Source organism: Loxodonta africana, chromosome 23 (genome assembly GCF_030014295.1).
Source record: "Loxodonta africana isolate mLoxAfr1 chromosome 23, mLoxAfr1.hap2, whole genome shotgun sequence".
NCBI lineage: Eukaryota > Metazoa > Chordata > Mammalia > Proboscidea > Elephantidae > Loxodonta > Loxodonta africana.
Genome location: NC_087364.1, coordinates 11554134 through 11626222, shown reverse-complemented (window position 1 = coordinate 11626222; position 72089 = coordinate 11554134).

The following is a 72089-nucleotide window of genomic DNA, read 5'->3' as shown; positions in this document are numbered from 1 at the left end:
AAAGATCCAACGAAACAAAACTGCAGGATGTTTGAGTTACGTTTAGAAGAAGTTGAAAGAAAAGCTGAACTCATACTTTAAATAGTTTGATTTGAGAGGAAGTTATTTGCTAAAATGCCTCCTGGAAAGGTAAATGATAGCATGATGATTCATACAGAAGATTAATGCAAGCCATACAGTTTATTCTTTTAGAAAAAATATTTCAGGGGATTGGGCCAGCAGGCATATATTCTGCTTGTAATTCCATAAGGCTAAAAGTTTCGTTATTATGGTTTCGTTTTATTTTTGCTTACAAACTTATTTTGGTTTACAAAAGTTGATCAAAAATGTAATCTTGTCTGATTTCTAGGAAGATACTGATATTGTCTCAGAAAAAGAAATGCCAGAGAGAGGGAGGAAAAAAAAGCATTCTTTAAGTAGACTTTGCACTTCCCTGAAATTTCTCTGCATTACCATGAAAGCATAGAATCCTACCTGCTTTTCTTACTGACACTGCAGGAAAGTAGGCTGTCTAATGACCTTGGAGAGGAGCAAACAGAGTAACATGACCCCATCACATCCTTTCCGGGACTGGGGGCTTGGAGGATCTTTAAAAGGAAACTGCAAATTCTAGATGATTAGGTTGTTTTGATGAATGAATCAGGAACATTTCATTTAACCCAAGTGATTTCTCTAATCATATTATATTGAAATTAAATAAGAGGATTTGACAACAGGTACCCAAATGTTTTTGTAGCTAGCTGCTGTCAAGTCAGTCCCCAACTCATGCCGACACCATGTATGGCAGGATTGGACCATTGTGACCCATACAGCTTTCCTTGGCTGATTTTTTTGGAAGTGAATCTCCAGGTCTTTATTCCTAAGCTGCCCAAATAGCATGTTTTAATAATAAATAAATGAATAAAATAAAAATTAAGAGGAATGTGTGGAAGTTCAAAGGCATTCTGGGATATCTTGATGGGAAGAATCTAACTCAGAAAATGTGATGAGCTACACAAGGGTAAACAAGGCTGTTGCTGGTAAATAAAGCCACTCTCGATGCTTCCTTTGTTATAACCACTCCAAGCTGGGCAGAGCTAGAAAGACACCATTGACCTTCCATGGGAACATTGAGGTGCTTGAGTTTCTAAGACACTCAAGGCAAGACTACAGCCGAGACCCTTCTATCCCAGAGAATGGGGTGGTGCTTGGAGCAGTGGGAGAGGAAAATGGCATGCTCAGGGATTAATTAAAGAGAGGGCTAGTCTAGTGGGGAACAGGTGGAGGATGGAGAAGGAATGACTACACAGGGCTCTCTCAGAAGGTCTACCCAGCGACATCTCATCCTCTAGAGTGGTCCATGGGAACGAGTTAGCCACACAGGATGGTACTCCTTTGCTTCTGTGTCATTCCCCTGCATTTGATTGAAACTTTCAGACTTTCAGATGGGAAACTGCTTAAGCCTATGGCATCCTTCACTGTGTGTAATCAGGGAAAGGCAGGAGGAAAAGGGTATCCCGACTAAAGGAAGAAAATAGGGACACAGTCACTCATGAACAATGTAATTGTCCTCCCTAGGCAAAGCTGTTCCTCTTGTACAAGAATCTATTGCAAAGCAGCAGAAGCAGTTGTTAACTTAGCACAGGCTATTGCCATGCCTGGGTCAAGCATACCAGACGTACAGCCACTTTTTGCCTTGGGCACGATTTGGGTCATGGTGTCTTGTTGCCCAGCAGTTTATTTACAGGCATAAATAGGGTTCAGAAGATATAAATTGTTTTATAACCTAGCTCCTAGGGTAAACGTGTATTGTGAGTGAGTCCCATCACATCAGCGTTCTGATTGAACTCTCTAGGTCATCTTCACTGGCAGGTGCATGTGTGCAGGTGTGGTGTGAGTGTGAGTGGGTTGGTGGGTGAGGGCGTAGGTGTGCGTGTAAGTGTAGGCATGTGTGAGGGTGTGTGGTGCGTATAGGTAGGTGTGTGTTATGGGTTGAATTGTGTCCCCACCCCCCCAAAAAATTTATATCAACTTGGCTAGTCCATGATTCCCAGTATTGTGTGAATGTCCACCATTTTGTCATCTGATATGATTTTCCTGTGTGTTGTAAATCCTGCCTCTACGATGTTAATGAGGTGGGGTTAGCGATAGTTATGTTAATGAACAGGACTCAATCTACAAGATTAGGTTTTGTGTTAAGTAAATATCTTTTGAGACATAAAAGTTAGAAGTGAGCAGAGAGACGTGGGGACCTCATACCACCAAGAAAGTAGTGTCAGGAGCAAGTGTGTCTTTCAGACCTGGGGTCCCTGCACTGTGAAGCTCCTAGACCAGGGGAAGATTGATGACAGGGACCTTCCTCCAGAGCCAGCAGAGAAAGAAAACCTTCCCCTGGAGCTGGCACCTTGAATTTGGGCTTTTAGTCTCCTAGACTATGAGAAAATAAACTTCTGTTTGTTAAAGCCACCCACTTGTGGTATTTCTGTTATAGCAGCACTACAGAACTAAGACCGTGTATGTAGAATGTGAGTGTAGGCGTGTGTGCGTAGTTGTAGGTGTGTGTGAGTGTGTGTACAAGGGAGCTTCTGTGTGTGTTTTCACATGTATACAGGCGTACAGGTTGTGAAGGGGAGAAATTTGAAGGGAATAAGTCATTTTATAATTATTGTCATTTATTGGAAGAGGCGAAGTGTACGTAGAAGAATCAGCCTTAATGAAGTTTTCTAGCTGGCCAAACCAAAAACCAAACCCACTGCTGTTAAGACAATTTCAACTCATAGTGACCCTATAGGATAAAATAGAACAGCCCCATAGGGTTTCCTGGACTATAAATCTTTATGGATGTAGACTGCCACATCTTTCTCCCATGGAGTGGCTGGTGGATTGGAACCACCAACCTTTCAGTTAGCAGCCAAGCACTTAACCACTGTGCCACAAGGGCTCCTCTCTAGTTGGCCACTAATAAATTATTTCTATTTGTGGTTAGATAAATTATTTTTTCCTGTAATCTGAACTTCTGCATGAATTTCTACAATGTCCTTATAAATGGGAGTGAAATATAGCTTCAGTGTACAAGGGGCAGCAATAATTACATTAATAGTGTTTACTCTAGATGATTCCAAATATGGTATTTTCTCTAGTACAAATCTTGGCTGTTTTCTTTTAAGGTAAGTTTTGGTTCACCAAAACCCAGTGCCTTCAAGTCGATTACGACTCATAGCGACCCTATAGGACAGAGTAGAACTGCCCTATAGAGTTTCCAATGGGTTTTGGTTAAGTTGTAAATATTACAAAGTATATAGAAAGTTAAAAACAATTATTTTAAAGGCAAAATACTGTTGAGTTTTAGAAGTGTGATATTGAAGTTTGTGAAGCTCATCTCTACAGAATACATTGTACTGTGGAATTAGACGTCATTTCCATGTATCTTCATTTTATGATCTTTATTTGGAATGATTTGATGGTTCAGAGGTGTGGTAATAGATATGAATTTTATTTTGACACGTGGAAGAAGGCATTTAGATGTGCGTGTGTGTGCACTGTGAAATGATTAGGAATTATTATGGGGTAGAAAATTCGTGATTGAATTTGAATGATTGAATCTATTTTAAAATGTGCAGAGCTGTTAGGTTTCAAAATAATTTGTGCAGTCAAAAGAAATAAAAATTCCTTTCAGCTATTCACATTCTGTTTTTGAAAGAAGCCATAGTTACTTTATTTTTACTATTATTTAAAGGAATGGCTTAACTACAACGCTGCATCTCCCAAAGTGGAAAGAATCATCTAGAAATCATGGCGAGATAGAGCGTTTCTTTGAGATGAAATTGTGATGCAATGAATGGTGAAGCAGGGTATTTATCTTTTAATTAATTACTTGCTTCTTCTAATTGTAGTTAATATTTGTAAATGGCTTGCCGATTTTGGTGAATGGATGAGAGCTTTGGGGTTGTGAAGACACGAGACCTAAAAGCTAGAGGAAAACATGAGAACATGACTGATAGTTGAGGTCTACGGACTTGAGGAAGAAGCCTGGCATTTCAGATAAAAAATAAGAATCTGAGAGGGTAATTTTACTATATTCCTTTCTTACCTGTTTCTTGTGTTCTCTCACACAACCATGGAAGGGAACACCCATCAGGGTCTTATCTATACAAACCAAAACGGAGAGTTGGATGAACGTTTGGGAAAGGAAGACGCAATCTTCAATTATTTAGACAGATGGTTAGTATTGGCCCATTTGTGTGTTTGTTTTCTAATTTTAATCATTTGATCTTTTAGTGATCCACAAAGATCCAGATGAAGATCCAATGAGAACAGGGGTTTTAACTATTGTTTTTACCATTATGGAAAATAACATGAAGGCGTAGGAAAAGACAATGTCTGAAGCCTCAAAGAAGCCGACACATTCATTCATTTATCCATTCCTTCTTCCATTGCTAACTTAGTAAACAAGAAAAGTGAAGCAATGGCATGGAGACCCCACTCCCCAAAGGCTTCCCTTTAACCACATGTCTTCTGTATTAGGTATTTCAAAGCACTGGAGCGTGTCATCTAGAAATGGCTCCTTTCCACTGGTAACCTGAGATGGATAGCCATGGCTGCGTGTCTCTGGCAATGTTTTCACCTTCCGAGGATACCCCAGGAGTGTTCCTGATGGAGATTTCTAGAAGTCTTCAATCCAAAAAATATACCTTATGGTGGTCATGAAAGTTTTTGATGATCTTACATCATTAGATATTATCTTACGTCATTAGATATTACTTTTTTTCCCGTTTGTCTTAGATATGCTTATTTATACTATTTACTACTCATGCTTGTCTGCCTAGTAGATGAGTTCCAGTAGATTACATCAAGAGAAATATACAATAGCACCATTGTTACACAGAGTGTTAATAGTAATACAAAAGCAACAATATCAACACCTAGCATTTATTTTCCTTTTCCGATTTTCAGGCACTTTACATGCATTAGGAGTCCCTGGGTGGCAAAAATGGTTAAGTGCTCAGCGACTAACCAAAAGGTTGGTAATGTGAACTCACCCAGAGATGCCTTGGAAGAAAGCCCTGGTGATCTGTTTCTGAAAGGTCACAGGCGTAAAAACCCTAAGGAACACAGTTCTACTCTGTACACGGGGTCGTCATGAGTCAGAATCGACTTTACGGCAACAGTTTTGTTTTAGCTTATAAGCATTAACTCACTAAGTCTTTACCACAATCCCTTGGTAAGACACTATTATTGTTTTCATTTTATTCATAAGAAAGCTGAGGTAGAGAGGCTACTTACCTTGCTCAAAGTCTATAATCAAGCAAAGCAAGAAATCAATTTTTATTTGGATAGTTACTATGTGTCAGGCAATGAGCAATGCTTTATCTAGACGATTTTATTTTTTTATTCAATAGATGAAGAGGGTCTTTGCACCAGAACTCTTGGACTAGGAAAATTAGCCATAATTGAGGGTGAAATTTTTTTTTCTTTTTTTTACAAAATTACCAGGGAAGCCAAGGCAAAAACAAACAAAAGAGAACATACTGTTGCATAACTTTCATTATTTCATTTAAAAAGGCAAGCTTTTTACAAAGGTAATATTGCTCATTTTGCCACTCCAAAGCTATTTTGTGTTAAAATTGTATGTATAAGTATTAAAAATGAATATCGTGAAATCCTCTACACATTCATTAAACTACATTACTAATTAAATGGTGACCTCATGTGTATCCGAGTAGAACTGTGCCTCACAGGATTTTTCAGTGGCTAATATTCAACGGCACTGGGTAATATTCTGTAGATCACCAGGCCTTTCTTCCAGGGTGCCTCTGGGTGGACTCAAACTGGCAACCTTGCGGTGATCAACTGAGTGAGGGCTCAAACTGCCAGCCTTTTGATTGTCAGCTGAGTGTATTAAACATCTGCAGGACTATGGAGTCGCTATGGGTTGACTCAAAGGCAACTAGTTTGGTTAATTAATTGAATAATTATCTCAGAGTGTGACTTTTTGGAGATCCAGAAGTTGGACTGTCAAAGAGTGTTACTGTTTGGTTGATTAGCCAGACTGTTGGAAAGTCAACAATTTCAGCTGAGCTTTTGACCCAAATTGGAGAGCTGAGATTGAGATTGAAGTCTTGGGAGGTAGTCTGATGTACAGCTGTTCTGTGCTGATTGCAAGGTATTACACATGTGTTTGCCAGCAATGTAGATGGGTCTGTTGGTGTATGTTTATGAAGAGAAATAAAAACTTGTTTTCTTTCCTATATAGAGGTTCCTCCTTCCTCTATTTGCAAGTAGGGTAAAGCTTTTCTCAAGAATAGTCTGCGGTTTGTGAAAATTCTTGAGAAGGTGTTTAGGTGAAGATTTAGAGCTCTGGATCCCAGATTATAGAAACTAGGCCTAGAAGATCCTGAGGACAGATAGAATGAAGTACAAAATTTCCTTCCATCTGCAGATAATGAAATCACTTGATCTATATGGAGATAGTGCAAAAATTAATTCCAGATGTACTTATAAATTTATTTCAACCACACTCAGGGGTGTGTAAATGATTTGATTTAATAGAATCTTACAATGCTAGTTTTCTTTTTCTTAAAGTTGGACCGGTGGACCTTGAGGAGACACCCATGTCAACAAACCAAGAGGAGAAATGTTGGGAAAACTCATATGACCTTGCATTGTTATTGATTTTATCTTCAGAGGTTGTCCTTGCAGTCAACTCCCTACGGGGGTTGAGCTGGGCTATTAGATATAGGTTTGCAACAATGTTATCTTTTGATACTTTTGGAATTGGTTTACAACTTAACCTTGCTTCTTCTTTAGCAGGATATAGGGCAGGATGATCACAGAACGGCATTTATTCAGACTTCAGTTCAACTGGAGATATTTATTCTCTGAATGTCCTCAATTTCCAACCTTCACTACTACGGGGGTAAGGTTATTAGCCTAAGCTTGGTAATATCACACACTTCTTTGCTAGGAAATTCATTCGAAGACACTCATCTTGTACAGGTCACAGAAAAGTCAGCCCAGAGATCTGGTGCGTGCTATTTATAGAGCAGGTAATTTTTTCCAGGAAGCGTCAATGTGTTCATAACCGCACTAAGCAACTTAGTCCTAAAAGGTGTTCAAGACCCTACTCAGGCGTTCTATGAAGCTAATCCTTGGAATTTCTGCCCTTTCCCTGCACCTAAAGAGATGCCATCGACTGTGGAGGGGTAGTTGCTATACTACAGCAGGTGCTTGTAATATGGGTTTCAAAGACTATCCTTAGAAATAATAATGCCCACCATTTCACCTGCATAGCTCTTCCTTTGCACAAAAACAATTCGGACAAAGGAAGAGCCCTAAGAAAGAATGGAGTCCGTGCAATTTTCATCCCAAGGAGTTTTGGAACCCTCGGTATACTGAACCAAAGGGCTTAGGGGAGTGTAAGTGATCTTTACCATTGGCTGTGTCTGCTCGATGCCTCTCCGGCGAAGTCCTTGTCTTGGTATCAAGTTAAGAACTAGCCTTTGAAGACACTCGTTGTCAAAAACGCCACTGCCTGGACAAATCCCTTTTCTTCACAAGGTGCAATTACTTGCCTGTTCATGTGAGACATTCCACAGCGGAGATGATGTAAGAGGACATTTTCTTCACCATGGAAGTGACCTGTCATTTGAAAGATTCAGGTCACTAAGTAAAAAGCTCTGTGTTACTTATGACCCAGAGAGTTTCTGCAAAGGTCTCTGACACCCAGGAGGGAAACTACAGCTAGGATGAAAGACTGAAAGAGGCATAAAAAGTCAGAGAGGCATATCCCAGCAACAAACCTCGCAAAGAGTGACTTCGTCTGTATTGGGGGCCTGGTCATACTTATTACCAACCTTACAATAACTGGAATTCGATGAAAAGAGAATGTTGGTTTAATGAAGGTAAATCATGGCAGAGGCTGCCATTCAAGATTAACTGTATTTATACACAAATGTTGAAAGGTCTTCAACCATAAAAACAAAACAGTATACCAGAGAAATAACCATCATCATCCTAATAAGAAAGAATGTTGATAATATACTACTAGAGGAAAAAGTATCAGAAAGTGTCCAGGGCTCTCAGGTGCTCAGTGTTGGAAAATATTTCTGAAAGAAAGCTGCTTGTCTGCTCTCAAGAAAGAAAGATATTATTGAAATATACTTTCTAGTGAAATTGTTTTTGATCCCCAAGAAGTCATGAATAGTATGTAGAAAATATACTCCCTCTTGTAATCCTGGCAAATCCAGTTAAATGTTAAGCTCCCCTTAAGATCTATTTACAACAAATTGTACTAGTTTTCAACTTGATATGGTAGATTTATTTTTACTATGCAAGTGAAAAATCGAATTTTGTACTCCTGAGGTTTTTAAAAAATTTTTTTAAACAAATTGGATTTCTAAAATTCATTATTTCTCAGTAAAATGCATAGCTGATGGCATTAAACTTTTTCTATAGATTTCTATACATACTACTCTTTATTTTGGCTTAAAGTGGATATGGGTTGGTGAGCTGGCTTGTCAGACAGAGCAATTCAAAAATACTTTAAAATTAGAATTCTTAGCCTGTCAGGCTTGCATTTTCCAGTAGGGGGCAAGAAAGTACTGCATATAAAATACATAGATCCCCTTTTTTCCCCTACCTTTGCAAACCAGTTAAGTCCCTGAATTCTGAAATGCTAAGCACGATAGGGAAAAAGATATTTAAACCCATTAAATATAATCTTTTCCTTATATCGGAGGGCTATTAAGCACGATATTTAACTGCTCATTGAATCCCTCTGGGAGAGAGAAGTGAATTGAGAAATTTGGGAAAAGCCAAGAGAATGGGATGTTGCGCTTTGGCCAAGGTGTCTCATCAGCATGCTATCAAACAGATTACTACAGCTCAGATGTGCTACCCCCCCACTACCCTACTCCCTAGAAAAAGACCTCTTAAAATGACAAGTAAGATGCTCCACTGTACTTGCACACATATTCACAGCCATTCAAGTGGCCCTGTCTAAGTAGCTGCTTTTAGTCTGTACTAGACAGAGATCACGCTATTTATGTTACGGGTAATGAGTTCACACACATTGGCCAATGCAACTGAGAGAATCAATTACTCATAATTGATCCTAGCTGTAAAATTTTGAGTTCTGGGTCAGGCACTCTAAGATTATCTACATAGATTTCTTTCCAGAACAAACTTCTATATCCTCCTTGGAGTTTCTTGCTGGATTTTCTTTTTTAGATCACAAATTCAAATGGATTTTTAATGTAGTTTTTTCTTCCCCTCCTCTAAGTTCTTAATTTTGACAGTGCTTTTTGTCAACTCAAGTTTTTATGGGAGAAATATCCTATTAAAAAAATAATAATAAAAGATGTATTTACTGTGTGATGTATTCAGGAACATATATATATGTCAAAATATTATTCTGGAAAACATTCAATTGTGTTATTTAAGGTGTGATATTGGAAATCATTTTGGTATGATATAATAGATGTAAATGGAAGCAGAATGTCATTTGTTATAAACTTACCACCTTTCCTTGGTTTGTGTAATATTTATTGGCTATTTAAGTCAATGGAAACCCTGGTGGCATAGTGGTTAAGTGTTGGGCTGCTAACCAAAAGGTCGGCAGTTTGAGTCCACCAGGAGCTCCTTGGAAACCCAATGAGGCAGTTCTACTCTGCCTTACAGGGTCACAATGAGTCAGAATTGGGTTTATTTAAGTCAATAGCTTCTACATGAATAGGTTGCATCTACATGGTTACTTGAAAAATAGATGCCTACTTGAACATAAACCAAGGTACTTAGAGGAAAGTATTTTAGGTACAGTGATGTAAAGACTATGGTAAAAGCATTTCCAAGGATATTGTCACATTTCATGCTCTCTCTCGGGAATAAACTTGCTTTGTTACCAGACGTTGTATTTCGTATGATTACACGGTCATTAAAAAGGCATTTGAAACTCAGTGTTGTTTTTGAAGTAAATTCTAATCTCTTTTAGCATGTTTATTCATTTGTGATGGAAACTTAGAAGATCAAATTTAGGAAAAGTGCTTGGTATTTTGAAGTAATGGTCAACATCTCTTCCATCTTAGGCAGTTTCCACAGGACAGCAAGCAAGACCTTCAGATGAAGAAAGAGGTTAGTTTATGACCATTTGAGGGTGTATGTTGGCTTTTTGTAGAAACTCATTTTGCTACTTTTGCCCTATTGGTTTTTATTTCTAAGCATTCCAAAAAACCAAACCCGTTGCCCTCAAGTCAATTTCGACTCATACCGACCCTATAAGACAGAGTAGAACTGCCCCATAGAGTTTCCAAGGAGCACCTGGTGGATTTGAACTGCCAACATTTGGTTAGAAGCTGTAGCTCTTAACCACTATACCACCAGGGTTTTCACCATTGGGTTTGTCTTATTTTCCCTTTTCCAGATAAGTTTCTGGTTGACTCTTAGAAAATCATTTGTTCCTGTTAAGGTGCTTCTGACTGGCCCTCAGTAGGGCAGTTTCCCTCCCCGACTTATACCTAGGATGCTTCTCACCAGTTAGAAAAAATAGGGTATGTGGACCTAAGGAAGAGGTCGTTTATTTTAGTTAAAATACTTCTCATGTAAAGAGATGGATTGAAGTGCTTCTCTCAAAAAGTCTTCGGTTCATGCAAACTTATTTTTACTTATCTCTTCTCTGTGAGTTTGAAGTCACTTCTTTATTATGAAAAAAGAAAATGTTCTTTAAAACAGCATAACTCTTAGACCACGGTTTTAACAATGCTTCTTTATGTTTTCTTTAGAGAAGGCTTTCCACACTTAAACTGAACCTTAGAGACATCTTCTCGAAAGGTCCTGGGTGGCACAAATGGTTAAGTGCTTGACTGCCAAAGGTTGGTAGTTCAAACCCACCCACAGGCACCTCAGAACAAATTCCTAGTGATCTGCTCCTGAAAGGTCACAGCCTTGAAAGTCCTTATAATGCGTAGCTCTACTCTACAAACCAAAAAGCTCCTTGCAGACACTTAAGATCCTGAATACTCCAAAGAGGGGAATTACCCTGAAAAATTATTGCATTATTCTTTTTTAATTTAAAATCTCCCACCTATATCATTTTATACAACACCTTAAAAAACAATCACCTTCATATCAACTCTTCCTTCCTATAATGTTAGAAAAGGAGAAAATCGTTGAATACAAGAAAATGCTTTATAGTTGTTTCGCTCATTATTTTTGAAGCGAGCAGATCAAAAAGATCTTACAAACTGAAATGAAGCGGCCACACTTAGCCACAGAGTTATTTTTGAGCTAACATCACTTGACAGGCTTTACTGTAAAAAGGAGTGCTGTTGGATGTACGTTCATCTGGTTCCATGTGCTTCTGCAAAGGGTGGTAGTGTTCATCAGATCAATACCTAAAGTATGCATTTAAAGAACGCAGAAGTTATCTTGACACCAAGCTTGGAAATCCTGAATGGTGTAACCTCCTTTGGAGCAATGGCTTGTGGAATCGAAGCCCTGCTACTTCATGAGAAGGAGTCTCATAGACATTTGCAGGTCTCCTTAGCTGGAGTGAAATGGAGATTAAGTGCCCTTACCTGGGGGAGGTGACAGAAAATGCCTCCACTCAGGATGTCTCTCTTCCAACTACTGCTTTATTTTTCAGGACCGTCAGTCATTCTGCAGTGTAGAGAGATAAAATCTGTGATGTCAAGCTTCTTTAGCGGGCAATATCAATGTCAGAGGCTAGAAGGCCCCTAGGAACGTGGTGCATTTAGGGAACTGGTTTCAACTGGTGTCTGAATTAGTGGACAGAGAAAGCCTATTGTAAGCGTTCTCTAGATAGAACGTCCTAATCTCATACTTTCTCTGTCATGGCTCTCTTGGGCACTAGCTCTAGAAAGGGTAATTCACTGTTTATGGCATGCATAATGAATTAGTGTTTGTCATTTCTCTGAATTTTTTAATCACCAACAACATGTATTACAGAGCAAAAATGTGCAACTGTCATGAGTATCATTTTACAGTAGTTTACTGACTATGACACTTTTATAAAGGAGCGTGCGTGTTAACAGTTTAGAGATCAGAAAAGAAGCCTTTAATTGGTCATGCACCCACCTTTCTGTGCACCCTCTAGAGTGCAAACAGAAACCCATTTTCAATCGTTGCTGTTAGTGTTCTATTTGGCTAATACACGTGTTTATTTTGGTTTGACTGTATATCTAGAAGAAAAACAGTCATCCAAGTGGTTTCTGTGGGATATTGTTCTATGTGAGTCCCAGAACAAGGGGCTTTTCTGTTCAGACCAAGGACTAGTGTGTTTTGTTATGGTGGGCACTTAGAGCAAAAGTTATTTGGTGTTTTATACGGTTAGAGCTATAAATTGAAAATTTCTCACTCTTCGTGAAATTTAGGATTTTACATTTTCAAGAAGGTCTCTTCAATGATAAAAAGCCCAAGATATCTTACTTACATTTTGGAATTGGCCTCCAAAATGTCACACCCGGGATAAAAGCTAATTTTAATGGTATTTAAAAACCTAGTGATATGAAATTTCTAAATAAAAAGCAAATAGAAATGAGTTTCTCAGCTTCAAAGCAAATCCAAAAACCCCTGGTTTAGATGAGAGGAAAATGAATAAGTGTTCTTTGGGTTTGGGGTTATTTGGATACAGGCCAAGAAACAGAAGTAACAATAATTTACTAGAAAAATTATTTTGTTGTTAACGCTGACTTGACTAGAAAGAAGAAGACCCTCTAAAACCTATCACAAAAAAAGTTTCTGAGGAAATGGACTCAAGGGATAAAACATGGTCCAGTTACTACTATGTCATTTAGGGAATGAGTCAGGAAGAAGATAAATTTCAACTAAAAAAAAAAAAATCTGACACGCCAATGAGCTTCCTCTGAGGCTATAGAGTTTCTTGTCCAAGGGAGAACAGTTGATCGCCCGGGAAGCATGTGTTAGAAGGGATACGAACATTGGCTGTGACTTGGATTACAGTTCAAGGGTCCTTTTAACCTCCAGAGTCTAAGTTTCCCTGGCTGTACCTATGGGAATAAGTCAGATCTTCGAGGAAGCACAGGTATTTCCTGTGTCTTACTCAGATGGGGTTCCAGGCAAACAGGCTATTAAATGATATTAACAACCAGGACTAGGAGATCTCTTACCATGCCTATAGAGAGAACCATCTCTTTTCCCTCACCTCAATTCTCTTTTTCCTTTCTTTAAATTCATCTCAGAAGTCAGTATTATTTCTCCCCAGGGACAAAGTGGCCCACTCACCTTTCCAGTACTTTCTCTGATTCATTAATGGCTGTGCAAGAAGGGGAAAGTAATTAAGGAAGGGGGAAAAAAAAATCAACCCAGTGATATGCAGAAACTTAGATTCCAGCGGTGCTAAACTGCCGTTATCTTCAACACTCTAAATGTCTAAAAATCTAAAAAGTGGAAAAATACTCAAGCTGCCAAGTTTCACTGTATTGTCAATAAAATAAAATGAATGGCTTTTTCTGAATATTGACCCCCAAGGAGAAAGGCATGCTGATTATTTTAAACTGATCACAGATTCTTTTAAAATGCTTCATTCCAGGTATTTTTCACTCTTTAAATATTTTATTAAGAATGATCAAGTATTTTCTATTAAAACATTGACCTTTGGGCTAAAGTAATCATTAATCTTTTAAACAAATATAGATTATGGCAACTTTTGGAGCGGGATTTTTTTCTTTTCTCCCCCAGCATACCTAGAGGCCTTGTAAATCAGAATACTATATATATATATGAGTACACTTTTATTGGCATAAATTTTCCTACTTCTACATATTGATGTAACATTTATATATTTTCCAAGAAGCGTTTACATAGAATTCAATCTGGAACGTCAACAACTAAAACAAAACAAGCAAAAAAAAAAAGAAAAAAAAATTGATTCTCAGATGTTTAACTGTCAGTGAAAAAAATCATAATTATTATATTAAGGCAAAGGTGATCCAAAATACAAGCTATCATCCAAAACATACAGGGGAGAAGGTGTTTCTAATAGGGCTTTAATGAGGAATAAGTTGGTGAAACTCTAGTTATTGCTGCGTTGGCTAGAAGGAAATGAAAACCTCGTACTAAAAGCAAAATTTTTTTTGGTTAACTACAACTTTGAAATCAAATTAAAAGCTGAAACTGACTATAAATAAATAGAATGGGTAAATTAGCAAAGTCCAAAAGATCTTTGAGACTTGTTATGCGTGACTACTGGTCACATATGTGAAGAAGTACTGAAGGGCCCTCTGTCCCATTGGGCAAGGTTGGTCATGTCTGTTTCTTCCTCTAAGTATGCAGAGCAAACCTTAGCCTACAAAATGCAAAGCATGTAGGTTGCTTTGTAAATGACCATATCTGAAGTGAAACTGGTTATGTGATGGTTCTCAAAGCAAACCATGTGACTCTCATGTACAATCCTTCCTTTGAGGACAGTTTACCTATAAAATCTATGCTTGCAAGTGGCTTACCCTACGCTGCCATTGCCATTGCACCAGCTCTGAGTTGCTGTGATCCCATGTGTGTCAGAGTATAACTGAGCCTCATAGGGTATTCGATGGCTGAATTTTTTGGAAGGAGGTCAGTCGTCAGGCCTTTCTTCTGAAGCATCCCTGGGTAGGCTTGAACAACCAATCTTTTGGTTAGCAGCCAGGTGCAATAGCTGTTTACACCACCCAGGGACTCCATGAAAATAAGAACATACTTGAAAGCACATGCAATCATCTCTCTTTTCTTATTATATTTAAATAATAAGCTCCGTTGGTGCGAACTCCTGATGATACCCTCCCCGTGCCCCCCTCCCCGTAGGGACTAAGAGAAGCTAGAGAGTGAGCTGCAGTGGAGTAACTTTCTGGAGTAACTGTTGATCACTAATTTATATATTAAATATATAAAATTCATTCATTAACTTAGTCATTCATTCATCTACATACTGGCCCCAGGTCATCACAGATGAGTCACACAGAGGCTCTAGCTCGTTAAATATTGTGTAAGTCTCAAAGATCGTATAACCTACGCTCTGCCATTGAGTCGATTCTGATTCATAACGACCCCATAGGATTTCCAAGACTGTAAGTCTTTATAGAAGCAGATTGCCACATCTTTCTTCTGTGGAACCCTGGTGGTTTGATCCACTGACCCTTTGGTTAGCAGTTGACCGCTTTAATCACTGCACCACCAGGGCTCCTCAAAATTATATATATGCCCTAAATGGAGTGAAGATTTGGGCATTGTTAGCCAATAAAGCTGGACTATATGAATAAGAATGGGGCATCAGGATTGGAGGAAGACTCGTTAACAACCTCTGTTATGCAGATGACACAACCTTGCTTTCTGAAAGTGAAAAGGACTTGAAGTGCTTACTGATGAAGATCAAAGACCACAGCCTTCAGTATGGATTGCACCTCAACATAAAGGAAACAAAAATCCTCACAGCTGGACCAATGAGCAACATCACGATAAATGAAGAAAAGAATGAAATTGTCAAGGATTTCATTTTACTTGGATTTACAATCAACATCCACGGAAGCAGCAGTCGAGAAATCAAAAGACAAATTGCATTGGGCGACCCTGCTGCTGCAAAAAAACAAAAAACAAAAAAACGAAGGCCTCTTTAAAGTGTTGTAAAGCAAAGATGTCACCTTGAAGACTAAGGCACACCTGATCCAAGCCATGGTATTTTCAAATGAATCATATGCATGTGAAAGCTTGACAATGAATAAGGAAGACTGAAGAACGAACGCCTCTGAATTGTGGTATTGGTGAAGAATACTGAATATACCATGGACTGCCGAAAGAACGAACAAATCTGTCTTGGAAGAAGTACAAAACCAGAAGGGTCCTTAGAAGCAAGGATGGAGATACTGTGTCTTACATACTTTGGACAGATTGTCTGGAGGGATCAGTTCCTGGAGAAGGACATCATGCTTGGTAAAGTACAGGGTCAGTAGAAAAGAGGAAGACTTTCAAAGAAATGGATTGACACAGTGGCTGCAACAGTGTGCTCAAGCATAATGATTGTGAGCATGGCACAGGACCGGGCAGTGTTTCGTTCTGTTGTTCATAGGGTCACTAGGAGTTGGAACCGATTCAACAAAGTCTAACAACAACAACAAAGAACTATTAAGGAACATAAACGATTTTCACAGAGTGGCTTAATGCTTTTGGATTGAGGCATTTGGAAGTTTCAGAATATAAACCAAAAAACTCCAAACCTGTTGCCATCGAGTCAATTCCAACTCATAGCAACACTGTAGGACTGAGTAGAACTAGCCCCATAGGGTTTCCAAGGAACAACTGGTGGGCTTGAACTACTGACCTTTTGGTTAGCAGCCAGGCTCTTAATCACTGTGCCACTAGGGCTCTAATATAAGGAAAAAGCATTTACAAATAGTTGAAAGAATCGAGGTGTCAAAGTCACAAAGACAAGAACTAGGGTTCAGGTTCAACCAAGTAAGTACTGTGTGACCTTGGCTATGTTAACCAGTCACTCTGATCCCCAGTTTCCTCCTCTGTGAAATGCTACAATAATGTAGGCCAAGTATGATAACAATGAAGATTAGAAAAAAGACACGTGAGGCACACACATTCTTTTCTTTTCTGTTCATACGTATGTGTAGGTACGTATGAGCGCATGCACACACCACATATTCCCTCCTATTTCCTTCATCTTCCATGGTCAATAGAGTTGACTTCACTTTATTATTGTGTAACATCACTTTTAAAAATTAGTAGTGTTGCAGAGATGGTGACTTTTTTAAGAGAACTAAATTGGATAGTAGTAGTAATTCGTGTGCTCATTCACATCGTGACAGTATTTATTAAGAACTTATGAGTGCTTTGCATTATGCCAAATGCTCTCTCTACACTAGAGTATTTAGTTCTCTCATCCATCCTATGGAAGAGGTACTATCTCATTTTACAACAGAAGACACTAGGCTCCAGAGAGCTGGAATGACTTGCCTAAGCCTAGTGAGAGGTGGGACAGGCCCTGGAAGCATGCCCTGGGCCTCCCGAGTCACACCGCTCCGTCTTACATTGTTCTGTGGCATAATACAACTGTAGCAGTGAAGCCGTTGGGGGAATGGTCTTTCGTACTGAGAAAATAGCCTTAGTGTTATCTTACTGTGTCTGAAGGTTTAAAACACTGTTGCTATAGGTCTAATTTCTTTCCTCTGGGAGGCTCTGTAAGAACCTTAATTTAAAGAAATGAGCAAAATGCTTTCTCTCCAAAGACATAAGCAAATCTATGCTAATATAATGTAAATATACAATAACAGGGCCTTATTTTGTTTGTTGTGTTCCACGAGCATAGCACTGTGTCTGGCACATAACCAGTGGCTGTAGAGTTGATTTTGACTCATGACAATCCCATGTGTGTCAGAGTAGAACTGTGCTCCACAGGGTTTTCAATGGCTGATTTCTCGGAAGTAGATCTCCAGGCCATTCTTTTGAGGTGCCTGTTGGTGGACTCGAATCAACAAGTTTTCCATCAGGACTGAGCGCATTAACGGTTTGCATTACCCAGGAACTCCTGTGTCTGGTACATAGCAGATGCTAATATAACCAAACCAAAACCAAACCCAGTGCCGTCGAGTTGGTTCCGGCTCATAGCGACCTTATAGGACAGAGTAGAACCGCCCCTAGAGTTTCCAAGGAGCGCCTGGTGGATTCGAACTGCCGACCCTTTGGTAGAAGCCGTAGCACTTAACCACTATGCCACCAGGGTTTCTGATGCTAATATACTTATGTATAAATATTATACATACATACACGTATATATTTATAGATATGACATATACATATACACAGTAAAATATACCTTGGAATATGATCTTGTTTTTAGAAATAGAACAAGATAACCCAGAAACACTTTCCACCCATCACCAAAGACACTGACTGTCAAGTCAAAACCTGTTTTACATCTCAAGCTTTGGCTTAATAGTTTGGTGCAGGCATGGGTCAGTTAGCCTCAGTTCTGAATTTCATTGCTTTTTTTTTTTTTTTCTTTTTTCATCTCCCTCTGTTTGTACCTAGCATTGTATCTTGAAGTGTGGGTGACTCAGTGTAATAAAGTAAGATAGAGAGAACACTTAGCTCAGTGCCTGGCATATGGTGATGATAAATAAACATTTGTTTCTCCTCATCGTCTTTGTGACTTAAAGAGATGCCAGCTTACAATGTGTCACAGTTAATATTTATAAAAAAATTTCTGGACTAACTGTATGAGAGAGTGATGTCAGTGAGATGGGAACCTTCAGCATTTGTTTTAACAAAATGCATTAGGCCCAAATGCCATAATGGATTTTCCATTAACAAACAGCGCGTTCAGATTCCAATGTAGGAGACAAGTAGCTATTCCTTTGTGGTAAGTTTTCATAAAATATATTACATTTGTCTTTATTTCGTTTGACTGGAGCTGAAAGACATTTTTAACAGGGATAAGAAAACTGCTTTTTTTTTTTTAATCATGTGTAACCATCAACATCTGAGAATACTGAAATCTCTTGGTCCAGATACTTCATATTCTCATTTCTTGCAGCCGTTTTTCATTGTCATTCTGTCGACATGATTTGAAATGACCACTGTGCATATGTAAAATTGCTTCTGGGAGTTTTCCCAATGTTTATCCCATATTGTGTTACAATTACTTTTGGCATCTAGAGCCAAAAATTGCCTCTCAACCCAGGCTTAGCATTCTTTCCTCCTCTGCCTTTGAAACGACATATTGGCAGATTATTTGTTCTTATCTGGGATTCTGGGAGTTCCCTGGAGTTTTAAAATGCACCCATTCTCCTAAGCCTCATGTGGAAGTTACTGTTTTGTTTCATCTCCCTCACATGTTTCTTGCTTTCTGTTTCAGAATGAATTACCCACTTGTAGCTGCAGGCCTTCCAGTTAGTCCACTCTGTAAGCAGTTCTTGTCATGGTCAATTATTCCATGATCAGACTTCTTCAAGCTATAATCCTGTTAACATCTGTAAACTAAGTAAGATCAGAGAGGCTTGGACCTTGTCTGTGTAAACATCACATAGATCCCCACACAGATCTGGCGTTTGGCATTATAGACAAACAACTTGGTGACTGGATTTTTCACATTTCAGCTCAGTGTTTGGGAATCTCATAGACCCATGCTTAGTGTTTGGATGGTGTCAGTGCTGGAGACCTGTTTCAGATCTCCACAACGTCTAGAGCCTGCTTAGGGGTGGAAGGGGCTGAGGGCAACTAGCTGAGAAACAAGAAACTTTGTACAGGCAGGATCTGAGATCAAACTGAAGGAACAGACCTTCGGAAAAGCTATGTGGGAGTAAGTTACCCTGTTGGATACACTCATGAGGTACTCTGAGTGTTCTTACTCAGCTCCAGATATTTCTTCAGTATCCTCACTGCCCCCAGCTGAAATTGGTGGATTCGAGATTGATTTCTTATTTTTAAATTCTATGACCATCCACATGTATACTTTTGGTGATTGTAGTCAAATTGCAGTCAAAGCACTTAAGCTAACTCTCAGGGAAAATTTGACGATTGGTGGAAAACTATGCATTGTCTGTAATACATCGTTCTGATTCTGATTAGGGTTCTGTGGAAGCTATTTTCCTACTCTGTACGTTGTAGATGGCTAATACCAATGCCAGATACTTCTTGTCTGTATACATATGAATTCTGTCCAATGGGGTTTGATGGACTTCCCCACTGACTACGGAATAGACCAATTTTTGCCTACATTTGCACATTCATTTCAGCATTTCTGAATTCTAAACGTGTCTCTCCCTTTCCGATTCTCCTTTGAACTGGTTGTAATGTCTCACCAGTATCCTCATTAATGAGTTAAATAAAATCTTTAACAGGTATTCATTGTTATATCTGTACGAGTCACAATTTTATCAGTTTTTTTTTTTTTGGAAAATTATCCTTTATCCAAATGCTATATCCTATAGTATTTCCTTGCAGCTTTGCTCAAATAACTTGTGCTGTTTTCATTTCCTGCTCCTGATGGAATGTATTTACACACGTAGAAGAGTTTTTATTAACATATATAGGTTTGCTTGGTGGAACTGTGGGAATACTTTCTGCCAGATTCCTTGTTTATTATGCCTTCTCCTGTGGTAACGTGCAATGTCCTGCTTCTATTTATTCCTGCTCCACTTGTAGTGTCTGCCATTTTGGTTTGTTCTTGGATATGTGTGTCTTGTACTATCTCTCCTGGACTCTTTATACATCTCACTTATTTTCCCTCTAGATGCCAGGTTACCCTGGGTGAGGAGGGGCCCAATGAAACAGAGCCATGCCTCCACAATGGATCAGAATAAGGCAGAATTTTAAGGTATTTGTGGTGAGTGATATTTGAGTGAATGATAATTCCCAAGATGGTTCTCTTTATTCTGCAGCCCAAATGTCCACAGGGATGTTCTTGTGCTAAGTCATAGCTTACAGGTTAATTGCTTATGTTCCATTTACAATTCTCCCAGGAGAACACTGCAATAGCAAGACATAGAGTTTACTCTGGATTAGGATAGTCCTGCCTTTAGCTGGGTCCGAGACCTCATTCCTAGATCCTATCCTCCCCTCTGTCCTGCTGTCCTGTTCCCTCTTCCTGGAAATGGCTGTTAGCCCTTTCTTTGTCTCGGTACAGTTGCTGTCATGGGATGAATTGTGTCCCCCCAGAATATCCGTCAACTTGGCTAGGTCATGATTCCTGGTATTGTATGATTGTCTACCATATCGTCATCTGAAGTGATTTTTGTATGTGTTGTAAATTCTATCACTGTGACGTTAATGAAACGGATTAGCAGTGGTTATGTTGATGAGATCTACAAGATTAGATATTGATTTAAGTCAATCTCTTTTGAGATATAAAAGAGACAAACGAGCAGAGAGACATGGGGACCTCATACCACCAAGAAGGCAATGCCAGGAGCAGAATGTGTTCTTTGGACCCGAGGTTCTTGAGCTGAGAAACTCCTTGACCAGAGAAAGAATGATGACAAAGACTTTCCTCCATTGCTGACAGAGGGAGAAAGCCTTCTGGAGCTAACACCCTGAGTTTGGACTTTCAGCCAACTTTACTGTGAGAGAATAAAGCTTTCTTTGTTAAAGCCATCCGTTTGTGGTTTTTTCTGTTATAGCAGCATTAGATGACTAAGACAGTTGCTATTCTGTGCTGTGGTACAATGATTTCTTAAGATGAAATGATTTCTTAAGATGAAACACGTGTAATTAAATTTACTTTTATGTTTTTATCTCATTTCTTTCTCTCATGTTCACTGCTATTTCTCATATGCTTGATTACAAAACTAACAATAGTAGCTTGTCTACGTTATTCCAGCAGTTTACCAACTGGTCTCTATTGACATAATGTCTTTTTAGTTCTTCAAATTTGTTCTCTACACGGTAGCTAGAATAATCTTTCCAAAAGACAAACACAATCAACGTTTCTTCTCCTGTTGACACATTGCAAGATACCCATATGTCCCTCAGGACATAAGGCTCTTCAGGTTTTGTCCTCTGCTTAGATAGGAAGCTCACATCCTTCACTGTTATTTTCAATTCTCTTGATTTTGAAGCCCCCCCATTCCCTATACCATACTGTTTCCTCTAAAAATGTTGTTCTGCTCTCCTTCCACTCATTTTTGCCTAACCCTCACTTATTCATTAAGTCTCCGTTGAGAATTTTCTTCCTCTAAAAAGAGTTCTCTGACCCATAAATCTAGCCAAAGTACCTCTTATGTGATAACAGTGCCTTTTACTCTCTTCAAAAGGTTAATCATAGAATATTAAAATTACACAGTAATTTTTCAGTGTCTTGTTCATTATTGTAGACCCAGCATCTGATGGGATCTCTAGTTGTTGTTGTTGGTGTTAGGCGCTGTAGAGTTGGTTCCAACTCATAACAACCCTAAGTGTAATAGAACGAAACACTGCCTGGTCCTGTACCATCCTCACAATTGTTGTTATGCTTGAGCCCATTGTCGTAGCCACTGTGTCAATCCATCTCATTGAGGATTTTCCTCTGTTTCAGTAACGGTCTACCAACCATGATGTCCTTCTCCAAGATCTCCAAATGGTACTTTAAATCATTCTATAGCCTCACCTTATTAAACATTTTATTATGCATAAGAACTTCACAGACATTTTTACTAGACTAAGAACTCTTATTAAATCCTTACAACAACTTGTGAGGCAGATATTATCTTGATAAATTTGAGGCTCAGAGAGGTTAAATAATTTCTTTTGATCCTGTGTTACCTAGCCCAGTTTCTTTAAGACCAATTCAACTTAATCATAAAAGAGCTCTAGTAGGATACTTGTTGTATCCATTTTCTATTGTTGCTGCAGAGAATTACCACAGACTTAGTGGCTTAGGCAACATGAAGTTAAAATTTAACATGGGTCTCACTGGGCTAAAATCCAGGTGTCGGAAGGGCTGTTTTCTTTCTTTCTGGAGATTTTTGGGGGAGAATCTGTTTGCTTGCTCTTCCTAGTTTGTAGAGGATACCCATATTCCTTGGCTTGTGGCCCCTTTCTCCACCTTTAAATGCAGCAATGTTGTATCTTTCTCATCCTGCTTCCATTGTCACATCTCTTCTGACTGTCTTCTGCCTCCCTCTCCCACTTTTAAGGACCTTTTAATTACTTTGGGCCCACTCCCGTAATCCAGGATAATCTCCCTATTTAAGGTCAGCCGATTAAAAAAAGCAGCCATAATTTTATCAGCAGCCTTAATTCTCCTTTGCCATGTAAACTGACATAGTCACAGGTCCTGGGGATTAGGACGTGAACATCTCTGGGGTCATCACTCTGCCTACGACATATGTATACAACATTGAAATAGATTTTGAATTTACTGACATTAAAGGGTTATAATACAGGGATGGCAGAGATGGGAGTGGGCTGGTGACCCAGAGAGGCTTCAGGGAGGAACAATACCTTAGTGGTACCTCCAATGTGAATTCTTGCTATCCCAAGAGTTTATTAGCCTCTAGGAGTGCCAATGGTTAAGGACCCTGGCTGCTAACTGAAAGGCTGGAGGTTTGAGTCCACCAGATATATCTTGTAAGAAAGGCCTGGTGATCTATTTCCCCAAAATCAGCCAATGAAAACCCTGTGGGGTAGTTTTACTCTGATACACATGGAATTGCCATGTGTCGCAATCAACTCAACACAAACTGGTTTTTAGGAGTTGACACTAACACCATTTACAAGAAGCTACTAAATATGTTTGAATGAAAATTCGTTGTTTTGCATTAGGAAGCTCTGCAAACTCATACCGTCACCCACTATCTAGGTATCCCTTCCCGAGGAAGCTAAATTAAATTAAAGAAGCTAACTGAGAAGAAATCAGAGCTAGGGAGGTGGATAATCTCAAGTATGACATCTTCCTGGCTGGCATTTATGATGAATTGTCCCTGTCTTCAAGGATTGTGTTGCCCTGATGGACCAAAGACTCGGCACCTCTTTCCTTTGTCCTGTGTAGGATGAAATTGGCTAATCCCTTAAAATGGCCCTTTTCTGTGTGGCATGAAAAAAAGTGCATCTTCTGTTTATATGTTTTTTCTTCCATTGTCTTATTGCTGTTAAGACTGTGTGGCAACTTGGCTGGGCCATGATTCTCAGTGTTTTGACACTAGTATAATGTAGTGATCACTTCCTTGTTGAGATTTGATATGTGATCACGCCCGTGATGGGATCTGCTGTGAGAAGCCAATCAGTCAAAAGGGATTTTCCTTGGAGGTATGGCCTGCATTGAATATGGCAAGGCTTGGGGGTCTTTTTGTTCACACTGGATCCTGCAGCCAGTTTCTGTTCATCTGACCTCTTCTTCTTAGGACTTGAGCTAGCAGTTTACCTGTGATCTTGCCTACTGATCTTGGGATTTATCCATCTTTGCAGCCTGTGAGTAAGGGTCCTGCTCTCTGACCTGCCAGTCTTGGGTTCGCCTGTTCCTGTGGCTCCATGCACCTGGAGAAGCCTCTACCCTGACCCGCGGACTTGGATGTTACAGCCTCTACAACTGTGTGAACCATTTCCCTGATAGAAATCTCTCTCTCTATATATATTTATGTGCTTTACTGGTTTTGCGTCTCTATAGAACCCAGGCTAAGACACTGAAGTTCTACTTTCCATAGATTTTTACCCTGAAGATTACCAGAAACCACCCCCCCCTTTTTTTTTTTTTGGCTTCACTTTGAGGTAACTAGTCTCTTATGGTGACTTCTACATATGGATATTCTCAACTGGAATTTACTACTTCTAGTTTTTTTTTTTTTTAGTTTAACTTTTATAAGGAAAATTAACTTCCTCTTCCCATAGGTCATTTCCTATATTGCCCACTTCTTTTGACCTCTAACTGACTGTAGGGGTCATATACCTGGTGGAACAGTGGTTAAGAGCTTGGCTGCTAACCAAAAACTTCAGCAGTTTGAATTCACCAGCTGCTCCTTGGAAACCCTATAGACAGTTCTACTCTGTCCTGTAGGGTTCCTATGTGTTGGAATTGACTCAGCAGCAATGGACTTGGTTCCTTCAGACGCTCACGGCATCCTATACTCAGAGTACTATCGTAGGCACTGGTTGCCTCTTTTATCAGGGAGGCCAACTATTTTCCCCTGAATCTGACTTAAATGTTCACTTGTGACTTATCCCTTATATTTTCTCACTGTATTTTTAAGGTTGGTGTGAATTCTTTTCCCATTCTCCATTCCTTTCCACTCTGAGATACTGCTTTTCACACAGTAACCTCCTCAGTCATACTTTTTCTCCTTACATCCCTGCCAATGCACATTACATTTCTTTTGATGCCTCTGACAATTTTCACCACCATTCTAACGTCACGCTTTCTGTGCTGGTGTCTAAGGAGAACAGTGTGTGATAGCACCTTCCACACTGACTACATTGCCATTGAGGTAATAAATGTTTCACAACATTGTAGGGTCTGGGAAAAATGGAAAAAGTTATATTAAGTAAAAACCCAGTGCCATAAGTTACTCATATTAAGTTACTCACATTAAGTTAAGGACACAATCATTTGGCCTATTTTAACGTCTGAATTACTGCTTCTTCAGTAAATGGCTGCAAGAAAGTTTGGCTCTTGGTTAGATACATAATAAACAAACAGCCAGGAAACTGATTCTTAGGCACCTTTTCAAACAAAAATTCTTAAATCAGAGGTACCTTGATTTCCACTTCCAGTAGTTTAATATTAATTTTCTTGGTCCTCATACAATTGCATTAAAGTGAACTTTAGAGTTTTTTTTTTTTAGAGTAATAAAATGAGAGAAAAGAAAATAAATGATGGAAGTTTATAAGGAAATGGGGTTTTAATGTTACTCAGTTCAGAGTCAAACTCTGCCTCTTTTCCTGTAATTTACAATGCTAATTTTGCAAGTGTTGATCTTTCTTAAAGAAACCTGAATTCTTGGTGAAAAAGAACGCTCAGTCTCTGAAACATTAAAGAACCATTTTCCAAAGAAAGATTCTGCAATGAATACTGTTTTTAAGGGGGAAAATTACCTTACTAGAAATAGTGATTTTTTTCAAAGGATAAGGAAATTTTACATTTGGATTCCCTATGATATAAAAATTAAAAAGGGAAAGGAAAGAAAAAAGCATTTATTCACTTTATCCAAACTCATTGCTGAAGGAAGCAACTAGGCAATGAGAAATGGAAAAGGACCAGAATCTTCAGCCCCACTGTCTGATCCTTAGTCACAAAGGCTCTAGTCTATACAACTAGTTCAAAGCCAATGCATTCAGTTACCATGAACCTTTCCCCAGTTAGCAATTTATAAATTCACTGGGAGTTAGCAGGGAGCTGATGAAATGAATATTTCTGGAACTAGTGGGCATCATTTTGACTCCTCTGGATCTCAGGGTCTCTGGTTCAAATCCCAGCAGGAGTGAATTTCTCAAGTAAAGGAAATGCATTTACTGGACTAGTTACTACTGTGGTGTGAGTTACTAGTGTGCAGTTCTACTCTGTCCTATAGGGTGACTATGAGTCGGAATCGACTCGATGGCGCTGGGTTGTTTTTTTTTTTGGGCAGGAGAATTACTAAACCTGTTGTTGAGAACCAGTGGTATGAGTTCTGAGGACTGGGTTCTGGAGGCAATTTGTTCCCGGAGCTCCCCCCCGAAGCTCCTGTGGTATAATCAGAAACAGGACCAATTCTGTGCTCCTGAAATCGCTTTTATCACACCAGGTTATAGGTCATTTCCTTTGTAGTGTTACTTTAGCTTGGGATTTTCTCAAATCTATAGAGGTACTTTCAAAAGGAAAACTTAGTTTATTCTGGCTTTTGGTATTTAGGATGATTGTTTTTTTTTACTCTTCGTTTGCTCTCAATGTGTGTCTTATATTAAAAAAACATAAAATATTCATAAAATCATAGACTTTTCTTGGTGTTAGGATGAACCTCAAGTGGTCAAATGTCACTCAGTCTAACCCTCTACTTGATGAGTGAATCTCCTCTATGTTATCCTTGTTTATCCATCCCTTGTTTCAGTGCTTCCAAAGGTGGGGATTTATTATATCATAAAATCTCACTTTTGGATAGTAACATATCCATTTCTTTCCTAGTGTCTCTTTCCATGTTCTTGCTTCTATTTCTTTTTCTTCCATTCTGAAACAGACCTCTGCTGGAAATGTGTGCCATTCTTTTCTTTTGTAAACTTTTTGCACCATGTATCCCATTTTGTTCGGAAGATGTGGGTCACTTTATTTGTGTCTCAGGCTGCGTTCTCTAGAGAAGAAAAACCAGTAAAGTGTATAAATACGTATATATATATATATATATATATATATATGTATAGATTTGTGTCAAGGAAATGGCTCACATGGTTGTAGAGGCTAGAATGTCCTAAGTCCATGGATCAGGATAGAGGCTTCTCCTGATTCACATAGCAGCAGGCGCTGGCAAACCCAAGATTGGCAGGTCAGAGAGCAGGGCTCTTGCTCACAGGCTGCAAAGATTGATGAATCCCAAGACCAGCAGACAAGACAGCAGGTAAGATACTAGCTCAAGTCCCAAGAACCAGAGGTCAGCCAGCTGCAGAATCCAGAGCTAGCAAAAGCGCACAAGCCTTCTGATGTCCACTTATATTTGATGCAGGCCACATGCCCAAGGAAACTATCTTTCTACTTGTTGGCTACTGAGCAGATCCCATCGTGGAGGTGATCACGTTATATCAAATCTCAGCATAGAAGTAATCACAACATCATATGAGTGCCACACTACATCATCACTGCTAAACCACTGAGAATCATGGCCCAGCCAAGTTGACACACAAGCTTAACCATCACAATTGGTTACCATAGTTCTCCCCATTATTTTCTTCCTCTGCCAATCTCCAGAACTCATATTAACTCTCTTTTAGGCAACGTATTTCCTCCTTTGGCTTTTCCCAACTAATGTTTATTTCTTTCTGGGACTCTTTATTCTGGAAAGCCTTCTAACTATAAATAAATGCAATCTCCCTTTCCAACTGTATTTGTATTCTCTTGGCAACTAATCAATATTTTACCTTCTTATGGTCTCCAGTGATTCCCTAATACTGGGAAAGCTACTTTGGAGTAGAAGGAAGATCCCTGTATACCTTCATTAGACATTTATTTAGTATAACTTTATTCAAACAACAACAAACAGCTATGAGAACAGGCATCCAGCATTCATTCATTCATTCATCCACCAACAATTATTAGTGTCTTTTTAAGCAGAGACACAAACTCTTTCAGTCCCAGAAAGCTACTTTCAGCTGTTGATAAACCAGGGCTCAGTTTCAGAGCCATGAATATGTTTAATATCTTGCACGTTAAACTATAAACTCCTTAAAATAGAGACCGTTTTTCATTCATGTTTATAGCCTCCAGAATCTAATGCTGTAGCTGACACAAGTAAGCAGTTATTGGATATGAATGGCTGAAATAATAGTCCTCAATATGTGCTTGATTAAATGAGCTGAATCACTCCTGTGTAGCTAAAGGCTAAGATGATAGTTAAATGAAAGTATTGATGACAAATAACAGCTAGCTTGGGAAATTTGGTGTTTGGTAATATTCTAAAAAAAAAAAAAAAAATATTCTAAGTAGGTAAAAAGCCAGAAAATCATATTCTCTGAGTTTCTGATTCCCCTACCAGCCAACATGACACTTACTTTTCATATTTTTCCTTTAGGGGGAGGGGTGAGTGAATACTTGGTTGGCGCTTTATTAATAATTGTTTTTTCTTTGAGGTGGTGGTGAGAATGAACCACCCAAGGGCCGTGCTGTGGTCACGACAAATGGCCACCAAACTGTTTCAGGGAGAAGCACTGTTTGACATTGAACTTTTGTTTTACTAAGTCACTTTTGAAATCTGAAGTATGAAGGACACAAGAGTGGGCTTTAGAGCCTGGGAGGTGGAGGGGGAGAGAAAGAAGATGGGGCTAGAGAGCTACTTTAGAGGGAGAAAGAAATCCAGTAAGAATTGGAGTTTTTTTTTTTTTTTGGACTATGGTGAGTGACAACTTCCCATGAATGTTTTCGGAAGAGTCTACGTTTATCATTAATGCTTTAAGTTTATGGGGAAAGTTAGATAAAAAAATAAGAAAGTTAGATAGAAAGAGTTTATATAAAGCTGATTATTATATTAAAGCCTTAAAATGGACATAGGCATAAGCATAGGCGTGGATTGAGGTTGCCTTTAGTAAGCCTCTGTCTTAGTCATTTAGTGCTGCCACAACAGAAATACCACAAGTGGGTGGCTTTAACAGAGAAGTTTATTTTCTCCCAGTAAAGTAGGCTAAAAGTCCAAATTCAAAGCGTCAGCTTCAGGGGAAGGCTTTCTCCCTTTCTCGGCTCTGGGGGAAGGTCCTAGTCCTCAATGTTCCATGGTTGAGGATTTTCTCAGGTGTAGGGACCCCAAGTCCAAAGGACGTGCTCTGCTCCTGGTGCTGCTTTCTTGGTGGTATGAGACCCCCAACTCTCTGCTTGCTTCCCTTTCATCTCTTGAAAGATAAAAGGTGATGCAGGCCACGCCCCAGGGAAACTGTCTTTACATTGGATCAGGGAAGTGACCTGAGTAAGAGTGGTGTTACAATCCCGCCTTAATCCTTTTAACATAAAATTGCAATCACAAAATGGAGGACAACCACACAGTACTGGGAATCATGACCTAACCAAGTTGGTACGCACATTTTTTGGGGGGGACATAATTCAACCCATGACAGCTGCTATGAGTCGGAATCAACTCAAGGGCAACGGGTTTGGTTTGGTTTTTAGTAGGCCAGCTATATCACTCTCTATCTAAAAACTGTGTGTGTATATGTGTATATTTACATACACATACCTATAAGTAGTATCTTATAAAAGTTAACGTAATATTTGAACAGTTCAGAAAAAAAAGAAAAAGATAAATATCTACAATCCTACCATATAGCAGGGAAGGCCTGGTGGCATATTGGTTAAGTGCTAGGGCTGCTAACCAAAGGGTCGGCAGTTCGAATCCACCAGGCACTCCTTGGGAACTCTATGGAGCAGTTCTACTCTGTACTATAGGGTCACAATGAGTCGGAATTGACTAGAAGGCACTCAGTTGGGTTTTTTTGGTTTTACCATACAGCAGTTATCACTGTTATATATTAGTGAATTTCCTTAATATATGTATTGAAAGATAGTATAGCATATTGGAAAAGAATGTGGAACCTCTAATCTTGGTTCTACTACTTACAAGCTGTAAATGTGAACTATATAATAAATATCAATATGATTTATATATTTATATAAAAATTATATAGCTAATATCAATGAGATTCTAATTATTGAGTGCTTTTTCTATGTCAAACACTGTTCTAAGAATTTTGTCCACAGTATCTGATTTAAGCTTAAAAAATAGATGTTATTGTTACCATTTTACAGATGAAGAAACTGAGGCACAGAGAAACAAAGAAAATTGTCCAAAGTCAGGTCCACAACTAACAAAGTAGTGGAACCCAAGATTTGAATGAAGGTAGCCTTGACTTCAAAACTTATGCTCATGATGATGAGAAAACATATACAGAAACATTGTTGTTGTTGTTAGGTGCTGTCGAGTTGGTTCTGACACACAGTAACCCCAGGTACAACAGAAAGAAGCACTGCCTTGTCCTGCACCAGCCTCACACTCGTTTTTAAGTTTGAGCCCATTGTTGCAGCCACTGTGTCAATCCATCTCATTGAGGGTCTTTTATTTGCCGACCTTCTATTTACCAAGCATGATGTCTTTCTCCAGGGACTGGACCCTCCCGATAACACATCCAAAAGTACTTGAGATGAAGTCTTGACATCCTCACTTGCAAGGAACATTCTGGCTGTACTTTTTCCAAGACAAATTTATTTGTTCTTCTGGCTGCCCATGATATATTCAATATTCTTTGCCAACACCATAATTCAAAGGCATCAGTTCTTCTTCTGCCTTCCTTTTTCATTGTCCAGCTTTCACATGCATATGAAGTGACTGAAAATACCATCACTTGGGTCAGGCACATCTCAGTCCTCAAGGTGAAGTCTTTGTTTTTTATATACTTTAAAGAGATCTTTTGCAGCAAATTTGTCCAATAAAATATGTCATTTGATTTCTCAGCTGCTGCTTCAATCTTTTCTCTGTTTATCATGATGTTGTTTATTGGTTCAGTTGTAAGAATTTTTGTTTATGTTAATGTGTAATTCATACTGAAGGCTGTAGTCTTTAATCTTCATCAATAATTATTTCAAGTCTTCAAGTCTTCGTCGCTTTCATCAAGGAAGGTTGTGTCATCTGCATATCACAGGTTGTTAGTCTTTCTCCGATCCTGATGCCTCCTTCTTCTTCATGTAGTCCAGCTTCCCGGGTTGTTTGCTCCAAATACAGATTGAATAATTATAGTGAAAGGGTACAACCCTGATGCACACCTTTCCTGATTTTAAACCAATACATAGACATATACACACCAATTAGTTTTTGGAAATAACCCACTTAACCATATTGAAAAGATGACCTTGCAAAGAGCAAAAAGCATTAGTTTAGCAATCAGTTGTGTCCTTTCATACACGCTCAAGTCAGCTAACAGATAAATATCCAGGAATTTGGCAGTTTGGTTCTTAAGTCATTGTCGAATCACTGGTAGCTTGAAATTGGCCATAGTGGGTCATATTGGCTCAGGCATATTGGCAAACACTACAAAACCAGACTTTACCAGCCCACCACTGCCTGCTTTTTCAATTCTGAAAATAGCTGCCTGTAGGACTTCCGGAGAATCACGCAAGTACTCTGAAGCATGACTTTATCTGTAAGATGCTTGTCCCTATTTTAAGGTCCACAATGTTTGGTAAACATAACATTTTGTACTTTACATGTAGCTTTGTAGCATGTAAATTTCAAGGTACCTGGCACATAAAAAGTGATCCTTCAATAACAATGACTTAACTTCTAGGGGAAACAGTTTGCATTGTTTAATTAGATCTAACTCACCAAATGCCTTACTAATCACAACCCATAATGTCTTGGTAAATCACTTACCATTTGAATCCCATGGTGAAGACCAAGAATTCTACGCAAAATCTCAAAAACTCTTCTTAAAAATCTCAAACAACCCTCCCTGATTACTGTTAATATTTCCATTTGACATTGAGACTTAGAGAGAGGAAGTGCCTTGCCCAAGATCACCCAACTACAGCAGGTCAAGTTTTGTAGATTTACATAGTTTGGAATCTAGGGTTGGTAAAAAAGAAATTAAAATAAACAACTTGGAATCAATAGCACAATACATAGAGTACAAAGATTTCAATGATTAGTGGCAATTGAAAGATATCTCATTCTTAGCTTTAACGGTGAAAAGGTATAGTTCTCTCTTCCTAGAAGAGTAAGCTCATACTTTTTAAAGAATTTGTAAGTATAATTTATATGTTTCAAATTTAAGAGAACCACCCACCATTGAAAGGTTTCCAAAATTTTAGTGAACTACATATTAATAACCATGTTGATAAAGTTTTCACACATCTCTTCCAGCATGACATGACATACTAGTGAGTCTTCCAAAGCTTTATAGAGAAGAAACTCTTCTTTTTGCCAGTTGTTTTGGAGGAACCATATTTATTCACTCCATAAAAATCCTCAGCATACAGCCTCACTTTTTGTGTTCTAACCTGAAGATTAAAAAATCAGTGTCATTAGCAAAACTGCATTTGAACTGATGATTAAAAAAAAACAACCCATTCACAATGCTTTCATATGCATTTTCTCTTTTAATACAATTACACATTTAAATTGTTGAAATTCTTTTCTCTGTTACCCAGTCTGTGGCTTCACAGCATGACCATAATTGGAGGTTAGATCGACTACAGCCAGAGGCCAATTGTAGATTGTAGACATGAAAGGCTCACTCCTGAATTTAAATCCCATACCCATAGATTTTCTTCTACATAGATTTTTTGAAACTCAAGAGTTTGGTTCAATTGTGTATACTTAGTTGATATGAATAGCAACATCAAAATTTGTGTATTTGTGTTGGAGGCACCGGATTGTCTCATTGATCTAATCAATGTTTAGAACCCCAAATTCAATGCCCACCTCATGCCCAAGATTATGAATTTGGGTGTATGAAAACACTATTGATGTTTTCTTTATTTAATGAACAATTCTTTTAATTTTGGTCTTAGTAGTGTCTGTGTTTTAGGCTGGGTTCCCCAGAGAAGCAAAACCAGTGAAGCATATAAATATAATAGAGAGAGATTTATATCAAGGAAATGGCTCATGCTGTTGTAGAGGCTGGAAACTCCCAAGTCCATGGGTCAAGCTGGAGGCTTCTCCTGATTCGTGAACCCAAGATCTGCAGATCAGACACCAGACCTCTGGCTGACAGGCTGCCGAGGCTGACGAGTACCGAGATTGGCAGGTAAGCTGCTAGTTCAAGTCTCAAAACCAGAGATAAGGTGAACAGGAGCCAGCTTCAGGATTCAGAGCAAGCAAAAGCCAGCAAATTTTGCCAGAAAGTCTACCTGTATTGGATTCAGGCCATACCTCCAAGGAAACTCCCTTTCAACTGATTGGCTACTCATAACAGATCTCATCAGGGAAGTGATTACATTACATCAGATCTCATTATGGAGGTGATTACATCATTACATAACTGCCAAACTACATCATAACTGCCAGACCACTGAGAATCAAGGCCTGGCTAAGCTGACATACGACCTTAACCATGACAGTTTGTGTTAGGGCTTTTGTAGAATCACATATAACCTTGATCCCCTTAGCACTCTTTTTTTTTTTTTTTTTTTAATAGTGAATTAAGTTGCTAAAATGAGATTCCCAATAATCTTCAGCAATAGAGGAGGACTACCACATGCATACTTGGAAGTCAAACTATTCTGATAAAGACCAACGTATCAGGGAGGAAAATATGTTCTACTAGGGATTAAAAGCATAATACATTGAGGGTTTAATATAAGGCAGGCTTTGTGCTACCTATGCTGCATGCGTTATTCCTTTAAACAGTTCCATGGGCTGCATGCTTCTGCCCCCATTGACGGAGCTTGTAGAAGGTAAGCAACTTACCTAAGGTCACAGAAGTCATATACAGCAGAGCTAGAATTCCAACTCAGTTCTGTCCTACTCCAAACCAGGGGTTTTGAACTTGAACCTACACTTCCTCAGGGAGCCTGTGGAAAGAATTTGGGTTTCCTATTTTTTAAGAACTTGAAAAGCGGAAAAAAAATGCATGTTAGTTTTCATTATGTCTAACCAAAAGTAAACTTTTTGTTCAATTGTGAATGCAGACAAACACATGACAGAATATAAACAGTATCTGGGCCTTTGTCACCTATAAAAATCAAAGATGTTTTAATATCATCATTGAGTTGTTGTGGGTAACTTGAGATATAATGTACTCATCACTATTGAGAAATTAATGGTTTCTTTTTCATATTTTATACATTTAAAGCTTTATCCTGAGAAGGGGTCCGTGAGATGAATTAGACTGCCAAAAGCATTCGTGGCCAAAATATTGCTTTAATGCTTTGTTTCTTAGTGGTCATCTTCTTTCTTTGTCTTCTTGTTCTTACGCCATACCTGGATGAAGAGAAGAAATTTAATGATCCCAAAGTTCAAAACTTAGCTATACTAGTATTCAGTTTAATAGCAGAAAAAGCAAGTGAGGAACCTAGAACATTTCATGTATATATTATTTCTAAAGAGATGGTTAGATGCAGAACATTGAAAGGGATTGTGTTTTTTATTTCTTACTAGTCAAGATCTCAGAATATCCATTTATTTTACATATGTCAGTACCAATGGTTGAAAGTTATTTCTTTCTGTAATCACTGGTTTTGAGTTGTGTTCAAATTATTAATGGTGTTTAGTTTTACTTGATTCCTGAATATAAACACCCCAATCAGCCATCCAGCCCTGCCGAGTCTGCACCTGGATCTGGGCTTTCTCATCCTAGTTGAGTTACCATGCATAAGCCGAATGCACATACAGGACCCTGTCTGCCATTGTTAAACGTCACATTGGTTTCAGTAAGTTATTAGTGTGAGAATCTGTTTTTTTGTACTTATAAGTTTATTGATTAATTAATGAACACAAATGAGTAGTTCATTCATTAAACCAGGCATTCCATTAGGCACTGGAGATACAGAAAAGATGTCCCAAAGGGAGTTGTTGGAGAAATTTCTTTTATTATCATTATTATTATTTTAACTGTTAACTCGATTTCTGGATAGCCTTGTAACTGTCCCCAGATTCTTATATATTCCCATAGACAACAGGAGGTCAGAGGGCCTTAGGAGCTCAACTCCGCCTTGACAATTATCCAGAAAGATGTCAGTATTTCAATGGTTGATCAAAGTGATTCCATATCAAAGTTAATAGATTGATTTCTGGTCTCCTACAGGATAGACTTAGCCCACCTGGCACTAAGGAGGCACAGAGTTGTCTTGTCTCAGAAAATTATGGACCTGAAACAATGAAACGGCTTATGAACAATTTATTTCATTTTCAGTAGAATGAAGGGATTGTGGAGCTAGGTGTGTGCATCTTAAAAGGTATCACTGCAGGGGAGCCACAGTGCCAAACCTTTTGTGGAGGGAAGGACACCTGGATTGGGCGGGATATTTAATTCCCAGCCTGCCAATGACTAGTTCTATGACCTTGGGAAAGTCAATTAACCTCTCTGGTGCTCATTTTTAAAATGATAGGATTGGATTAGTAATCTCAGATATCTCCTCCAGCTCTAAAACTTGATGATCCCATGTTTTTGAGGCATCACAAATATAGTAAGGCTTCAAATTCACTTTTTATTGATGTTGAGAAGATAAAGCTTCATTTCATAAACATCTGTTCCTTGGAGCATCATCTTTGAACTTTGCATAGTAATCGAAAGATGTGGTTTAAAATTTATCTGTTAAAGTAAGAGGGGTGGTTAATTCCAAAAATCAAAAATGCCTTGTACTATATATATAACTTAAATTACAGAACAATGTTTTATTCAAACCACATAGATGGTAGAGAAAGATGTTTGCTAAATTTTCTATATTTATATAACATAAAATATAACAGATATTTATAAATAAATACGAACTTTAGAATAATTATTGTGTTAAATATTAGCAGCAGGGCTGAAGGCCTTTGTGTTGCTTCTGTTGTTTGATATGATACCTGTACTTAAATGTTTATGAGAGTAAATGCTAGATTTTTTGCACTTGTTGGGTAATGGATGAATATTTTCCCACAGTAATTTGTTAAAATACCATGTTAGTATCTATCACTAAGGTTAGCCAATAGTATTGCATGAAACCAAGTGAAAATGAATGGTTTTGATGTAAAATTAAACATTGACGCTCCAGGCTGTTGAAAGGGCTGTTTTGACCAGGGTCCTTTCTGGAATGTTGTTGAGAAACTTGTCAGTGCATGAACTTTCTGTCTGCCCATTTGCCTGGAGGCCTCAGTGATATAAATCTAAAAAAACAAATGTATGTGTGAAAGTTGTACTGTCACTCTTGGATGAAGGCTTTAAAAGGGGCCTGTCGGCAGACAGTAATTCTATATGAAGTGACATTATCGGGTAAAAATAACTTTGTATGGCATGATGACACACATGACTTGGATTTGTTTTCTAACCGAATGTCATTTCTGTTCATAATTGACACGAGTGAGAGGCTACATTAAAAGTCTTAAAATACTTCCCCCCCCCAAGGTAAAATTTAGACAACTGAAGGAACAGTGATAATTATACTTCATTCCTTTTTGGGAGGATTACCCATACCTCAATAGATGCGTTTTCTAAGCTTTATCTTGCATTTTCTTTTTTCACCTTCCATAGACTTTATGCTGGAATGTGCCAACATAGTCTGAGGAGAAAAGCAAGGAGAGGAGACTGACTTTATCTTTTGCAATTATATTGACGAAGCTTGTAAACACCCTTTGAAAGCCTGCTGAAAGGCTAATTTACTGCTGCTTGCTTTTGAATAACCTGGCAGCTATTATAATCATCATAAGCAGCTAAGATAAATTCCAAAGGCTTAAACTTGATAAGAGTTTTTGACTGCAGGTTGAAGAGATAGCTCTGAGGGAGATATGAACTTGCCTTCCAAGTTTCTGATAGGAGATCAAGACCAGGATATTTAGAGAAACTTTTGATTTAAGAAAATTGATATTCAAATCGTATCAGAGGTCCAAGACCAAAACATCCAGTCACTAAAGTTCTATAAATGCATTTTTCTGTGGGAAGTTAGAATCTTATTGAAATTTTTTAGAACATCAGCGGAGGCATCTTATTTTTTGTTGTTATCAGCATAGAAATTCAGTCCAGATATATTTCCCTTCCCTTCATTTTCCTCAAGGAATTGGTCAGAGCTCTCCTCTTTAATGACAAGAAAGAGTCACAAGTGGGAATTTCCAGCTTGGGATTCCTTTTTCACCCGTCAGCTGTTTGTGTATTTAATGGCAACGTTCTTTCATCGCCATAAATATACAACGTGTCTGCTAAATCAGAAGAGACATAAACCTGCTTTAACAATGTTTTTGAAAGTTTCTATGGAATGTGTGATGGTGGCCTGTGGCAAAGAAAGATGATGTTGGGAGCAGAGCCTGGCTGGTTGATGTGAACTGCTAGCTTGCTGGTTGAATGCTTAGTCTGGTTTCCAAGTAAGTCATATCTGCTTGTTTCTTTGTGTACTACCTACCACCCTGGTGCCACGGGAGCCCATTTCCATCCCTGGAAGCTTGGTGTGTTAGCGCACGCATATATCGATATCCTCGTACGCAAGCAGTTGGAGGTCTGGACATAGAAAAGCAGACAAGGGGCAGTCTGTCTTTCTAACACAGGACTATTTGCAAATGGACAACCACCCAAGAAGAAGAAGAAAAAACTCAGCCTGATTGATTTTTACTGGATCAAAGAAAAAACTCTTGTTATTTTTTATGACCTTTGTCCCATATTTTGACTTTCTTAGAAAAGACTTAGCATAGCATAACACTGTTAAGCCTACCAGATAATTAAAAAAAGAACTAAACAAAACAGAGTCATGAGGGTCAGGATTTAGGTTAGAAATATGTTCTACACGTTCAGCGGTTCAAGTAAAAATATATATCTCAGATGAAAATAAGTGAAGTTGTAACTGTATACATTTACTTCGTTAAATACTGAAACAAAGCTACTGAGCCATAAATACTGAATTCTACTTTCGGTGCTCTTGATATACTGAACTAAGACCTCTACACCTTTTCTTATGTGTTGTTTCATTCTTGGGTAGTATATCGGGTTTTAAAATGCAGAAATAGTTGGTAGGTTATTTTTACCTGATTCTTGGGTCTCTTATTTTAATCACTGGTTCAAAACTCTTGAAAAGGGTTACTAGTGCATGAAACCATCAAAGGCAACACCATTGCAGTATTTGCCATTTTTATTAGCTAATGAGCGTGTTCACAAAATAAAGCTTTCCACTGTTCAGTCCACAGTACAGCAGAGTCAAATGACGAACTTACATGCTGAATTTTCTATGCGGATTGAGAAGACAATTTTACACGCTGACTCTTTGCACAATTACTGTAGGTAACCCATTTCAGTTTACTTGGTTAGCCAACAAATAAATAGCACACGCTATTTATATTCAATGGCAGCCTTTGATTTTCACTCACAGGTGAAAGAACATGCTGAACCAGAAAACTTTTGTTGGCTGTTCTCTCACGCTATTTATTTATTTATTTTTAGATGTCTTGGTCACTGTGACACCAGTTGACATGCCTATTGCTTTGAAAAGGATTCTCATCAAACAAATCAGCCACAAAACAGCCTCAGGGTGTTTGTTATCTAACTTGTAAAGCAGGGGACTGACGCCTCAAGCAATGACTGTTGAGGACAGGTGATCTGAAAGATGTGACAGGGGCTAGCCATAGTGCTTGTCATTGTCAGAATCTGTTTAACTGCCCAAGAGCCAACTGGACATTCTGAGATTCTGCATTTCTACCCAGCTCTTAGGTGATATTGATGCTGTTGGTTTATGGATCATATTTTCAAAAGCAAGGCACTAAGGTGGGGACAATTCTCGCAGGGCTGATGTGTCCATTTACCATCTCATTACCAAGTGGTGGCAGGTAAGCTGCAGTTTATGGAATTTCTCTTACTACTTTGCAGTCTCACTTTCAATTCTAGGCTATTTCTCTGAAGACAAGAAACAACAGGTGAAAAGTACATACATATTCCAAATTTACTGATTTATGAGGCAGCACAAGTTGGGCATTAATTTTCACTCAATCATTCATTTTCCTAAGAGTGTTCTTTTTCAGCAAAGTGATTACCTCTACCACTTGAACACAGATTTGTGGGAACACAGGAAATGCTATGTAAAAAACGTTTAGTTAATGAGCTTCTCTGCCTATATCATTCCTGCCACATCAGGAGGGATTATAATTTTCCTTGTCCTACTTTGTTTTGTTGCATCTACAATTTTTCCATTGGGTTCCCTTAAGTCCAAGGAGGTTTACTCACAGAGATACTGTGACCATGTATTAGAAGACAATTAAGTGACCCACACAGGAATCAGACCTGTGACCTTAGCCTCATCAGCACGATGTTCTGCCCAACTGTGCTAACCACCCACACATTTGTAGCTGCCTAGGCTAAGGAAGACGAATGTCTCTTCCTCCTCCAGTTCCTGAAGACATTTCAAATGCTCCCACTGGACTATTGAGATGTATTTGCTGAGCGAATCTGCCAGGTTATTCCAGACCTTGCAATTTATTGGTGTATTTTGTCAAAGTACGGGTTTATCCTGGTAAATCAAAGAAGCTTTTTGGACCACGTCCTCAGTAAACTAGGAAATTGGGGATTGAAATCTTGAGAAAGTCAGAGTACCGTCCAGAAATACCTTTGTAAAATGTTAGACAGTTGTGTTCCATCCTCTGTACACCAAGAACCCAGGTTAAATCATTTAAGAAATGTGAGTATGACCAAAACATACCTTTTCTACTACAAATTGTCCAGGTACGGTGGGAAATCGCAAAGGAAATCACATCTGATTCTTTTCACAGTTAATCTAGTAGAGCTGCCTGGAGAATTTGGACTAAAACTTTATTCTGTGAGGTTGCTGCAATGGCAGGAATACCTCTCTGGATTTGAATGAGGAGGACATTATATTGTCCTGATCAACTATTTTGGATCCAATGACTCCCAGGTTCACCTTCTGTATGGAAATCATTTGCCAAAGGATACTTTGACACGCTGGGGTAGAAATTTCACTGGAGATTAATATTTTATTCTCTTGATTATTTTCCCCTTAAGCAAGGCCTCACTAATCCAGTTGATCAGATAGAACCGAATATTTACTAATTTTCTGTAGAGCCCCCGACCTTTTAAAAGCATTCAATTGGACATTCAAAATGTCATTATACACATGTGGTATTATTTTATGCTTAACAGACTTCTGAAATGCAGTAAATAGTCTTGATTAAAATGGAAACATTTTAAATAATCCTAGGGTATAAAATTAAATGGAATAAGTCTGAAGTAATGCAAGTCAACCGAAACTGCTTTAATGCTGTTTTTCTCATTTCCCTCTGCTTCGTCCCCTGAAGAGTATAAAATGCTTAGGAGTGTATTACTGGAGTGCTGAGTGGCTCCCTGAGAATACCTGAGCCCTCCCTCCGCTCTAGCCTAACTGGTGTGATGGGAGTCAACTGTTGACTGTGGGCAGCCTCCCCTCATTCCTGTTGCTCAGGGCATTCGCCTCCTGAGACATGCATCCCTTTCCTTCCTCTCAATTAGGCATTCTCAACCGCAGCATTAGAGATCTATGTGACTGGATTATTCTCTGTTGAGGGGGACAGTCCTGTGTATTGCTTAGCAGCATCCCGGCCTCTCTTCACAAGATGCCAGTAGAATTCCGCCAACCCCTCCAGAAACTTCCACCCTTGTGACAACCAAAAATGCCTCCAGACATTGTCAAATGTCTCTGGGGCAAATTTGTCCCCAGCTGAGAAACACTGATATAAGTCGTTATTGCTTAAGCCCAAATGTCACCTACACTGCGAAGCCTTGGAGCCCTGGCGGAGCAGTGGTTGAGAGATACAGCTACTAACCAAATGGTTAGCACCTCGAATCTACCAACCGCTCCTTGGAAACCCTATGAGGCAGTTCTACTCTGTCCTTTAGAGTCCCTATGAATCGGAATCAACTAGATGGTACACAACACCACCAAAAGCAACCTCCAAAGAAGAGACAGGAGTCAGGCACGAGATAAAAGTGCACTATAATTTTTTTTTTTATTCTGTATAGTTCATTTTTTTCATTTTTCACCATCACATATCACTTATACAATTACATTTTTTAGATATAAACTTAATGCAAAAGTCATCAGGAACTAGTTCATATGGCCATGCAAGGCTTCATCCAAACCAAAACCAAAACTCATTGCCTGCGAGTTTATGGTGGTGTTGTGTACCATGCAGTCGATTCCAACTCATAGCAAACGTATAGGACAGAGTAGAACTGCCTCACAGGGCTTCCTAGGCTGCAAATCTTTACAGGAACATGTAGCCAGGTCTTATCCCCCATGGAGCAGCTGGTGGACTCAAACCACTGATCTTTGTATTAGCAGCTGAGCACTTAACCACTAAGCCACCAAGACTCCTCTCTTTGGAGGTAACCATGGTCTATATGGAGACTTTCCAGATTGTTTTAGTCCATCTGAAGGCTAAAATGTGTAACCTTCTTACTTTAATTTGGTTCCCTTTTCGGAATCGACTCGACGGCACTGGGTTTTGGGTTTACTGTAGTGAGTTTATAGGCTCTTTGGTCATTTTAGTTTTTCTTTTTGTATTTCTTTTAGTTTCTTTAGCCCATATTTCCAGTTTTTCATCTTTTTCAATTGATTTGGATGAAATCTATATTTATATTATAGTTATAAATCATTTGCTTATTGTGTATATTGCAACATTTTCTACTAGCCTCTTACTTATCCTGTAACTGTATGCGCTATTGTGTATTCAGTGTTTATAAGGTCAAACATGTCAAACTTTTCCTTTATGGTTTTATACCTATTAAGAAAGTCTTTCTTTACCCAGATATAGTGAAAACTATCCCATTTCCTTTTTTTTTTTTAATGCTTTTATGTCTTCTTCCCCAATTAATTGATTTAGAGTGAAAATTAGGGCTCTTTCCCCTCTGTTCCAAATGAATAGCTCTATTAGTCAGTTTAGGTTAGCTTAAGCTGTAGCAGAGGCCCTGGTGGCTCAGAGGTTAAGGTTTGGCTGCTAACAAGAAGATCAACAGTTTGAATCCACCAGCTGCTCCTTGGAAACTCTATGGGGCAGTTCTAGTCTGTCCTATAGGGTCACAGTGAGTTGGAATCGACCCGATGGCAATGGATTTGGTTTGGATTTTTAAGCTGTGGTAACAGCCCCAAATTTCAGTGGCTTGTAACCTTTTGTGGTTGCTCCATGTCTTCTTTGTTCAAGACCTTGAGGATCACCCTCTATCTGGGACATGCCAACAGAGGCTCTTGGCTCTTGAAGCTCATGCTCAGATGTGGCAAACCACTTCCACTAACATTTTATCAGCCAAAGCAAGTCATCTGACCAAAACTGATAAAAATGGAGGGGAAAGTATTATCCCTCCTCAAAAATAGGCTTGGAAGAAACGAGATTAGTAAGTGAAGGACATTAAATACGTCGACAATAATGAAATCTACCACGTGAGTATTGAGGAAATGGTATTTTCCTAATAGCATTCATTGAATATTTGCTTCATTTCCCACTGATTAGCTGTGCCACTTACCTGGAATTGGTAGGTGTTATTTTGGATTATTTGCTTCATCTTTTTAGGAATGTGTTTCTCTCTCCCCAACTAAATAAGTTTCTTGAATAAGTTTCTCACTAAATATTTGGGAAGTTGGAGACAACCTAAATGCTTATTACGAGGCCCATGGGTAAGTAAATACTGAAGTGTCTATGAAGATGTACAATTAGCTCAACTTTCTATGCGGCATAGACACAAGACATTGCATGCTCGTATTTTTTTGCTTGAAAATGATATCTGAATCCTGAAATCTCATGTTCAGAAAAATAATGCCTTAAAAAAGGCAGAGTTTATAGGAAATAATAGGGTCGGGGCAAGGCAAAATCAGGCACTAGCCCTTTTAAGAAGCACTAACGAAAACAGTGATTATTCAAATGTATCTAGAACCAAAAAATAAAATAGAAACATTAAATTCTTAATAAATGACAAAATACTAAAGTAAATACAGGGCTTTATCTCAATACTTCGTAGAATGATAGAAGGAGGTGTAAGGAAGTGTTGAGGCCTCAGAATTTGGAGATAAGAGGAAAACGCAAAAGACTGAAGAGAAGGACATAGAAGTGCTTCCAAGAGTAGGCGGTCAAGCCAAAACAAGAGAAGACACTTGGGTAAATGGGCATTGTGAAGACTACCACGGTCCCCCATGCTTGCTTCGTTCAGCTCTGTTTGTGTACTTGGTGATCAGTGGCTCTTATGTGGTGGTCATAAACGTTAAAAAGCTGGGAAAATTGCTTATGAGGCAAAGTAACTTCTTTGTTACACTGACATCATTCTTCTATTTACCAGTTGCATCTGAGCTAATTTGCATTATAGTGACAGACCGTACATTCAGCACTACAGGTAGATTTTAAAAACATAATGCTGAGATGAAAAGGTAAGAATAGCAGGGGATTTATTGTTACAATGCTACTTACGAAAATTAAAAACACAAACAGTGCACTACATGTTTTACAAGGATACATGCATATTTAAGGCTCTATTTCAAAGACATTAGAGAAGGTAAGTGTCTATTGAGACGGAATGGAAGTAAGGTGAGGACGCAGAAAAGAGAGTGAAAACAAAGTAAAACAATGGAAGGATCTTGCAACGATTGTTGAGCACAATGTGCTATGTAGTATGAAGTATAATTAACTCAATTGGTGAACCTGAGAACAACAAAATATGTTTGTTGTTAATGATAAAGTACTGAAGAAGGTAGAAAGTTAACCTTCTAAATCACTCATCTTCTGCTTGTGTAATGTTTATCACTAATTGGGATTTTATATATAATTCTTAGTTATCTAGTGCTACTATAACAGAAATACCACAACTGGATGACTTTAACAACAAGAAATTTATTCTCTCACAGTTTAGTAGAAGTCCAAAATCAGGGTGTGAGCTCCAGGGGAAGGCTTTCTTTCTCTCTTGCCTCTGGAGGAAGGTCCTTGTCATCAGTCTTCCCCTGGACTAGGAGTTTCTCAGTACAGGGACCCAGGTCCAAAGAATGTGCTGTTCTCCTAGCTCTTGTTTATTGGTCGTATAAAGTCCCCCTGTCTCTCTGTTCACTTCTCTGTTTTATATCTCAAAAGAAATTGATTTAAGATACAACCTAATCTTATAGATTGAGTTCTGCCTCATTAACATAACTGCCGCTAATCCCACATCGTTAAGAACATAGAGATGGGATTTACAACATATAGGAAAATCATATCAGGTGACAAATGGTGGACAATCATGCAGTACTGGGAATCATGGCCCAACCAAGTTGACAGACATCACTGGGGGGCACAATTCAATCCATGACAAGCTCATTCAAATCACTTCAAGATTTTATTGTCTCCCATGTGCTCTGTACTAGCAATTCCACTTAAAAGCTTTAAAATTGAAGTGCAGGTGTTGTGTGGATTTGGTCTCTTTTGGTATGAGATTCTGGGCCAGTGATGGGAAACCAAAGTCACCCTGTGCTGTACTTTGCGAACTCTCCTAGAGATCAAGGTGCTTGCTCTTCCTTGAGGTTTGTATGGCAGTGTCTTAGTCAGCTAGTGCTTCTATAACAGATACTGCAAGTAGATGGCTTTAACAAAGAGAAGTTTATTCTCTCACAGTCGAGTAGGCTACAAGTCCAAATTCAGGGCACCGGCTCCAGGGGAAGGCTTCCTCTCTCTGTTAGCTCTGGAGAAATGGCCTTGTGATGCCTCAGTCTTACCTTGGCCTGGGAGTATCTCTGTGCAGGAACCTCAGGTCAAAAGATGCGCTCTGCTCCTGGTGCTTCTTTCTTGGTGGTATGAGGTTCCCATGCCTGTCTGCTCACTTCTCTCTTCTATATCTCAAAAGAGATTGGCTTAAGACACTGACTAATCTTGTAGACCTCATCAATATAATTGCCGCTAATCCATTTTATTACATCATATTGATAGGATTTACAACATACAGGAAAATCACTTGAAATGGTGGACAATCACATAAAATGGTGGACAATCACACAATACTGAGAATCATGACCCAGCTAAGTTGACAGATATTTTGGGGGGACACAATTCAATCCATGACAGGCAGTTGATCAAGAAGATGAAGTCTCTTGTCACCAGTTTCTTATCAGCCTGTTACCACACTTTGCAATGTTTGACTCATAGAATGGCTATAATGCCCCCCCTCTCCCCGAATTCCCAGTCCCCTCATGCATTTGGCTTTGGAAATTTACCATGATTATCAAGAGCCATGTGAACCTTTATCAAGGGCTGGGAGGAGCACTGTCAGTCCTCCAGCCTTTGGTTATTCTCGATGATGCTTAGGCTTATTACATATCTCTCTCCTCTACCTCCCATCTTATTTCCTTTTAGGCCACAGATGAACTCAAGTTTCCCTCATCCTGAAAATACTACACTTCACCATGCCTCCCTATTTGAGCAAAACATTGACTGAAAGAACAAATGAATTAAAAAGAAGTCACTCTCTCAGCTTCTACTCTAGTCTGCTATCTAATATTTTACAATCCAGCTTTTCTTCCTAAACGTACTAAAAATGCCTTATTCAGTACCGCTAACTTTCTATTTGGAAAATTGCATCCTACCTTTTGGGTTATAATATTCTTAATTTTTTTTTTTAAATAACATTTGACCTAATTGCTCACTTCCTTTCTTAAAACCTGTTTTTCCTTTGGTTTCTAGAATACCAGCCTATCTTAACTTTTCTAAAATGATATGGACAATTTCTGTCTTCCTTTTTATTTTCTTTGTTCTCCTTCTCTGGATTTTCTTCTTTCTCTACTAATACTTTAAATATTAGTGTCCCCTTTCATTTCCTCCTATTCTTCACATTAGTGACTCTGCTAGTGTCTCATAAATATGTAACAGCAGCCTCTCTCTGGGACGGCAAGATCCATTTTTCCATAAATTTGCAAGAAATTGCTCTTCCTGAATGTTTCACAATTACTTTAATATTAGCATCTTTAAAATTGTACTAACACTACCCCCGCCCCAAAACAAAACAAAACAAAATTACTTGCCCTTTTTCCTGAATTCTTCTCTCAACCAATAACCTGACCATTCACCCAGTACCTGAAGCTGGAAATGTTGGTCATCATTGACTCTTTCCCTCATCCTCCTCCTTTATTAATTGTTCATCAAGACCTATCTATTTGACCTAAGACTATCTCTCAGGGAGGTCCCGACTCTCCATTCTCACTGCTAGCATCTTTGCACAATGTTCGGCATTTCCTATCTGAATTATCCTTTATATCACTGCTATAATTATCTCCTATCACAAACCCCTATTTTCTCTAGATTTCCGATATTGTAAAGTTGAAACTTCTTCAGGATTTATCTATTTGGGCCCATCTTCATTCTCCAAACTCATTTCCATGGTGCATTTTTGTTTTTAGTACCACTCCTTACCCCAGGCCTTTTGACTAGAATTCTTCCTTGTCCAAAGACTTTTTGATCAGTCAGAGTCTTTTCTAAAGAAGATCTAAAGGTGTAGGATTATCCTTAGAGAGAAAGGGTTTTTACCTTCATATTTCTCCTGATATTTCAAGGCTCAACTGTGAGAAGAAGGGCCTGTTGTTTTTACTTAATACAGTTTTTTCATAGCCTATCTTGCGTATATCATCCATTCGTCCATACACCCACCCATCCACCCAACCACCTATGGATATTTGTCATAAATTCTATACACTTGAATGCCAACTGAAGACATTTAAATACACAAAATGTGCAATTTTACAGTACATCGAAATCTACAAAAATTTATCCAGAAGATTTTAAATAGTGTTTACTACAATGTTTCTTTATAGAAACATTACTTCAACCCAACTCAATTTCTATAGTGTATGGAGACCTTGGACCTATAGCTGGTAGGCACAGTCCCCATATATTTAGAACTTAACAATTTGGAGTCAGGTGTACTTCTGTCCACTGGCAATGCTGTGCACATGGAATTCTCGAAAAGACCTAAGGGCACAATGAACATTTCAGAAGTATGTTTCTGTGTGCCAAGTGGGTTGTCATAGCAGAGTCACCCTGAGAGAGTTTAATGCATTTAAAGACACACTCTGTGCTTTTTAGAAAAATCCATAAAATGGGAAGGTTACTCACACCGGATCTCTGTACGTTGAAACAGATCAGTCACCCTATCCTAACTGTTTTACCCCTTCTAGCTGAATGCTCTACGTTCATGTATCTGAAGAATGAAACAGTAAATGGATTTACAAACAACAAGTGTTGGGATTTCTTCTCCAGATTTTCCTTTTAGAGAGCATCGTCTAATCAATTAAGCTGGGAACATTGATTTTAAAAATACAGTATTAATTAAGGTCTCACACATCAAGAATTTCACATACCAATTTTCCCCAGGTGGACCTAAACTTAAGAGTTCTCTCAGAGGGCAATAGTAAATTAATTTACATAAGGAAGCAAATGTTAATATTTGCATAGGTAGCTTAAAAGAATATGGTAGGATTTTTTGAGTGATGGGCATCTCAAGGCATGGGCATTTGTTTTTTAGCTTTTTACAATAGTTACAATTATTTGAAGAAATAGTTTCCATTTTGAAATATAACAGATAAAATACACTAATATTAAAAAAAAAAAATGAATGAAATAGGGAAGTTTTAAGGATTGATTTGTGTCCCCCAAAATATATGCTGGAATCCTACCACTATACCTGTGGATATAATCTAATTTAATGTAACGTAATCACCTTCCATAATGCAATCTAATGGAATGAAATCAATCAATCTGCTGAGGTCATGTCAATGTAGAGTGCATTCTAAATCTAATCACTTCTGAGTTGTAAAAAGAGCAGAATAGACGCAAAGACAAATATCCATGGGAAAACCAGATGCCGTGTGAGGACCGTCTACAAGCCAAGGAAATAAGAAACTTCCTGGATTACTAGCAAAGAAGTAATCCACAGGGCTGAAATCCTGCTTTGGACTTTAGTCTTCAAACAAAAAACAAACCAAGCGAGTTGCTGTTGAGTCCATTCTGACTCATGGCAACCCCATATATATCAGAGTAGAGCTGTGCTCTATAGTGTTTTCAATGCCTGATTTTTTAGAACTAGATCGCCAGGCCTTTCTTCTGAGTGGACTCAAACCATCATCCTTTTGGTTATCAGCTGAGCTCTTATCCATGTGTACCATCCACGGACTCAGGCTCTAGAATGGCGAGAAAATAAATTTCTAATCTTTAAAGCCACCCACTTGTGGTATTTCTTCCACAGCAGTGTTAGAAAAATAAGACTCCTTAATTTTATTTCTTTGAATAGAAATATTAAACAAAAATTAAATGAGTTTTAGAAAAAAACACTGTTTTAAGTGGAGAATAATGCCATTTTGTAGTGCTTTCTTTACAATAATTGGTTTTCTCTGAGCATTGCCACTAGGCCGCCATATCTTTAATTCTACTACGATGGAGTGGAAGAAATCTTCCCAGGAGATTTCCATCTTCAACACAGATGTCTTTGGTAACTGTCGTAACCGTAGCTGCCATATTGTGAGGGAACAGGGACTCATAGAGAAGGAGGCTTTTATCAGTGCTACCTGTTCACCTAAACCAAGAAACACACAGTTCAGCCATGAGTTGTCAGCTTGGCCCTGCTAATTATGCTTATTACTTTAGTAAGTGGAGACCCCTGGAAAAATACATTTTGAGCTGGGAATTAACCACGGCAATGTATTGGCTTTGATGCTATCAGAATGAAATCTGTATTACCAAAACTTTGTGAGCCAGAAGATTAATTATATTTTCATAACTTTTTTTTTTCTTATTAACCAATCACTAGAAAATTGTAAAGCACATGGACTCTCATGTGGCAAATAATTTGAGATTATTATCTCCAACGGTGTACTCGTAATTTTGTAGTCCAGTCAACGTGCTGATTGCTATGCTTCTTAATTAATTCTACTTTATCTGTCAGAGGAGGAATTGTATTAAAATCTTTTGAAAATTAAGCCAAACATTGTTTAACTGTTACATTAACCTTTGTTGAGTCAACGAGATTCATAATGAATAAATTCATTCCATTATATTTGATTTTGACTTTATAAAAACAACATCAGAGTTAATTGACAATGTAATGGAGGATTTGCAAGAACTACCTAAGAGGATTTTTTCTTTTTCTTTTTTTAGAATTAGAATTAGGCTTGGTTTCTTGATAATCTTTAGTTTACGCCCAACTCAAGGTCCTGGGCCAGAACCGGACAGCCCCTGGTCATTAAAGGATAGGCTCTCACTTGGGCAACTGGCCAAACTTGACTTCAGTGGTATCAGTTGTAGGTCTATTATTATATTCATTTTACTAAAGGGCACGTCACTTCTTTTTCCTCCAGGAATTTTTAGCAAGTGCTTAAAAATAACCTTTAAGAAAGGTTATATTACTGCTGAGGCCTAGCCAAACCTTTTGCCTGGAAATCTGCATCCATCATCCTCAGGTCTGTCAAGTAAGTCTAGTGAGCAGTTCCATAGACATAAGGTTGAATTCAAATGTCATTGCACCATGTTTCCTGAGAAAGTGGCTGGCCGAGGTGACCTTTGCATGCCAACATTCCATTCTGTAGCTTGAAAGGTAAGGAAAAGCTAGTCTACAAAATTGTGCAGTGTTAGGACCAAACTCGAGAGCAAAGACAGATTCGGATTTTAATTCTGAAATTGTCAGCTTTGGCCAAGGATGAATATGAATCTCTTATATTTTCCTTTGATCTCCATATGAAACATTCTTTTAGGGCTGAATGAAGTACACTGTTGGCCACGAAGGTGTGAGTTTAATAATATAGAAGAACCAGCTTAAAGAAACTCTCCATTAAACACTTCCTTCTTTCAAATATACTTCACATTTTATGTTTTTGAACTGGAACTATAAACTTCCCAAAAGTTGGCACCTAACCTTAGAAAACATCACAGAGCAAAGTTAACAATTAGCCATTAATAATAAATAAGACTGAGGGGGCGTTCACTTAGGGAGGTGGTGAAGAAATCACCATATTAAGAACTTAAATGGAAAGCACTTGGAGTCTTACCGTTGTGTTTTGATATAGCTGTAAAAAAATCACAGGAAAGAGCTGAACCAAGACTCATAGTAACACGGGAACGACAGGATGGTTTTCTCATTCAGTGAGCATTTATTAAATATATTGTTTACATTGCAATTTGTAGATGAATTCTAAATATATGAAGCAGAAAACCAAATTATTCCTTTAACCAGTGACATTCCATCTAGATAAGCCTAAACTCTTTTGAAACAGGAAGCAGTTGTCTTTTAGTCCAGCTTTCTTAAACAATGAGGGGGGTTAAATAACATATGTTGAATTATCTTGTTCACACCTTTATCTTTCCCTCACCCACCAGTCCTTTTAGAACATATGCTAGGGACTTACAGGCCAGGTAAACATTTCTTAATTTTAGAGAGCAAGCCATCATCCCCATGAGTGTTTTATTGAGCTCTAGGGGACAATTTGCATGAAATCACGTGTTCAAGATTTTTCTTGTGTAGGCTGATTCCTTCCCTTCTTCTTCTATGCCCTCTTGCTCGATGATTGTACAATTCTCTTACCTTTAACTACCATCAATGTGCTTATGATCCCCAAGACTATACTTTCAGTTACACCTTTCTTTGCACTAAAGACTAATATCCATTCATCTAGGGCTGATTCCTTCCCTTCTTCTTCTATGCCCTCTTGCTCGATGATTGTACAATTCTCTTACCTTTAACTACCATCAATGTGCTTATGATCCCCAAGACTATACTTTCAGTTACACCTTTCTTTGCACTAAAGACTAATATCCATTCATCTAGGGCATATCTCCACCATGGTGTGTCACAGGAGACTGTCACCCATTATCCCTCTCTCCTCCTTAAGACTTTCTCTTCTTCTGGTGTTTCCCACGTCACTAAAATATCTGAGTTGGAATCGACTTGATGGCAGTGGATTTAAAGAAATACTTGGGTATAGAGATAGATGTGCTAGGGTAAGTTAGAAGTGTGTGTCTAGCGTTTCAGATATTGTTACTCATCTTTTCACCAAATCCCTTATTTCTCAACTTGAAATGAATTTAAGCAACATCTTCTCTCTCACTCCATGATAATTGGTCAATAAGTCCTATTCATTTTGCCTTCCAAAGATTTTAAAAACAGAACAAGTACAAAAGTTGTATACAAATTAATGGACTGTTGAGACTATAAGAAATTTAACTGAATTCATATTACCCGATTTACATGTAAGTATGCACGCACTGGTGGCGCAGTGGTTAAGAGCTTGGTTGCTAACCAAAAGGCCAGCAATTTGAATCCACCAGCTGCTCCTTGGAAACTCTATGGGGCAGTTCTACTCTGTCCTATAGGGTCACTGTGAGTCTATGCACTATTTATTTAAGACTCACCCTACAATTAACTTGACAAAACAGGCTAAAACACAATAATTAGTGGAATACAAACTTTTGCTGAAGACAGGTCAACATATTAAGCCTAGGGATCTGTCTGGTCTGCTTTTTTTTTTTTTTCCTTTTTTTCCATGATCTGCAAGCTAAGAATGCTTCATATACTTTTAAGGAATTGTAAAACACATACACACACACACCAAGGAAGAATATATAAGAAGGACAATATGGTCAGCAAAGATGAAAATATTTACTAATCTTTGTTGCGGAGAAATAAGCAATACAAGTTGCTACCCAGTGCTTAACTCCCAAGTCTTATAAACAATTTGGGAATAACTTAGAAAGTTGAATTCTGTACTTTCTTGTGGGAAGACAGTACAATATATATAAAATTAAATTTTCTCAAGTATTCTGCAGTTTGTTTCCAATTAATAGTGATAACACAAATACAGACTGGGACAAGTTAAATTTGTAGTGAATATATGTCCTTGCTGTTGTTTGTTGACATCAAGTCAGCTATGACTCATAGTGACCCTATGTATAACAGAATGAAACACTGTCCTGAGCCATCCTCACAATAGTTGGTATGCTCGAGCCCATTGTTGCCGCTACTGTGTCAATCTATCTTGGTGAGGATTTTCTTCATTTTCGCTGACCCTTTATCAAGCATGATGTCCTTCTCCACGGACTGGTCCCTTGTGGTAATATGTCCAAAGTACATGAGACAAAGCCTCACCATCCTTGCTTCCAAGGAGCATTCTGGCTGTACTTCGTTCAAGACAGATTTGTTTGTTCTTCTTACAGTCCTGGTATATTCAATATTCTTCACCAATATCGTAATTCAAAGGCATCAATTCTTCTTGGGTCTTCCTTATTTATTGTCCAGCTTTCTCATGCATATGAGGCTATTGAAGTGCCATGGCTTGGGTCAGGAGCACCTTAGTCATCAAAGTGATGTCTTTGCTTTCTAACACTTTAAAGAGGTCTTTTGCAGCACACTTTCCCAATGTAATACTTCATTCAGTTTCTTGACTGCTGCTTCTGTGGGTGTTGTTTGTGGATCCAATAAAATGAAAACCTTGACAACTTCATTTTTTCCTGTTTATCATGATGTTACTTATTGGTTCAGTTTTGAGCATCTTGTCTTCTCTGTGTTGAGGTACAATCCATTCTGAAGACTGCAGTCTTTGATCTTCATCAGTAAGTGCTTCAAATCCTCTTCACTTTCAGCAAGCGAAGTTGTGTCATCTGTATATTGGAGATTATTAATAAGTCTACCTCCAAACTTGATGCCTCTTTCTTCTTCATATAGTCTAGCTTCTCGGATTATTTGCTGAGCATACAGATTGAATAAGTTTGGTGAAAGGATACAACCCTGGCACACACCAGTCCTAACTTTAGACCAAGCAATATCCCTTTGTTCTGTTTGAACTACTGACTCTTAGTCTATATGCAGGTTCCTCATGAGCACAATTGAGTGTTCTGGAATTTCCATTCTTCACAATGTTTATAATTTGTTATGATCCACACAGTCAAATGCCTTTGCGTAGTCAATAAAATACAGGTAAACCCTGGTGGCGTAGAGGTTAAGAGCTATGGCTGCTAACCAAAAGGTCGGCAGTTCAAGTCCACCAGGAGCTTCCTGGAAACCCTATGGGGCAGCTCTAGTCTGTCCTTTAGGGTCACTATGAGTCAGAATCTACTGGACAGCAATGGGCAAACACCTTTCTAGCATTGTCTACTCTCAGCCAAGATTCATCTGCCATCAACAACAATATCCCATATTCTACCTCCTCTTCTGAATTTGGCTTGAATTTCTGGAAGTTTCCTGTTGAGGTGCTGCTGCAACCGCTTTTGAATGATCTTCAGCAAAAATTTACTTGCGTGTGATGTTAATGATATTGTTCTATAATTTCCACAGCCTGTTGGATCTTCTTTCTTTTGAATAAGAATAAATATATAACTCTTCTAGTCGGTTGATCAGGTAGTTGTCTTCCAAATTTCTTGGCATAGACAAATGAGCACCTCCAGCAGTGCTACATCTGTTTGTTGAAACATCTCAATTGGTGTTCCATCAATTCCTGGAGCCTTGCTTTTCAGCAATGCCTTCAGTGAAGCTTGGACTTTTTCCTTCAATACCATTGTTCTTGATTATATGCTACCTCCTGAAATAATTGAACGTTGACCAATTCTTTCTGGTACAGTGATTCTGTATATTCCTTCCACCTTCTTTTGATGCTTCCTGCATCGTTGAGTATTTTCCCATAGAATCCTTCAATATTGCACCTTGAGGCTTGAATTTTTTTCTTCAGTTCTTTCAGCTTGAAAAATACTGAGTGTGTCCTTCCCTTTTGTTTTTCTATCTCTGGATCTTTGCACATTTCTTTATAATACCTTACTTTGTCTTTTCAGCTGCCCTTTGAAATCTTCTGTTCAGCTCTTTTACTTCATCATTTCTTCCTTTTGCTCAAGTTTCAGAGTTTCTTCTTACATCCATTTTGGTCTTTTCTTTCTTTTTAATGACCTTTTGCTTTCTCAGCATATGATATCCTTGATGTCATTCCACAATTTATCTGGTCTTTGGTTATTAGCGTTCAATGTGTCATACCTATTCTGAGATGATCTCTAAATTCTGGTCGGATATTCCCAAGGTATATTTTGGCTCTCATGGACTTGTTCTAATTTTATCCAGTTTCAGCTTGAACTTGCATATGAGCAATTGATGGTCTGTTCCGCAATTGGCCCCTGGTCTTGCTCTGATTGATGATATTGAATTTTCCATTGTCTCTTTCTGCAGATATAGTTGATTTGATTCCCGTGTATTCCATCTGGGGAAGTCCATGTGTATAGTTGCCATTTATGTTGTTGAAAAAGGGTATTTGCATGAATAGGTCATTGAACTTGCAAAATTCTATCATGAGATCTCCAGGATTGTTTCTATCACCAAGGCCATATTTTTTAACTGCTGTTCCTTCTTCTTTGTTTCCAGCTTTCACATTCCAATCACTAGTAATTATGAATGCATCTTGACTGAATGTTTGATCAGTTTCAGACATCAGAATTTGCTAAAAATAATTAATTTCTTCATTTTTGGCCTTAGTAATTGGTGTGTAAATTTTTGAATAACAGTCGTATTAACTGATCTTCCTTGTAGGCATATGAATGCTATCCTATCACTAAGAGTGCTGTACTTCAGGATAGATCTTGAAATGTCCTTCTTGACAATGAATGTGACACCATTCCTCTTCAAATTGTCATCCTCAGGATAGTAGGCCATATGATTGTTGGATTCAAAATGGCCAGTACCAGTCCATTTCAGCTCACTAATACCTAGGATATCGATCTTTATGCACTCCATTTCATTTTTTATGACTTCCAATTTTCCTAGATTCATACTTCATGCATTTCACATTCTGATCATTAATGAATGTTTGCAGTTGTTTCTTCTCAGTTTGAGTCATCCTACATCAGCAAATGAAGGTTCCTAAAAGCTTTACTCCATCCACGTCATTAAGGTTGAGTCTACTTTCAGGAGGCTTCTCTTTGCCATGCATATTTTGAGTGCCTTCCAACCTGAGGGACTCATCTTCCGGCACTACATCAGACAATGCTCCACTGCCGTTCATAAAGTTTTCATGGCCAGTTTTTTCAGAAGTAGACCACTAGGTCCTTCTCTCTAGTCTGTCTTAGCCTGAAAGCTCTGCTGAAGTCTTTCCACAAAGGGTGACCCTGCTGGTATTTGAAATACTGGTGGCATAGCTTCCAGCATCACAGCAAAATGCAAGCCACCATAGTACAACAAACTGACAGATGTGAGGTGGAATGAATATGTAAATCATATTGATGAAACTATATTCTAGATGCATCTGTATAAACTTGAAGGAGACAATAAGGCAAAGATATTTATGATAATTAAGCTATTTCAAAATGAATTAAATCCTACTATTATCAGTTTCAAATTGAATAAAATTCCACAGGTATCAATTTTAAGACATTATGCATGTGTCTTGGTATATTGACACTGATTATCTGTTTATAAATGAGTCATTGCGGGTAAAAGAAAATCCTGCCTTTCACTGGACCATGTCCACTCTTTTCACCAGGGGGATATCACCAGTCTTGTAGAGGCAGGAATGTAAGGGGAGTCAGTAAAGCAGACTTGAAAAAGGTAATGGGATAGGCAATAGGAGAAACAGTTCATTGATTCATTAACTTATTTATTAACTCAGAGAACATTTAATGAACACAAGAACTTTGTGCCAGAAATTGTGCTGAGTACCTACTGACAAGGATATAAGATATACCATATATGCACATGTGTGTGTATGTGTCTGTGTGTGTGTGTGTGTATCAGATGTCCTGGTTGCACAGTCGTTAAATGCTCAGCTGCTAACCAAAATGTTAGGGGTTCGAACCCACCAGCCATGGGAGAAAGACGTGGCAGTTTGCATCTGTAAATGTTACAGCCTTGGAAACTCTATGGGGCAGCTCTACTCTGTCTTTTAGGGTCATTATGAGTTGGAATTGACTTGATGGCAATGGGCTTGTTTGTTTTTGTTTATATATATATATACATCTATGATAAAATAAGATAAATGCTCTAGAGGAGACATGAATTAGGTACAACAGTAGGGAAAAATAGGAAAGATTAGCTTTGCTAGGTAGTAGTCTCCCAAAGGTGCCCATCCAGCATGCAGTTTGATGCTTGAGCTGGGTCTTACAGAAGAAGTAGGATTTAACCAGGTAGACCAGTGTGTGAAATGTAGGATAATATCAGTAGAAGGAATGGGAAGAATAGCCCAGACAAAGAAACGGACATGGGAATCAACACAGTGGGCTGAAAACCATGTGTCCAGTTGGGATTGATGGAATGCATGATGTACTGTGGAGAGCGACAGGGCATGAGGCTAACGTTCCTGTTCACAGAGGGCTCACTATGCCAAGTAGTGGAATTAGGCTTTGTTCTGCAGACTACAAAGGAGTCGTTGGCAGATATTAATTGAGGCAGTTATATGAAAATTACATGGAATATATTTGATGGGAAAGAACAGCTGAATCAAAAAGAAAGATGTGAAATAACCTAGGAGGTGTTTATAACAACAGTCAAGATAAGAAATAAGGAACCAAACTCAGTCTCTTGTAGAAGACCCTAAGAGGAGTGGTGGAATTGGAGATATTTGGAGGATTAAATGATTAGGGCTTATTGATCAATTTAACAAGGATGGTGAGGTAGAGAGAAGCACCTAGGATAACAATGAGGTGTCTAGTTTACAGACTAGGTGAGTTGATAAGGCAGGAGTCAGAGTCAGCAAACTACAGGCCCTGGGCCAAATCTAGCACATTGATAATTTTCATTAACAAAGTTTTATTGTAACACAACCACACAATTTACATATTATCTGTGACTGTCTGCACTACATGGCAGAGTTGAGTAGTTGTACAGAGACCCTATGGCCCATAAAACCTAAAATGTGTGGTATCTGACCGTTTACAGAGCAAGTTTGCTGATCCTTGTATTAAGGTATTAGCCAAGACAAAGAATTTTGAAAGAACAACAGACTGGGATAATAAGACTAATGTTAGACCTGCTGGGGTTAAGATGGACATGAAACCTCTAGATAGATGAGTCTGAAATTTAAAACATGGGTGTGGATTAAATTTTAAGGAACTGAGTATAGGATGAAAAGAGAACAGATAGCGATGAGTATAGAATTTAGGGAACTAATGTGCACGCTATCCCAGGCCATCTAATGGTTCTAGCTTCTCTGTACAATGTAGGCCTAGAATATGTAAAGGGTGATTCTGATAGTACTCTAGACTCTCCATCTTTGGTCCTGACTTTACTCCTTCTCACCTGTTTAGGTAGGTTCCCACTGTTCCTGCACTTTTTGGCCTAGCTCTCATTTCTCTGGCCCTCCTTCTCTGGCCAGGCTCCTAAGTCCTCACTTAGACTAGTGTCTCTGGTTTGGACCTGGCATTTCCCCCAGGTGATGTTGCTTTTCCTCTGGCCCCAGTCGCTCATTTGTTCTTGTTGTTAGTTGCCGTGGAGTCTCTCTGACTCATAGTGACCTCATATATAACAGTATGAAGTGTTGCCCGGTCCTGTGCCATCTTTATGATCTTTGGCATGTTTGAGTCCATTGTTGCAGCCAGTGCATCAATCCACCTCATTAAGGGTTTCCTTTGTTTTCATTGACCCTGTACTTTACCAAACATGCTGTACTTTTCTAGCGGTCAGTCTTTCCTGGTGATGTGTCCAAAGTAAGCAAGTCACTATAGGTAAGAGGAGATCCTTCCTTTAACTGGACCATGTTCGCCTTTTTCACCAGGCTGATAACACCAATCTTTTAGAGATAAGTAAGGAAGAGGAGTCAGTAAAGGAGACTTGAAAGAAGTAATGGGACAGGCAGGATGAGAGACAAAGAGGGCCTTGTCAGGATCTTTGAAGAAGGGAGTGTTCAGCTGTTGCCCTGACATCAACTGATAAAAGGACTGAGAGGAGGAAGCAATGGCTTTGGAAATCCTGTGCTTGCCTTGAAGAGTTGACCTAACTTTCAAACGTTCTGAAAATGACTGTATAGATCATCAGATTCAGGAAATCGAGTTCCAGAGAGGTAATATGTTCTCAACCTAGATATCCTTTATTTTTTCTCCACAAGGTTGATGTCTGTGGTGAACCAGTTTGTCCCAAGAATTCTGGTTGTTTTGTATTTAATTTATATATTCAGTACAAGAACAAAACACACTATTTTCTGTAGCAAAACATGCATAAATATTTTAATAGTGTTTCCCCTCCTAAGATCTCACCTTTAGCTATAAATCTAAATATACTTATCTCCAAAGAGTACCCCCCACCCTGAGGTAAGTTAATATTGTGTATATAAGTGAGGCCGATTCCCTGAGAAAGAAGTGGAATACTGATTCCACTCTTGTACACAAATCACTAGATAGTGGTTTTTACATTCAAGAAATGACTGTACTCAAGAGTCTCAATATTTAAACCAGGTAAAATTGGGCTGTGCTGAAGTGGGGGGTGGAAGGGAGGAGGGAGATTATGAACCCTATCTCTGCAATCACGTCTTGCTCTGAGGCAATCTAGGAGGAAATCTCTTAGAAAACTTGCTCTCTGGGGCACGTGGTTTAAAAATTGCTGCACTAGACCTGAAGATATGTATTTTAACAATGGAAAGAACCTCAAAGAACTAGACTGTTCAACCATGCAGTTGCCTGAAAAATAATGAGCTTGTTTCCTTGTCTTTCAGACTTGTAGTTGTGTGCACTTTAAGTGTGGTCTACGTTAAAGACAGATTGTTCCGTGAAGCAACACTCACTTTCAGTTGTCTGAACATTTCCAGGAAAAGGAGAGCAACTCCAATGGGATCAGCAGCCTGAATTCATCTTCAGAAAGTCAATAGCCCCTTTAATGAGTAAGGCAGTGTCCCTGTTCTTCATGCTTCCCCGTGAGAGCATCAATGCAGCTTCCCACTGGCCTTTCCACATCCTGCACCTCTAGTACCCACTGGGCTGTGGAGGGAATAAATCTCCCAGCTGGGCTCCATGCATGGGTACGATGATACTCAGGGTCATGGTGTCTGCCACCGCCTCTATGTTCAGAGAGAGACACTTGATTTAGAAACAGTGTTTTCCACTCAAGTGAAAACTCAAGTTTACAACAAACACCCTGGAAGCTTCTACCTTGCACACAAATGCATTGTTGTCCTGATATTTTCCAAATGGTTCTTGAGCAGATCCTAGATAATAGACACGTTTCCTTATAAATCACCACACCATTTCTCTGAGACTAGGAGAAAAAGAGAAGGCTCTCCACCAGCTCTCAGGCTGACACTCAATGAGGCTTCACAATGTAAAGCCATATGGGCAACATGGCTTTGTCAGCTGCAACATTGCAGGCAGAGCAGGCTATTATTTTTATTGAAAGGCAATAAGCCCCAAATACTATCATTACAGGCCTTCTCCCCGTCTTTTTCCAAGCTTTCATTATTACTGCACAGCAGTCTCAGCAATTGTGTTTGTCAACACTGTAGGGAGAACCGTGCAACCTGTTTGTGGGCTTAGCAAATTGGGGTTTGTTGTGTGAACACTGATGGTTTCCCAAGCTCTGCCCTGGTGGCTTTGGGACGAGCCCGTCATTCAGAATGACATTTCATTCTGTTTATTGTAATTAGTTTTTTTTTTTGAAGTAGAGTTTTAAAAGTGCAATTGCTTTTGTAGTCTGAGGAGGAAAAAGGCACTAAGCTATGTTTAGAAAAGTATGTAACTGTTAAGCAGGTATGGGAGGTTAAAAGTAGGGAGATTTTAAGAAGAGATAGTATATAGATTTAAATATGTGGATTTGTTTATGGCAAACCTTTGCCAAAAGGACTTGCAATGAAGTAGATAATGAAACTGGAACTTAAAGTGGTTTCAAAATATAATGAAATTAGTTTAAGCAAGCTAGTAAAACATAATGAAGATAGTTCAAGCAAACCAGTTGATTGCAGGGGAAATTAGAGAGCATGGATTCAACAATTTAGACACTAAGTTAATAATGCATGGGAACAAGAAGAGTAATACAATTCTGGGATAACAGTGCATTTATATTAAACAATCATAGGCATATCAGTCAGCCAGCTGAATATATACAGCAGCTAATAGAATAATAGGGTATGTTAACATATTTTAAAATAAGAATGTTATATGCAGGGTCCAAGAAATGTGTTTGAAATTGGCCAGGCCATATGACAGATGATTAGTTTTCTTTATAACACAGAAAAAAGAAGGAGGGTCTATCCATTTATTCACTCTTTCATTAATTCACTTAAAGATGTTTGTTCTATGCCTACTGTGTGCAAGACGCTGTGTTAGACAGAGTATATATGTGTACAGCAGAGTCCTTGTGCCATGATGTGGTGAACAATAACAAAGCTGACAGTATTTATATAGTTTAATCTCAGATAATGATATATTCCATGAAAATAAAAGGATGAATCAGAAGTTAGGGGGTGGCTGGGGGACAATATTTAATATAATGAGTATGCAAAGCAGAAAGGTGGTGGCTAAAGATATACTACATGTTACGTTGTTGTTGGTAAGTGCCATCTAGTTGGTTCCAACCCATAGCTACCTGATAGGATAGAGCAGAACTACCCTATGGGGTTTCTAAGGAACTGCTGTTGGATTTGAACTGCTGACCTTTTGGTTAGCAACTGAGCTCTTAACCACTGTGCCGTATTTTATGTGGAGAGTATAGCAGACAAGGAAAGCCAGATGGTCTGTGAAAGAGGATAATTACAGGAGCAAGTTCCCTAAGTGATCTAAGAGAGATGGAACCCAGGGAGCAAGGAGAGGATTGGCTCTCAATAGGGCACAGAAAGGTCAACCGTTACAATGGGAGGGCACTTCAGAGGATTTTGCTGAGATGGGCCATGGTCTGTCTTTTGTCTGAAAGGGCCCTCTCTCGATGCTGTGTTTAGATTAGAGTATGTGTGCTTATATATGTATTGGTGGGAATGTGGAGCAGGAATGCCTTTGAAGGAGCCATTGAAATGGTCCAGGCAATAGATGATAGAGACTTAAATGAGGGAGGAAGTGGTGAGGTTGAGGAGGAGTGGTTAGATACTAAAAATACCTCAAGGGAAGTGCTGATCAGATATGTGGATAGATTGGAAGTTAAGTGTGAGTAAAAGAGAGGATTTGAGGATCACTGTAAAAAATTTATCCCAGCGATGGGAGCAATCGATGTATTATTTACAGGGATGAAAAGAATGATGGGAGAATTAGGTGAAGTGGAGGACCCAGGGTTTTTGTTTCTCGGTTAGATTAAATTTAAGATGCTTATTAGGTACTGTTGGAAACCTTGGTGGCATAGTGGTTAAGTGCTATGGCTGCTAACCGAAAGGTCAGCAGTTCAAATCCACCAGACAGTCCTTGGAAACTCTATGGGGCAGTTCTACTCTGTCCTGTAGGGTTGCTATGAGTTGGAATCAACTCAACGCAATGAGTTTGTTTGTTTTTTTAATTAGATATTGTAAAGTATAAATGCTATGAAAAATGATTCTTAGATGCAAGATAGTATAGGGTGTAGTGGTATAAAGACCCTGGAGCCAGGCTGCCTGGGAGTAGGCAGAGCTGACTGTTCATCTATAAAATGGAGATTCTAAAAGTGCTTGCTCATTACGTGGTTGCAAAGACTAAATGATGAATGTTTGTAAAACCCCTAGAATATTGTCTGGAATGTATGAAGTACCCAATAAATGTTAGCCATCTTAGAGTTACTATTATTATCAAGAAGTTTTTGCCATGCCCCTGTGAAGTAATGTCTATACTGTTATCAAATTGACAAATCCCTACACAGAAACATCAAGTGTGAACCCACTGCATTGAAACTAAAATCTATATTGTGAGTCTCATACTTATTTTAGTGATTAGGCTTAAAACCAAAACCCAGTGCCGTCGAGTCGATTCCGACTCATAGTGACCCTATAGAGAAAATAATTTGAAAGGCATTCACTTTTCTTTTGCAAACATTCAGGGATATTTCTGTGATGATGAAGATGTTGGACTCGCTGAATATGAAGCAATTCTTGTGCTTCATTGACATGTTGCAAATCAAAATCACCAGAAACGATAACAGTTTGTGACCTTTCTTTTGATGGACTTTGAGTAGCATTTTTTTTTTTTTTTCACATAGTAGGCCTTTTTTTCTTGCAGAATCTCTATGTTCCCTTCTTGAATCCGTGAACAGAGAATACACAGTCCATAGCAGCCCCCATTTGATACTGTATTCTGGACTGATTTGCATTGGCGGTGTTTGGTTGCACTGGTCCACTGGACGAAAGATCTCTGGTTAAATATTAACATCGTTTGTTTTAGAAGCTACTGTTTTATATGACGTTGTGTAGCATCTTTGACTAGAACCTTTCTTGGGCTATGTTTTATGAGAGTAACATTTTATAGAGTCAAGAATTCTACTTAAGGATTTTCTTTACAAATTTATATTTAAGACGATGCTACAAAGTTTTAACTAAAACCTTCCAGCACTTCAGAGGCTATGCATCTACTAAGTTGCCAGGTAATTGGTTCTTATGGAGAATGTATTTTTTTTTTATACAAGGCAAGATTTGCTAAGTGTTTTCAAAAAAGAAGAATTGGTAAAAGACCTTGCTATAGGATATATTTGGTCCCATAAATGGTCATAAGCACAATACAAATTTTGGTAAGGGCTTATTATCTATTTGCTTCAAAAGAGAATGAAAGTCTATTGTCAAATGGTTCACTCAAAACATGAGGACAGACAACTAAATCATCAAGATGGCCCAGGGAAGAGCCTAAGATGGCTGAATGTAGCTTGACTAAATAAATCCAGGTGCTTCCTAAGAGTATTTTAAAATGGATTTACAATATCTGCTATGATTCACATTTACCAGGAGGTTTTTTTTTTTTTTTTTAAATTGATGAAAGAGATTATACTAAAGTCTTACTAAAAGGTAGGCCTTCAATATTAATTCTTTATATAAGACAACTGCCCTTCTAGAGGGACTCTACTTAATCTAAATCACTGACGTGTACTAAAAAAGAGATCAAATGTACAATGACCCAAAGCACCAGTGGCAATATATAATCTTAAGCCACTTTAATATGTGACTTACATGCCAGACACTGTATTAGCTTTTACGTATACGTACTAGTCAGGGTTCTCCAGAGAAACTGAACCAATAGATTATCTATATAGCTATATCATCTGCATCTGTATCTATATCATCCATACCTAGCGAGAAAGGGAGTAAGAGAGAGAGAGAGATTTATTTTAAGGAATTGGCTCATTGGATTGTGGGGCTGGCAAGCCCCAATATCTGTAGATTAGGTGGCGTGCTGGAAACTCTAGCAAGATATCTCTGTTACAGTCTTGAGGCAGCTAGAATGTCTTCTCCTTTAAGAAGTCTCAGTTTTTGCATTTAAGGCCCTCAAATGGTTGGATGAGGCCTACCCACATCATGGAGAGTAATCTGCTTTACTTAAAGTCTACTGATTTTAATGTTACTCACATGTAATTATCTAGCAACGTCTAGACTTGTGCCTGACCAGACAACAGGGCAAGGTACCCTAGCCAAGTTGATACTAAAATTAACCATCATAATATATTTTCTTAATTTCTTACTACATCAGACCCATGAGGATTCCATAATTATGCAATCAGTCCTTTTTTTTTAACAAATGAAGGAGCTGAGGCTTACAGAGGTTAACAATTTTGCCCAGGATCAGGAAGCTAGGAAAGGGATAGTGGAAAGCCAGAATTCAAGGGTCAGTCTGATCCATAGTCTATGTTCTCCATCTACCCATGATGGTTTTGTAATGGGTATGATGTGGGCTCAAAAAGAAATTGCAAGGTCAGTCTTCCTCTTTCCTGGTCCTTTGCTTCCTACACTCTCACCGCTCTTGACCAGTTCCAGAGAATCAGAGGGTAGGAAAGAGAGGAAAAGCAGTATTAAAATAACATCCCTTCTTGGATATGCAGTGAAAGAAAAGCCACTTCCAAGAGAGCTCGAAGCCCTCTTTTTTGTCTCTGCAACTTTATTATGATCTTAAGCTGAGCCACAGGATTGTATCAGGTGTGAAACATTTTGTTAGTTTCAAAACTTCATCTGTTTAACCAAAGTTTCATAGATTACATTTTCGTATGGGGATGGAGGGAGGTTGTAGTGATAGTGTGTAAGAGTTATAGATTCTTAAAAAGTAATGGGAAAAAATATTGCTGGTAATTATTACATTTACTGACAAAGAGGAAGAGGTTCCAGGATTCCATTTCTGGGCTTTGTCGCTCATACGTCATAGGGTATTTGACAAAGCACTGAATGGAGCATCTCTTCTCTTCTCCCTGCCCTTCCACCCACAGCTGAGGGCTACAGGATGGGGCAGTGGAAAGATGGGCTCTGACTCTTGAGAGTGGATATCAGTTTTGTCCTTGGTTTCACCTACTTTAGTGGGAAACCAATTCACTTGGAACCGACTAATAAAATATTTCACAAGAAAATTCTGGGAAAAGAAGTCTCTCCATCATATTTAAAAAAAAAAAAAGTTAATAGAGTTTTATGAATACTATGGTTTCTCTTTGAAACAAATCATTTACTGGCAAAATCTGTGTTGGCCGGGCTGTATTTTAGGCTATCTGCATTTAATGATGAGGGAGCCCTGGTGGTGGAATGGTTAAGCACTGGGCTGCTAACAGAAAGGTCGGCGGTTGGAACCCACCAGCTCCTCTGGGGAAAAAGATAAGGCAGCCTGCTTCTGTAGAGATTTGCAGCCTTGGGGCAGCTCTACTCTGTCCTATAGGGTTGTTATGAACTGAGTAGACTTGATGGCAGTGGGTTTGGTTTTTTGGTTTTGTAATATAACATAGCAACACTTTGTTGTGACAGTAGCTAATGGTAACCTATAAGGTTTTATATTATTTGAAATCATAAGCCAATGTATTGGGAAATTGAAACATACCGTCTTTTTATGCAAATAACATGTACTTTCTATGTGCCTCCCCCCCCAGGTATTTTCATAAGCACCACTATTCCAATTTTTTTTTTTTTTTAACATGTTGCTGAAAATAGCTACAGGTTGGCGAACAAACCTTAAGGCACTCATTATTAGTGTAAAAATACGATATGTAGAGAGATTCACTGATTCAGCTCTATGAAATCACTATTCAAGTGATTGATACCTTTTAATATTATAAAACCAACAAATTTCAAGCTGAAAAACAAACAAACAAACAAAACTTTGAGGTCATCTAGCATTCCTAATACCTAGATATCTAAATCCCCCACTTAAAAAATAAGGTTACTAAATGTTCTAGGGTAAAAACAACACAAAGTTTAGTAAAGTAAAAAGAAAGTTTTATTTGGCATGTATTCGAAAAGGCCAAAGTAAGAAATGGACAAGCATGCTGCCAGAGCTAATGTCTGCCTGAGTCTAAGGAACCTTACAGAATCATCAGTATATATTAACATCATAAATGAACAAAATCATTGAAAGCTTCACCTTTCCACCGATCGGCTAAGAACTGCTAGATCAACATGATTCTACATTTTGAATCATCTTTCTTAATAATCATAGGTATAGGTTTCAGTTAGGACAGTCAGGAAGGTCTTCATTGGTCCAACAAGTTTTCTATTAACTAAAAGCTAATAGAAAAGATTAGAGTGGAAAGTTGTTTGTGTTCTGCCTGATCGGTTTATGTGAAATTTTCCCTAAAAAATATTTTCCAAGACTGCCCTAACTGTTGTCTTCATATCTCAGGGCCTGGTTGATGTGTCCTTGTGAGTCCTGGTAAGTCTAGCTCCAGCTGAGTCACATTCTCTATGCTCAATGACAGGGAACAATGGCTCCAATATTATCTCCTAAATCATAAAGGTCAGGAAAGTGACTTTCCCAAGGTCACACTGCCTGTTTTAGTCTCTGCAACCCTGGTAAGAGAGTCATTCAGCAGTTGGTGAATGTGAAAACTCTTCATCAAATATCACAAGTCAGTTTTAGACAATATTGCCCAGTGGTTAAGGATCAGGCTGCCTAGGTTCAAATCCTGGTTCTACCACGTGGGGTAAATTTTTTTTTTTTTGACTGTTCAGTGACTCAGTTTCCTGATCTGTAAAATAGTTGATGAATATTACTTTACCTCACTGGGTTTCTGAAACAAATAAATAGATATCTGGAAACTAGTACAAATCTTATTTGATTTTTACTCTCTCCCATTTTTTGTTGTTCGAAGACACATTTATAGGTCAAAAGAGGGCATTTTCAAATTTTTAAGAAATAAAGGTCAAATTTCAATTGGCAACGTGGCTGTTCCCTAGATGAAATGTGCAGTCTGCAATTACCATCTTGTAGCATTTCACTAACACCAAGTTTTTTTTGTTTGTTTTTGTTTTTAATTGTGGCCATAGATATTGTAATGATGAGGCCAGACTTATTACATCCAATTGGTTAACTAAATAACGGAGACCATGCCTGTAGAAATAAAGTTTTGTGCGTTTAATATCTGTCAATACCTACATTCAGCTATGAAGGGTACATAATCGAAAGAGAAACAGAAATAATTCCTTATTCGGTTGGCCACCCTGCCCTTTTTAACAACTGAAATAATTGTTCCCAGAAGTCCCTATGATGTGAAACCTGGGCTGTAATTCTTTGATGTGTCTTGAGCAGGGTAAGATCAAATAGTTCCCATAATTACATTTGGTAATTTGAGAGTCATTATTTTTGTGGCTAAGATTTTCTGTGCTCCAAAAAAAAAAAAAAAAAAAAATTCTAGGTCGACAAGCCAGTTTTGTGCCAAAGCAGCAACGTGATAAAAGTGGGGAAGGAATGAAAATCTGTTAAATGACCTGTGCTTCTGAATCCCTGAGCCTCACCTCACTTCCCTAAATGCAGTCTCAGTATCATTAAATTGAAAACGATCACTGTACCTATGTGTTACAGATTGAGTTGTGTCTCCCAAAAATATGTGTGGCAAATCCTAACCTCTGTGCCTGTGGTTATGATTCCATTTGGGAATGGGTTTTCCGTTATGTTAATGAGGTAGGATTAGTGTAGAGTGTATCTTGAGTCAATCTGTTACGAGAAATAAAAGGAGGAGATGGGGAAAAAACAGTGCCAAGCCACAGGAAATTTGCCCAGGAGCAGAAACTCAAAAAAAGACCATGTCCTTCCTCCAGCTCAGAGAGAGAGAAAGCCTTCTCCTAGAGCTTGCACCCTGAATTCAGACTTACAGCCTCCTAAAGCGTGAGAAAATCAATTTGTTTGTTAAAGCCACACACTGGTAGTACTTCTGTTATAGCAGCGGTAGATAACTGAGACACCATGTTAAAGAACCCACTTCACACACTGCATCTAATTGAGGGGAATAACCTTAGGAGAGAGCTGAAGTTTCAAAAACCCTGATGCTAGGAAACAGCTATAATACCCACTTGAAAGACTTCATAAGAAAGTCTAAGAAACACCCTCGAGCTTGAGTTGGTTTGTAACAGAGATTTTCCATACTATTGTGAGACACTTTATTTATGGGGTTTCCACGTGTTTAGGATTTTATTTCTAAATTATGGGAATCCCACACAAAAGTAAAACGTGGCAATTAAATATTGTGTTTGCAAATATCACTCAATATTTAGGCCACTGAAGTATCATGTAAGAATTCCTTGGTTTACGTATTTTCTTTTGATTGGTGGTTTTAGGATGGGTCCCCTGCAATTCACAGCAGGATGGGTCTTGTTCAGTTAAATTTAAATACAGTCCCACCTGAAGGTAGACACCCGAAGTAGATCATGCTTTCTGGTTCCTGCCAGCCCAGGGATCTCAGGATAATAATGACATGGTAGCTAGAGTCAATCTTCTCTGGCAGGAACTTAGCCTTTTTGTGCCTGGTGGTGCATATAATGACCGTGAAGTTTTTCATCCTCTGGGGTTTATTGGGAAGTTGCTGTCGCTGTACCACTGACAGTGCACACTGCCTCAAGGCAGGGGCCTTTATGATTATTCGAAACTGAAGAAATGGGCGTGTGTCCCAAGTTACTGTTTTTACGGGATATTATATGAAGTGTCTGAATTTTTGGTAGGAAAAATAGAAATTTTGAGATTTTTTACTTGTTACACATCTGTACCAATAGGCCCCAGAGGAGACACTGGGGTATAATTAGTGGTACTGCATATGTACCACTAAACACTTAGGGTAGACTTGTGGGAGGAGCAAGAAAAAAACAAAATCCATACCATAAAACCCACCAAAAATTCAGACACACTCAATGATTCAGCATGCTTCCATTAACAAAAACACATGATATCAACAAAAAATTCCAAGCAGAAAATAATTGGGCCACCAAAGGGTTTAAATAAACCACTGACCATATGACCAAATTGGACTAAGGCAAAACATTCATTAGTGTCTCATTTAGTCATTTAGTGGCTGGGCAGTACCTAGGACCCTGAAAGACTGGTCTTGCTGCGGGCGTCATCATTGCTCTCTGGTCCTTGCTGAATCAAATTTCCTGACCCATCTTATTTCCCATCTCGTAGGTAGATGTCCTTGTAACACATATGCCCTAATTACTTAGGTTTAGAGTCCTCTAGTGTAGAAGGACGAGAGGAAATGAGGTCTTTTTATTTTTAGTTGTAAGGCTAAAGTTGGGAAAGCCAACAGTTGTCAGCTCCGAGTAAGGCAAACTGATTCTATGACTGGGCGTTAGCAGTCTCTGGAGAATTGTGTAGTGATGGGATTACATCCAGCAGATTTATATTCTTTGAGTAGCAATTTAACTTCTAGGAATTTATCCAAAAGGATGAATGATGGGTGTGCTCAAAGGTTCAACCACAACCATCTTCATGGCAGTGTTATTTTTAATAGAGAATAATGGAGATAAAACTAAATGTCCATTTAATTCACTTATTCATTCAAAAATATGTGTTGAGCCTTTGCCTTGAGTCAGACACTGTTCCACTTGTTAATCAACGATAGTCAACGACAGATTCAACAAAATAAGGATAATTTGTATGACGGAATACTATGCGACCACTAGCAGTGTTACAGAAGAGTATTCCATGACATGGCAAGACACTGACAATATGTTAGTGAAAAAGTAGGTAATATAAAGGCATGCTCCTTTTATGTTTATTTGCCTTTTTAAAATATACTACCAAGAGGTCAGCAGTTTGAATCCATCAGGTGCTCCTGAGAAACTCTATGGGGCAGTTCTATTCTGTCCTATAGGGTCGCTATGAGTCGGAATCCACTCAACAGCAGTGGGTTGGGTGGGTATATGGACACATAACTATTTTTCTAAGAAGAAGAAGAAACTAATAAACTTTATTTCTAAGCAACTTTCAAAAAAAAAAAAACCCATCAAACTGAAAAACCCTGTATATGTTGATGAAAAGGATTAATTCAACAAGTATTTGTGGAGCACCTACTATGTACTTCCTTGTGCAGGAAGTTAGGGTTTAATGATGATACCTTCAAGGAGCTTCAGGTCTGACCGACGACTGAGGGGTAGGAATGGTTTGTTGCTGCTGTAGAATCTCCAGGTTCATAAACAGATATCTTCATGTTCTCTGGTCCATAAGGCAAAGGGAGTGTACAGCCCTACACCTTTCACAAACAAAACAAAATAAAGCAAAACCAGATTGGTCTGTGTTGGATATCATATGACTGTTTTGTGACATCTGCTCTGCTTTCCTCCCCTCAAGCTAGATTTCATTATGGTAAATATTTTGTGATGTGGAGGTGATCCAAACTATGCCTTGCTCAAAGTTCCAGCTTTGGCTCCGTGGAGAAACTAAAAGAGCCCCCAAGGTGATGTTATTGGCATTGTAAGCTATAGTATAAAGGCAAACAAGAAGGAGGGAAAGATTTTACAGCTGCAAAAGTATAGGCTTTCAAAGGTTGGCAATCAAAAGATAAGAACAAAGGCCTGGCTTATCAGTTCACATCTAGGAGGTATCACCGGATACAAAAATGGGAGAGGATACAAGCTGGAGGAAGCCGGTCAGGGTGTGACTTTCAGCATATGGGCAATAATGAGAGTCAATGTTATCTGTAGCCTGGGAGTTCACCAAAACTGTGGCTTCTTAGATGCCAAGAGAGATTGGGAGCAAGAATATAGCCAAGGCGAGGTCAAATCTGCTTAATTCTGAGTATTATAGATCACCTACCTACCTATCGGAAACCCTGATGGTGCAGTGGTTAACTGCTATGCCTGCTAACCAAAAGGTTGGCAGTTTGAATCCACCAGGTGCTCCTTGGAAACTACGGGGCAGTTCTACTCTGTCCTATAGGGTTGCTATGGTTCGGAATTCACTTGAAGGCAATGGGTTTATGGACCTACCTTCCTACCCATTGCCGTTGAGTTGATTTTGACCCATAGCAACCCTAAAGGATGGGGTAGAACTGCCCATTAGGGTTTCCAAGGAGCGGCTGGTGGATTTGAACTGCCGACTTTTTGGTTAGCAGCCGAGCTCTTAACCACTGTGCCCCCAGGGCTTCTGTAAGTCACCGGGGAGGATATATATAATTAACAATTGGACTTACTTGTCTCTTCCGATATTTTCTGAGGTACGGTTTTTATATACAAGGTCCCTGGATGGCACAAATGGTCTGCACTTAACTAGTAATCTATTAAAGATAGGGAGTTCGACCCCATCCCATGGCACCCAATGGAAGAAAGCCAAGGCGATCTGCTTCTGTAAAGATTACAGCCAAGAAAGCCAATAAAAGCTAATATTCTGATGTATGCAATGCAGCTAAATTACTCTGCAGCCCAGTTCGTGCAGGAAAACTAATTATCAATCAGACACATGGTTTTCAGGGAATTTTTACACAAGGTACTCTGTACAAACTGAGTGTAATATACTATACTAAAGCACGTGCACACACATGCACACACACACCTGGCAATTGAAGCTTCAGGGGGGCTATGCTTTTTTCTTAGATTTAAATTTGCCTCCTGGTGATGCAGTGGTTAAGAGCTGCTGCTGCTAACCAAAAGATCAGCAGTTCGAATCCACCAGCTGGTTCTTGGAAACCCTATGGGGCAGTTCTACTCTGTCCAGTAGGGTTGTTATGAGTCGAAATTGACTTGTCGGCAACCGGTTTGTTTGTTTTTGATTTTCCACTTTTGGAGGGCTTGAAGGTATTAACTTATCTCGATGAGACTGTCATGACTTTGAAGTCCTTTTTGGGGGACTGATTGCCTGCAATTAGAGTAATTATTATGAGGATTTTATTTGTATATTGGCAAAATGAGGTATAAAGTTGAGTAATGATTGATTAATTTGAATAATTTATAATTAACTGAAATAACTTAGGCTCAAACATTTTTTTCCTTCATTAAATGTTTTTAAGAGTCTGAATTTTCTGACTCATTGTTTTAACTGTCTTGTGTGCCTGTGCTGGTACCACTCGTTACAGAAAACTGGGAAAATGTTTTAATTCCTTTCTAGAGTGTGCCTTGCTTAAAAAGTCTGATAGAAAATGAATATCGTTACCTTTTAATGTAAAAGTTATCTGAGTCATTCTTGCCTGGATACTGATTTTTATATTTTCAAACCCTGGGAAAGAATTCCAGTTTTTTTTTTTTTTTGGCTAGTCTCTGGCTTTTTAACCAAAGGCAGCTGTTTCTGCCTTGATGTTAGTAAGAAATCTTCACTTCTTACCCCAGTTCAGGTTAAGGTTCCTGTTTTTCTTGCCTTAAAACTGAGTCTTTGACTTCGATCTCCTTGGAGATGGAAATTCTGACCTGTTCTTTTTTGTTGTGCTTTACGTGAAAGTTTATACCTCAAGTTAATGCCTCATACAAAGATTTATACATATATTGTTTTGTGACATTACTTGCAATCCCCACAATGTGACAGTACACCCTCCCTTCCCACCCCAGGTCCCTGTGTCCTATTGGGTCCTGCCTGTCCTCCTGGAAACATAGTCTCGTTACCCGTTTTCATTCTTTGCAATGCCATCAACCTTCCCAGGTTGATCTCTGGGTGTTGTTTTCACCTAGAAGCATGTCATGGCTGCTTGCCTCTACTCCATCCTGGTTGGGCACCCTGGTCCCAGAATTTATCTGATGCCTGTCCCCCACAGGCTGCATTGGGCTAGTCCTATTGCTTTTGAGTGATGTAGGTCTTCCTACCTGATACTGCAGAGTTGGTTTCACGTTTTATCTTCTTTCATTCTGTCCTATGTTAGTATGTCACAGTTTGAAATGCATAAATTCTACTCTTTTGATAACATTAAAGTTTCTAACAAAGCAATTAAAATGCAATAATTTTGTCCACAGTTATAACACACACGCACACATACACACAACTTAGCCAGAACCCAACAGGTCTTTGATGGGACAAGACTGAAGACTGGTAGGTTTTGTTGAGAAGGAATGAGCTAAATAAAGGTGAGTATCAGGCCCCTGTAGATGTGTTTTCTAAGGCCACAATAACGACGCA